Source organism: Rhododendron vialii, chromosome 7a (genome assembly GCF_030253575.1).
Source record: "Rhododendron vialii isolate Sample 1 chromosome 7a, ASM3025357v1".
NCBI lineage: Eukaryota > Viridiplantae > Streptophyta > Magnoliopsida > Ericales > Ericaceae > Rhododendron > Rhododendron vialii.
This window is the reverse complement of record NC_080563.1, coordinates 17,476,699-17,548,787: the sequence shown is the minus strand read 5'-3', so window position 1 is coordinate 17,548,787 and position 72,089 is coordinate 17,476,699. Positions and strand designations below refer to the sequence as shown.

Here is a 72,089-nt window from a genome sequence, read left to right as displayed (position 1 = left end):
GTACCTGGCTGAGCCCCCACTGTTGTCAACTCCACGGCCAGGTGAGTCTTTAATTCTGTACTTAGCTGTTTCCGAGCACGCAGTGAGTGCAGTCATGTTGAGGGATTTGGGGATCGAGCAAATCCCCATTTATTATGTTAGCAAGACATTGTTGGATGCAGAGACGAGATATCTGCCTTTAGAAAAGCTTGTCCTGGCACTTAGGACAGCAACCAGGAAATTGCCACACTACTTCCAAAGCCATAAGGTTGTGGTTTATACTGAGTATCCATTAAAATCACTGCTTCGAAAGGCAGATTTCTCGGGAAGGATCTCGACGTGGTCCGTAGAATTAAGTCAGTATGATCTCGAGTATCAGCCACGCACAGCAATTAAAGGCCAGGTGTTGGCTGATTTTGTGGCAGAGTTTTCCCCCACTGTTGCTCCCTTGCCTCCTACGAGAAAGGAACAGGCAGCTAAGACATCATCCTTGAAGGATCAATCCGTAGCCGAACAGGATCCCAAAGAATGGAAGTTATTCGTTGATGGATCAGCGTGTAATACTGGTTCTAGAATTGGAATTGTCCTCTTTCCTCCTCAAGGAGTTCTGATTAAACTCTCTGTTCGGCTTGGATTCAGTGCGTCGAATAATGTGGCTGAATAGGAAGCACTCTTGGCTGGATTAAGAAGTGCAAAGGCCCTTAAAGCTGAACGGGTCAGGGTGTATTGTGATTCCCAGCTTGTTGTGAATCAACTGTCCGGCGAGTACGAGACTCGGAATGAAAAGATGGTAGCCTACGTGCAAGCAGCAAAAGACTTGCTTGATACCTTCGAGAGGGTATATATTGAGCAAATAAGTTCCGGACAGAATGCTCATGCAGATTCTTTAGCATGGTTGGCTGCAGCAGTACCAACAGAGTTCAAAAGAAGGGTGGCAGTAGAATACCTAAATGAGCCGAGCATTGGGAGGAGTGTAGACCTGGTCTTGGACGTGAACCAAGGACCAAGTTGGATGGACCTAATTATGGAGTTCTTACGAGACGAGATACTCCCTTCTGATAAAAAGGAGGCCCACAAGATAAGGGTCAAATCTGCTAGGTTTTGGCTGTCCCCAGAGGGTAAGTTGTATAGGAAATCCTTTACGGGTCCCTATTTGCTATGCGTACATCCTGAGATGGTACAGAAGTTCCTTCATGAAATCCACGAGAGAACGTGTGGGAGCCATGCTGGAGGCAGATCTATTGCCCACCGAGCAATTACGCAAGGCTATTGGTGGCCACACATGCAAGAAGATGCAAAAGTGTATGTAAAGATTTGTGAGAAGTGTCAAAAATTCTCACCAATGATTCGAACACCCGCCGAAGATCTGGTGCCTTTGACAAGTCCCTGGCCTTTTGCTCAATGGGGGATGGATATCGTGGGTCCATTGCACAAAGCAACTGGGAATCGAAAATTCCTGCTTGTTGCAACTGACTATTTTACAAAGTGGATTGAGGCAGAACCACTGGCCAAAATCACTGAGCCTATGATAGAAAGGTTCGTGTGGAAAAACATCATCACTCGTTTTGGGGTCCCTTATTCATTGATCACAGACAATGGATCCCAATTCCAAAAGAAATTCAAGGCTTTTTGTGCCCAATATGGAATAAGAAATTTTTATTCCACCCCAGCCTACCCACAGAGTAATGGGCAAGCAGAGGCATCCAATAAAACTATCCTAGATGGGATAAAGAAGAGGTTGGACAAAGCAAAGGGAAAATGGCCTGATGAGTTACCGTTAGTTTTGTGGGCTCACCGAACAACGCCCAGGAGGTCTACGGGAGAGACCCCCTATTCGTTGGCATTTGGAACAGAGGCTGTCATACCTCTGGAAGTGGGTCTGCCGACCAACAGGACAGCTTTGGTTGAAAGTGGAGGCAATGATAGGGCCCTTGAAATCGAGCTTGATCTTGCCGAGGAGAAGAGAGAAAAGGCCTTGGTACATCTTGCTTCTTACCAAGAACAGCTGATGAAAAGCTACAACAAACATGTTCATCCTAGAGAATTTGGTGTTGGGGACCTTGTGCTACGAAAAGTGCTCGGCAACACCAAGGTGGCAAATGAAGGCAAGCTGGGGGCCAACTGGGAAGGCCCGTATAGAGTAACTGAGATTGTGGGCATTGGAGCCTATAGACTGGCAAATCTGGATGGTGATCCAATTCCGAGGCCTTGGAATGTTCATAATTTACGAAAGTTCTTTGTTTAGAAGTATTAAATTCTGTTTTGGATTTACACTACGTGATTGTGTGGGAATTACGAATATAATTCCTTTGTTCTAGTTTTGATTGTTTTTGCAAAGGGTACGAGTAACGCCCTCTTGCGTTTTACAGATTATGAATACAATCACTTCTTTCGAATAACTGTTGTGGTATTTAAATACGAACTACGAGTTTGGTTCTCCTTATTCGTATTGGGGAGCAGGGTATACCTTTTGAGTATGTGAAACTTAAAAGTTTTTATACATTTTTAAGTACGTGATACTTAACTAATACAAGTACGAAACACTTGTATAGAATTTCAAGTATGAGAAACTTGGGTATACATTTTGAGCACAAGTATGAAACACTTGTAAACTTGTAAAAGATTTTCAAAGCTTTAAGTACGTGAAACTTAAACACAAACACTTGTGTGATGTTCTAAGTACGTGATACTTAGGCGTTTTTATGTGAGTACGTGATACTTAACAAGTATGAAACACTTGTATGGATTTTTAAAGTACGAGAAAACTTAAACGTTATCCAACACACGAGTGGTTCTAAGTACGTGATACTTAAAGGTTTCTGTATGAGTACGTGAAACATAACGAATACAAGTATGAATACACTTGTATGTACTAAAAAGACAGTACGAGATACTGGGAAACAAATGTTTTTAAAGTACGTGAAACTTAAACTTCAGAACAGGAAATCATGTGTAAGTACGAAATACTTATGCAAAACGAATGATGGTTAACAGTACGAAATACTTAATTGCATCCGAACAGATGCAGAAAACAGGGAAGCCGAGCAAAACATTAAAGTTATGCCACGAAGGGCCGAATACCTGTGTTAACAAAGTATTTAACTGTACTGGTGCCTCACAGGGCCAAAATGTGCTTATGGTCACGCAGGACCAGCAATCAAAACAGTTCATGTACTTACCAAATCAATCCACATTCTGGACCTCTGAAGTATCAGTGTTGATCTCAGTGTCAGCACCACCCTCGACTACATTTTCTTCCAAGTTAATGGGCTCAATAGGTACATCCCGAGCAGGAGCTTCAGTGGGGTCCACATCCGTGGGGATATCTTCCTCAGCATTGGCAAATTCTTCAATTTGCCGTTCAAAGTCTTCCTCTGGATGTCCTTCTGGCTCTGGAATGTCTTCGATGTTCTGAATACGGGTGCTAGGCAGCTCGTTGTCAACCCAGAAGGGTGAATCCTCAGCAACTCCTAGTTTTGTCAGACAGGTTTCCCAGCAGGCAATCCAAACCTGGTCCTGTATAGCTGGCATCTGTTCCACATAACTAGCAGTTGTGGCCTCATAGCCCTTCTGGTAGCCGTCTTCATATGATGCTTTCTTGGCATTGTCGATCTCTGATAGAGCCTGGTTGAGACTCTCTTCGGCAACTTCAAGTTTTTCTTTGGTTTGGTTGAAATCCGCCTTGGATTTGTCTCTTTCTCTTTCAAGACGAGCAACTGTCCGAAGGAGTCGAGTGTTGTCATTCAGCAATCTGATTTGTTCGGCCTCAGCTTCTTGGTACTTTTGCCCTATGGTTACCATTTTTTGAATGAACTGGCAAAAACAGCGAGTGGTAAGTGACAAGTGTAGCAATATATGATATGTGGTATACGAAATATACATAAAGACTTATATGAAAAGGTTGAGTCACATTACCTTAATTCCATTAACGAGCCCAGTAGACACCAGCCGATCAGGTGACGACAGGGACTCCTTTTGCAAATCAACAGGGAGCATTAACCCTTGAGCCAAGGCTAGAGCAGTCTCAGATGAACTAGCACTATCCCCAACATGAACAAGACGGTCTCCTCTAGTAAAAAGAGGAGTCCATGTCTGGGGGAGTACTTGAGCAGTTGGTGACACGGGGAGATGGGTTTCTGTATCAGCCTGTGGAACAGAACCAGCTGGGTCATCAGACCTAGGCCGTTTGTCCCGATGTGCGTTAGCAGCATCAATGGAACCCTCCTCTCCCCGAGGAGAAGATGACGATCTTGCTGATCCCCCCCTGTTGCGACGTGATTGAGGGGGCGGGGCGCCAGTTGATGCTACCCTGTTGGTAGCACCACGTCCTCGTGCGGACACAGTAAGTAAAGAGCTCAGATTAAGAGGTTGACGGGTCATTGTACCTGGGTTACAAGGGGATCGAGAATAACCAGAAGAAGAAGACTGGCTGGTATCACGATTTGCAATTAACTGCTCGGGTTGTTGTTGATTAGAGACTGATCCACGAGTAGATCTTCTGAGTCTCAAACGAGGAAGTGGCACGCCTTCTGAAATGGGAACTTCACCAGGTTGGCCAGCAACAGTAACCCCAGTTTGAAGTCTTGAAATACGTTCTTGAGGAGCAGTTGAGGTGGATGCAGCACTGGTACTGGGATGGGCGAGTCTTCTATCAATGACCCCTCTATACGAAGGCTCGTATCCCAGCAGTATATCAGCGTCTCGACCCCGACCAGCTGTTCGGGTACCTGGTTCTCCTGTATATTTTAGTATCCTGTTAATGTCCCCTGCTCGGACGTAGCTCGGCTCACGTCTAGGACGTTTGTTAGCGTTTTCAGCTGCAAGTTTCAAATTGAAAAACCAAATTTAGTTCATAAGAAAGCTACGAGAAAGCAGTAAATGAAGAAATTGCAAAAGATAAAAAGCAAGAGCATACGTGGATAACCCCATATGTGGGGGCAATGGAGCCCTATCACTTGGCCATCTTCCCCTAAGGGCTCGAATGCTCCAGTCACATAGAGGAAGTCGATCTCGTGGTCACGAGCAGAATCTGGCAGATTGAGCACGAAGCGCTTTTCTGCCCTTCTAACTTTGAAATAGTAGGTATTATAGTCAGGGTTTAGTACAATACTGTACCACCACTGAATATCCCAAATTCCTAACTGGGTCCCTAGAATCCTATTCAAAGCTATTACACCCATTATCAGCCTAAAGACATTTGTTGATACTTGCATGGGGGTGAGTCGATACCAGTTTAGGATCTGACGGAGTAGTGGGTGAAGAGGAAATCGGACCCCACCTTCGACGATGGCCACGATAGGGATGCACATTCTATCCCAGGAGCCACCATCCCTATCTGCTCCTAAAGGGGCGAGTTCGAGCCCCACATTATCAGGGATATTATACTCAGACCTAAATGCCGCCATGGCAGTTGGGGTTTCACAGAGTTTCCTAAACTTACTGGGTCTAGGAGGGGTATCACGTTCATCCGCCATGGATATACTCGAAGAAAACGTAAATGAAAGAATGGGCGTGATTGAAACCCTAGAAGTGACCACAATTTGAGAATGAAATCTCAGATGAAAACCTAAGCAGAAGAAATGGAGTTGGAACGAGAGTCTTACAAACGATACCGTGATGAATTCTTGGAGTGCAATCGAATTTGCAGATGACGGCAATGGCAGATAGCGGGATGCTTTCGCCTGGTTTTTAGAGAGACTGAAAGTTCGAGTTCTGGGTAAAAGACCAGACGGAGCCCTTTCAGGGGTTTAAGGGTGAGAGACGGAGACGAAACGTCTCCTCTCACACCGTTACAGGAAAAAGTAACGGAAAGCCGAAACCGTCCTGACGCCGTTTCATAGAACGTCAGTTCGAAGTTAATGCTAGGCATACGAAAACGTGCCACGTGGAGTCGTTTACCCCGAAATGGTATAATGACATAGGCGCCAAAAGGCATCAATGAAGTATTGAAATTATGACTGCACGGGATCAAAAGAGTTTGGTCTAGATAGAATTCTGTTTCTAAGCGTCATATATTACCCCCGAACAGTGGTAAATACATGAAGCTGGGGAGCAATTGTAGGGAGGTATTCCCGAGCAGATACATTTAGTTACCAAACACGTGATGTTTGGGAACACGTGGTAAATACGACTGGACTTATCGCCGAGCAGTTCGGTGAACAGCGATATGGACCAGTGATATGAGAAGTCATGGCTATAAATAGACTGTTCGGTTATGATACAGCCGAACAGATGATGTAAAGAACCTAGCACGTGATACGAGTGATCACGGGTTGAAAGCAATGCAATCGATATCCGAATAAATGGTACGTGGGACCATAGTTTGAATATAGACAGGACAGTCATCATGCTAAACAAGTGTTCGGCAATATGGACCAGTGACATGAGAAGTCAATGGTCCAGGAAGGTTGTACGGGCTCAAGGACCAGTTACATGTGAGGTAACTGGTCCAAGCCGTCTGTTCGGCTATGAGACGGCCGAACAAAGATGGAACTCCAATCGAGAGTAAGAGCAGAGAGAATACTCTGGAAGATTCCAGAATAGTCATGTCTCATATAGGGATAAAGATCCCAAGAATATAGGATCTGAGAAAGATACCCAACGAGTATGGGATGTTCGGCTCTTAAAGGAAAAGAATCCTAAAAGGACTCTTTTCCATAAACTGATAAAGGAAACGAGACTCCTTGATATCCTGGGTTTCCTATACGAGTTAGGAATCCTATGGCAATAAGGATGCTTGGACAGCAAGCATCCATAAATCTATAAATATGAGGAAAACCTAGAGGTGAGAGGTACGCAATACGTTGCATTATTATTGCTTTCCTACTGATAATTAGGGCTGAGTTTTCTAGTACGTGATACTAACAAAGGCATCGGAGGGCCTTTGCCACGAGAGGCAAAGGTGCACTCACCCCCTGTCTATTTTGCAGATTAGGGTTCAGACGTCGAGCTAGGGTTCCGGTGAAGAGGCACGAATAAGCCGTTGCAATCCAGTTGATCCGAAGCGTCAATTGTTTTCATCCCCCTACAGGCATAGCCCCTCCAGTCTAGTAGTCTGTTGGTAGTTAGTAGTTGTTTTTGTGTATGCCTGTGTACCGAAGCCCTACTTCCAATCGACTTCATCGTTCTTCTTCTCCACCTAAAATCCGGAGTATTGCTCGGGCATATCCTGCCCATTCTCCGCCTCGCAAATTATATTGCAAACATCATTGCAAAGGCCCAATGGCCGAAGAACCTGCTGTCCGTACTTTGCGTGAATATCTTAATCCAGAACGAGGTCCTCAAGTATCACCTATAGTTAATCCGACTCCAGCTACTGAGAATGCCTTTGATTTCAAAGCTGAATATCTTCGAGTGGTTCCAGAATTTCGGGGGCGAGAATTGGAGGATTCGTATTCTCATATCCGTGAATTTGAGTCTGTTCTGCATTCCTTCGTCCCTGCTCAGAATCAACTTGATCGTGCTCGCCTCAAGCTGTTTCCGTTCACTTTGAAGGATATGGTGAAACAATGGCTTAATTCTCTAAAGCCTCGGTCACTGCGTAACTGGGGAGAGGTTCAGGATGCCTTCACAACAAAGTTCTTTCTGGCCAGCCGAACAAAGTTGCTTATGGATCTGATTCAGAATTTCAAGCAAAGGGATGAAGAGACTTTTCACAAGTATTGGGAACGGTATGAGGACTTACTTATGGCGGTTCCTCATCATAATTTTCCTTTGTATCTGCAAGTTAATTATTTCTACATGGGGTGTTCTCAAGAGAGTAAACAGCTTTTAGACACAATGGGTGGTGGTGACTTTATGGGGAAAACACCTGAGGATGCTTGGGATTATTATGAGAAGTTGGCCGAGAAAACTCAAATGTGGCAGTTTGTGGATCCTGGAGAGAGAGCAATGCACAATCAAGGTCCTACCGGTTCGGGGAAATTCTTTATTGCTAAGCAAAGTGCTTTTGATACTTGCTTGGAGGAAATTTCTCGGAAGCTCGATAAGTTGGAATTGTAGAGTGCTCAATCTCAGGAGGTGAAAGTAGTACGTCAAGTGGAGGAGGTGTGTGCCGTATGTGAAATGGTGGGCCATTCTATCGAGGCATGTCCCAATTTTCCTTCTCTCAAGAATGTGATTAATGGGATTGCTCCAAAGGAGGTACAATGCAATGCAACATTTTGATCCTTATTCTCAACCTTATAATTCGGGGACAAGATAACATCCAGCCTTCCTATGGAATCAATCAAATGATGCGAGTTTTTCTTAAGTTCCACCTCCCGTTCCACAGTTACCATGGAAGCAACCTCAAAATGCTTTTCGTTTCCCTCAAGCGCAAGGTCTGTCAGGTTTTGCTCCTTCGAGGCCCTTTCCAAACTCGGGCCAATTTCAGCAACAACCCCCGAAACGTTCATTGGAGGATCAACTGAATATGTTCTTACAAGGTCAAACAATCATCAATGAGCAACAAACTCAAATGATGGGTGATATCAGGAATCAGTTGGGCAAATTAATAACTACGGTGGGTTTGTTATAGCAAGAGAAAGGGAAGTTTCCTACTCAACCTCAACCTAATCCGCAGCCTACTTCCAATCCGCCTAATGCACTTTCACAAGGTCTTCACTTTGCTAGCTCTTCGGTGACTTTTCCCGAGCAAGCAAAGATTATTATTTCTCTTCAAAGTGGCAAGACGGTGGATAATCAAGTGGTGATGCCTTCGGAACCTACTTTGTTGCCCCCTCCTATCGAACGTTCAATTCCAACACCAACTCTTGGGGAATCTTCCAAGGAGGCAACCAAGGAGATTCTAGAAGAAGAAGGAAATGATAAAGGCAAGAAAAAGGAGAGTGTACCAGATCATCGAGTTGTTCCAACACCGGCACCATATCCTAATCGTTTGAAGGCCTTGGCGAAACCAAATTTCAATGCGGAGTTGCATGAATTATTCAATCAAGTGAAGATCAACATTCCTCTCATGGATGCGGTCAAGCAAATCCCTTCGTATGCAAAGTTTTTTAAAGATTTGTGTACTCGAAAGCGCAAGCTTAATGTTCAAAAGAAGATATTCCTTACTGAAGTGAGTTCTATCATTCAAACGAATATCGCTCCAAAGTACAAGGATTCGAGAAGCCCTACTATTGCAATAACTATTGGAGGGAAGCCTATTGAATAAACCTTGCTCGATCTTGGAGCTAGTGTTAATCTACTTCCGTATATCAAGAGCTTAAGTTGGGGGAGATGAAACCGACTTGTGTTACACTTCAATTAGCTGATAGAAGTGTTCGTGTGCTATGAGGGGTAGTGGAGGATGTTCTAGTGCAAGTCAATCAGTTTATCTATCTGGTGGATTTCGTGATTCTTGATATAAATCCGACCGACTCTTCTGCTACCTCTACTCCGGTGATTCTTGGGAGAGCTTTTCTAGCCACGGCAGATGCTGTTATCAACTGTCGAAATGAACTTCTCAATATGACCTTCGGTAACATGAAGATGGAGGTTAATGGTAATCAGATGGGCGATGACGAGAACGTGAATGAAGTGAACCTTATCGATACTCTTGTAGAATAACACGTGGACGAGTTGCTCTATAGTGATCTTTTGGAAGTTGCTCTTACAGCCAAAGAGGCCGAATTTCTCAAGTCTTTTGAAGTGAGTTATTTGTATTCGTTGCTCAATGAAGAGGGTGAAGCTTGTGCTATGAATTCTTGGACCCCAAAGTTTGAAGAGTTTGAAGAGCTACCCCCGATAGGGAAGAAAGTTCTTCCATCTAGCGTTGAACCACTGAAACTGGAGTTGAAACCCTTACTCGACACTTTGAAGTATGTTTTCCTGGGAGATAATGAAACCTATCTTGTGGTTATTTCCTCCTCTCTTGGGAATCTCCAAGAGACGGAGTTGATCAATTTATTGAGGAGGCACATGAAAGCTATAGGGTGGACCATCACCGACATCAAGGGGATCAACGCTATGCTTTGTTCTCATCATATTGCTTTGGAGGATAACGTCAAGCCGTCCTGCTGACCCCAACGCTGCTTGAACCCTATTATGAAGGATGTAGTACGTGCGAAAATCTTAAAGCTGCTAGATGTAGGAATCATTTACCCCATCGCTGATAGTAAATGGGTGAGCCGATTCAAGTTGTACCGAAGAAATCTAGGGTTACAGTTGTGCGCAATGAGGAGAATGAGCTTATACCGACACGTGTTTAGACAGGATGTAGGGTATGTATTGATTATCGAAAACTCAACGCAAACACCAGAAAGGATCATTTTCCCTTGCCATTTATTGATCAGATTTTGGAAAGGATAGCCGGGCACGCATTCTTCTGTTTCTTGGATGGATATTCTGGGGTATAATCATATCGAAGTTGCTCTAGAGGACCAAGAGAAGACGACATTCACTTGCCCCTTCAAAACTTTCGCTTATCGTCATATACCGTTCGATTTGTGCAACGCTCTGGGAACTTTTTCAAGATGTATGATGGGGGTCTTTAGTGATATGGCCAAGAAGATAGTAGAGGTTTTCATGGATGATTTCTTTGTATTTGGCGATTCATTCGAGTCATACTTGGCCAATCTAGAGAAAGTGTTAACACGGTGTGAGGAAAAGAGCCTTGTATTGAATTGGGAGAAATGTCACTTTATGGTAACCGAAGGCATTGTTCTTGGCCATATTGTGTCATCCAAAGGTATCGAGGTGGACAGGGCCAAGATTTACTTAATTGAGAACCTCCCTACTCCGAAGTGTGTGAAGGACATCCGTTCTTTCTTGGGGCATGCCGGTTTTTATCGGCGGTTCATAAAGAATTTCAGTGCCATTGCTCGACCATTATACCATTTGCTTTCAAAGGATGTATCTTTTGAGTGGATCCCAGCATGTGAGGCAGCTTTCGCCAAGCTAAAATCCAGTCTTACTTCACCACTTATCGTACGGTCTCCAGATTGGGAATTGCCTTTTGAACTTATGTGCAACACGAGTGACTACGCTGTCGGGGTTGTTTTGGGTCAGCAAAAAGAGAAGGAAACGTATGTGATCTACTATGGTAGTGAAATGTTGAATGAAGCCCAAATGAACTAGTCGACTACTGAGAAGGAGCTGCTTGCTATTGTCTTCGCTTTAGACAAGTTTTGGTCTTACTCAGTGGGAGCTCCGATCACAGTCTATACCGATCATTCCGCGCTCAAATACCCTTTTTCGAAACAAGATGCCAAGGCGCGGCTGATGGACGGATTCTCCTCTTGCAAAAGTTTGACCTTACAATCAAGGACAAGAAAAGCGTAAAGAATGTGGTGGCTGATCACTTGTCTCGATTGGAGTTCGAAGACCACACCTCTCACATCCCTATTGGTGACTCTTTTCCCGATGAACAATTGTTCGGCATCTCGCAGCCCCATGGTACGCGGACGTCGTAAACTATTTGGTGACGGGTTTAACCCCGGCTCATTGGAATGCTCAAGAAAGGCGCCATTTTCTAGCTGAGATGAATAGGTTCTCCTTTGATGATCCATACCTTTTTAAGTATTGCGCAAACCAACTTATTCGTCATTGTGTTCCCAATTTCGAGCAACAAAGCGTGATCAAGTTTTGCCACACGGAGGCTTGTGGTGGTCATTTTTCGTTCAAAAGACCGCCGCTAAGATCTTGCAATGCAGGTTTTATTGGCCAAACCTGTACAGGACACTTTTGCATTTTGCCAGGGTTGTGCTCAATGCTAACTTTTAGGGTGTGTTACTCAACGAAATGAGATGCCTCTTACCCCCATCATGATCATTGAAGTTTTTGATTGCTAGGGTATCGATTTCATGGACCCTTTTCCTTCGTCGGGTACCTCTACATTTTGTTGGCAGTCGACTACGTCTCCAAATGGGAAGAGGCAATTCTTACACGCACTAACGATCATTCAGTTGTGGTCGAATTTCTAAGGGACAACATTCTATCAAGATTTGGGATGCCGAGGGCTATAATCAATGATCAAGGGTCTCATTTTTGCAACCGGTCCATTGCCGCTTTGATGAGGAAGTACTCTATTATTCATAAGGTATCAACGGCCTACCATCCTCAAACAAATGGTCAAGTGGAGCTAGCGAATCAGGAAATTAAGAATATCTTGGAGAAAACGGTTAATCTTACCCGTAAGGATTGGTCAACTCGTTTGGTTGACGCCTCGTGGGTTTACTGTACTACGTACAAGACAATTTTGTAGGAGCCCATCGGAAGCTTCAATTTTGCCTTGTGAGCGATCAAGAAACTCAATTTCAATATGCCTCTTGCCGGAGCCCATAGGAAGCTTCAATTGACGGAACTCAAGAGATGAGGTATGATGCTTACGACCACTCTAGTGCTTATATGTCTAAAATCAAAGAAAGGCATGATAAGAAGATTGTGATTAAAAACTTTGAACCCGGTGAAAAAGTGTTATTGTATAACTCTCGTTTGCATCTTCACCTCGGTAAATTGCAGTCACGATGGGCCGGCCCTTATGTTATTAAAATTGTTTCCCTCACGGGGTGGTAGAAGTAGAGAGCATGAGTAACGGTTCATCTTTTAAGGTGAATGTCCTTGGAGGCTTCGAAATTGGAGAGCCCAATGAGTATTTGGTCAATCCTGTTTACACGGATGACCCTGTCGGATAGTTTGTGTTAACTAAATTTGCATGGGGAGCGAAAGCGTAACCGCTGAACTTAATTGTTTGTCAGACCCGGACCCCGGGTAGGGGGTACCCACCATTGACTTGGGTATATATAGTTTCGCACGCCGCTATTAAAAAACAGATCATGTGCCCAGCTCCGGTTTGAAGGGCAAATATTTAATATCAGTGACATAGGGCTTTAATTAGCTTTTTTGATAGGAGTAATTCACAGTGAAACACTCACGTCTTCCAGATTAGCCCCAACGGGGGAGATATAGATCCTTAGGTTAGGCCTTGATATTCCCGTGCTATTGCCATTGGCTCTATCTTGTTGCTTGTCTGGTTACGATCTTAAAGGACGTTGGACTTCATTGTTTAGCAGAGTCTAGCTGTGACTTGGACGCTCTGAGTTCTGATATTAAATTTGTATATATTGTGCATATTTGTTTTTCTTTCTTGTTTTACCATGTTTTGTTTTATTTTGTTTTGGTATGTTTTATTATGTTTTGTTGTGTTTTGCTTTGAATAAAATCTTGGAGATTATTCACATGAAAAGATTTCACCAATGTATTAGTGTAAAAAGGGCTTTCATTAGTTCTTCTTGGTAATAGTTTATTGTTAACGATCCATGCTCTCCGAATATGCCCCTATCGGTGGTAGTTTAGGTCTATGGGTGAGGTTTGATATTTCCTTGAGTGCAGACTATGTTGTATCTTTTCTTGCTTTGTTTTGATCGTAAGGGATGCTGGACTTAATTGTTTGGCGAGGTCGAGTGATAAATTTTATTACGGGCGTTAGCATAACAAATTTTTGACTGTCTAGTATAGCCACCCATTTCTTACACCATCGGTAGGAAATGGAAAGAAAAGTATGACTCGTTTGATCGCGTGATGATCGGGTGGTGTTTCTTTCCTTTGTTTTGCATGTCTTTGTGTTTTCTTTGTGTTTTTCTTTGTGTTTTCTTTATGTCATGTCTTTTATGTTTCGTTTGGTTTGAGCTGGATAACACGGGCCGGTGGTTCTAATGTCATTTGTCTTGTGGAAGGTCGTTCTCTTAAGTCTTCTGCAGGGTTAACATGCTACCAGACCAGCCTTGGTAGTTTGAGCTTAAAACCGGGGTGAGTGAGACGTTCGGAGCCCTAAACATGGCTGCGACTAAGAGCCGCAGTTGTTAGTCCAATAAAAGCCTTGGATATGACACTGTGTGACTAGCTATGGTTCCGAATTGGAAGAACCGAAGGAGTGAGCCCTGGAAGCATCAAATCTGACCGGAACAAGACATTGGCATCAAATCCTCCAACTTGGTCGAGGTATTTAGGGGTTGACATTCCCCTTGGAAAGTACATTCGCTCATTTTCCTCTTTTCGCTCTTGTTCTTCTTGCTATGAGGGCATAACATCACTTTAAGTTGGGGGGAGGGGTTAGCTATGTGCTATTTGTTTCTTTTTTGAAGAAAATTTGAAAAATTCAGAAACAATGGAAATTGAAAATCCAAAAAAATGAGAATTCAAAATTTCAAAAATAAATAAAAGTTTTTACTTGCAATCCTTCTTTTGTCATAGGTTTTTAGCTCTTTTCATAACTTGTTGCATGCTCAATAATTGTTAGTTGGCAAGAGTTCGTAGCAATTCTAAGAATTTTTTGCTTCTCAATTTGCATGCTTGGAAAGGATTGAACGGTCGAGGTGTTGAGTATAATTTTTGAGCAAGGTTTGTCCATATCCCCATCTTTCAATAAACAAGCTTGTAGTGTAGGTGATTAATCGCATGTCCATGTCTAATTGTGTGTAATGTCGACTTTGAATCATTTTGGAATCAATGGCGCACTTAGGAAAGGATACAAGGCATTCTTTGCATGATCATATCACATATGTGTCACCTAGTCCTACTTTGCATCTTGTTACTTCCCCGTTCTTTGCTTGAACTTAGACAACTGGTTGTTTAGAGGGTTGTTGGTATGTGTGTTCAATGCTTAAAGGTGATTTGGGGGGTGTTAAATGTATTGTTGGAAGTTCTGGGGTTCAAAATGAAGAAGTGCAAAATTTCTGAGCTAAGCACCTCGGTATCAGTAGGAAAGATTGCGCACTATCGGAACCGAGATAGTCAAAGGGAATCAGTCAAAGCAGGTTGGTACCGATGGAAATAATTGCTTCGATCGGTACCAAAGGGTTTCAGCGATATCTTAGTCCAGATCCAAGCATGATCAAAACTCCTCTTTCATCTTCCCAAATCCGAATCTCTCTCTCTAACCCTCCATTAAACCTCAAAACCCTAACCCTAAACCTTCAATCATTCACCAAATCCCCCATATTTTCCCAAAAAAAAAAAAAAACACCCAAATCCTCCATCTCCCTCAACAAACCTCAAGTTTTTTCCACAAATTTCAAGGTTTCAAGCCAAAAACAAGGTAAACCCACCACCCACTCTTTTAAATCCAAAAATCTTCACTTTTTCCACATAAATCCAAAATTTCTTACTGTTTTTCACATATATACACCCCATCCACCATATTTCACCCCTACATTCACCCATTCCACCCAAAAATCAAAAATCCCAATAAACCCTAGCCAAAAATTAGAAAATTCCAAAAACAAAAAAAAAAATCCCAACCCTTTTTCAACCACAATGCCAAGGATTAAATAGATCGCGCACCGTGCTCCCTTTTCTCAACCTGAAATTGAGGAGGAGGATGATTTAATGAAAGAGGAGGAGGAAAATCAGCCGGAGGAAACGTCGGGATCTCGGGGTCGGAAAAGGAGACGGATTCCGCAGGAAATTGCAGCGGATAAAAGGAGAGGTTGGGAGGCTAGCTTTGGCAGCCGAAAGTTCAAAAACGAGAGGCAAGTGGATGCCGATGCATTGCCCGATGGTCACGTGGGCCTCCGCTACATTAATCGAAAAAATTTGAATTTCTGGACTGAATGGTTAACTGGTTACAATAAGAATTCAGTTATTGAATTTTATAAGTTTATGCATATTCCTGAGGGTGATTAGGAAAATGATCCGGCTTTGAAAATTACTTCGAGGGTGGGGGGCATTGATATTGAGATTACCCCTGATGACATTGCCAAGTATTTGAAAATCTAGTGCCCCCCTCCCCATTCTGTGAATTATCCTAGGAAAGATGAGATGCTTGATGTGCAAGTGGTGAATGAGGCCCTTCATTGAGATCCCACGGAGGCTACAATGCCTCATGTGCCTGGAAATTTCAAAGCTAGTTACAGGTTTTTGAATAAAGTGATTTCAAAGCTAGTTACAGGTTTTTGAATAAAGTGATTCATTTTATTCTTTATCCTCGAGGCACGGAACACAAACCTACAAGGAAAAGTGAAATTTTTTTGTATGCTTTCATAGCGGGTGATCTTGTGGTAGATTGGGCCATGTTTATTTTTACTTAGCTGCGTGATTTCAGGGCTAACACTTTGATTACTGCAAATATGCCTTTTCCTTGTATGATTACGAGCTTGTGTAAGGAAAAAAGGAGTTAGGGGGGCAGCTTATGAAAAATTGGAGGAGGAACTTTCTCCGGGGCCTATAGATGAAACATTTGATGAGAAGAGTTTGTCTCAGACTCATGCTGCAAAGGACAAACAAGTGGAGACCGGAGATTATTTGACTACGATGCCATCAAAGAAGGAAAAGCAAGGGTCTTGGATCAAGAAACTTTTCTGTCAGGGGGTTGCAATCATAAAGTGCCAAAGGAAGGAAAAGAATGAGAGGAGGAAGATCATGAGGGAGCAGGAAAGGCAGAAGAGGGAATTGACTTGGCACACATCGGTTCTTGAATAGCAGTATGGGGTGAAGTATGTCCCCGAACTAGTTGATGAAGGAGAGGTGAGTGATGATTTTGCTGGATATGCTAGTGAGGAGTTGGCTGACTGATGTGGTTTGGTGGTGTGATAGCGAGTCGATGGTTTAGAAATTCCCCTTACTTGGTCGGGGTCTTGGTTGGTTGACTTGCCGACCATTCTATCCCTTATTTTGTTTTGTTGCATTTCGTTTCATAGTTAGTTTATGCACATTGTTAGTTAGTTGTTATTGGTTTGGCCGGTTTAGCCATTGACTTGGTTGATTATATGTGTTGGCAGCGGTCAATCGGGTAAATAATCGTCGCCCATTTTGCTAACCCTTTTATTGTAACCAAGGTCATTAGAAGTTGAAAAAGTTCTTAGTTGATCTTTTACGTGTCTGGAGTCCTTTATGATTAACTGTCTGATATTTGCATAGTTAGTATTATGGCATGTTTTCCCTTCGTTATCCAAATATCATCTGCTAGTTTTCAATTCTGTTAATAAAGTGCTCTCCTTATTTGGGGCATGGTAGTTATTGTTCGCTTTTGCCTTTTGTCGAGCACTTCTTTGTGGGATATGGTTTATAATCTGAATTCGTAGGTTTTGTGTCCCGTATCCTCCATTTTTCTAGGACACAAACCTTTTTAACTTGCCCTTAACTTGCTTGATACTTAGCTGTTTAGTTAAATTCTCAAGTTGTAAGTTGTAGAAATAAAATAAAAAGCCGGATTGTGGAACTCTTACTAGTTGGTAGTGTTGAGCATGTTTTGAGTTGTGATAGCGGAAGGATTGTATAGTTGCTATGTTTTCAAATTTTCTGCATTTCGTTTGCTAGGGACTGGCAAAGTTAAAGTTGGGGGGTGTGATAAGCACCCGACAATGCCATTAAGGGTGCGCTAGGTTCTTAGTTTAGTTTAGTTTCGTTGAAAATTTAGTTGTTTTTACTTACTTTTGCACGTAGGGTTTGCTAGTTTTGTTTTGTAGGAAAATCGCTCAATAAAGAAGTTTTAAGGCCTAAAGCGTATCAAAGACTTTGAAGGGCTCAAAGATGATCATGAACAAAGAGTTAAAGATCCGGAGGTAACCCGACGACATGAACGACCAAGGCAAAGACCAAAATTGAAGTGTTGGAGATAAATACCTCGGTATCAATACCTATTAATTTTTTCTACCGGTACCGAGTAATCAAGTACAGGGCAGCTAATTAAGCAGCTCGGTACCGATACCTGTTGATTTGTTCTATCGGTACCTAGGGCGTTAGCTGGGTTTCAGCGACAGCAGTTAACTAGCTCGGTATCGGTACTGAAGGCCTTCGGAGAGGATTTTTAAAGCATCTTTGGGAATATTTGTACGCGAATAAGGCTTGTATAACTGGTGTGATGTCACCCGAATCCAAACAGTAGATTGTATTGCATTTCTAGATCTAGAATAGGATTTGAATTACTTTTTGAATTGTTCTAGGTGTTCTTCATTTTTTCAGCACTTAATATTTAATTTTCTGCTTTAAGTAGTTTTGTTTTGCTATTTTCACCTTCATTAAAGTTGTAGCTACGCTTCCAATCTATCATAATTCTAGTTTATTTCAAGTCTTGTTATTTCAATATGTTAGCTAGATTTTTGCTTGCTTTTATCTCTCTAGATATGAGTGAGTAGTTTTCTAAGGTTAGGTCATGAAGTAATTAGCATCTCATGACTTGAGTTGATAATGTTTTTCTCATCATAAAGTTTGAATCTTTGGTTCGAAAATCGATGTGTAGTTCAGATTTGTTTGTCAAATTGCTAAGGTGTTAACCTCTTTGATCATGTGTAGGTAAAAGCGACCCTACTTACCACAAATGATACTTGGAGCTCTGTCGCTCGAGATGTTTGCCAAATGAATTCTAGAGCTAGCTTGGTAATCGAACCATGTATCTTCCAGGTTGAAAACCTTAGTTGAGTATCTCAAACCGAGTGATCGGATGAGAAGAGTGATTTGACTTGAGTCATGTGTGTTAGGATCTCCTAGACCTAGCATGCCTTTTTATTCTAGTTAATTCGCAATTTAATTTAGCCCTTTAATTTCCACCGCATAAAGTAAAACAAAGTTGGCTATCTAAAGGCCGAAAACCTTGCTTACATCTACAAATCCATCCAACCTGTAACAAATATTCCCTTAGGTACGATCCCGATCTTCCAGATTATTATGCTTCAAATGACGTATTTACCCTATGCTTGGGGTTATCATATTTCGATATATTGACGCAAATGAAGCAATCATCCAGGGAGATGATGAGGGCATATCGATTTTTTAATATTCTATCCGTTAATATGGATAGTAAACATGATGGTAGGGGATCTATCCACATATTTTCACAACTACATAGGGTTATGTGCACACTTTTAAACCACAGATGGTATATCTACACATAGCCAATATCACAGGGGGTCAAAGTGGATTACCCTTTTCTTAAATTTTTGTATATATAGTTCATAGGGGACTGATGCATTGGAGGCACCCATCGCCCTTTTAGAAATTGAATCTCCAAAATGGGATCTCTCTCTCAATAATACTCCTGTCATCCGGTCCCGGTCTTCTGAATCAGACAAAGTCGACCCATTTTCGGGTTTTCTACTCTCTCTCTCTCTCTCTCTCTCTCAAATGGCAACAAGCATGAACGACAATCTCAAGTTCACCTCTCCAAAACCCCAACCCACCTCCCACACTCGCAACAACTCCCCCTGGTACTCCCCAGAAACAGGCATATACCACAGCAAACACCCTCCCGTAAACCTCCCAACATACCCATTCCTCGACGTCGTTTCCCACATCTTCTCAAAGCCTCACAATGGCGTCTCAGCCCTCATCGACTCCGCATCCGGCCATGCAATCCCCTACTCGGACGTCTACCCATTGGTCAAATCCATGGCCTCTGGCCTCCACCAAATGGGCATTTCGCAAGGCGACGTGGTTTTGATCCTACTCCCAAATTCAATCTACTTCCCTGTTATAGTCTTTGGTGTTCTGTACTTGGGTGCTGTTGTGACCACCATGAATCCTCTGAGTACTCTCCCTGAGATAAAGAAACAAACACTTGACAGTAATGCAACTCTTGCCTTTACTTTGCCTGATTGCCTTGGCAAGTTTCATCAGTTGGGTATACGTGCAATTGGGGTGCCGGAAACTGGAGGTCTTGATTTGAAACAAATGGGTATGTCAGATTTTGACAAGTTAATTGGGGAGAGAAATCCCATTTCGGTTCCAAGGCCTGTGATTCGTCAAGAAGACACCGCGGCGATCCTTTATTCTTCGGGCACAACCGGGTTTGTAAAGGGGTTGTGTTAACACACAGGAATCTGATATCCATGATTGAGCTTTTTGTCAGGTTTGAAGCTTCACAGTATGAGTATTCGAGTGAGGAAAACGTGCATCTAGTTATTATGCCCATGTTCCATATTTACGGGCTTTCGCATTTCGTGCTGGGGTTTTTGTCATTGGGTTCTACCGCGGTTGTGATGAGGAAGTTTGACGCTGACGAAATGGTGAAGGCTATTGGGAGATACAGGGTCACCCACTTTATGGCTGTTCCGCCGTTGCTGGTGGCGCTGACGATGAAAGCTAAGAGTGTTGAGGGAAGTGTTTGGAAGAGTTTGAAGCAGGTTTGCTGTGGTGCAGCTCCGGTGACCAGGAAAAGCATCGAGGATTTCGTGCAGACTCTCCCTCATGTTGATTTCATTCAGGTATTGTTCACTGTTTTATTTGGTTCGAGTGTTAAGCAAATTTACATGGTAAAACTATATCCCACATGACTCCAGAGTCCAGACAAGAAATAGCAGTCGTAAAATGGTCTGATGGTCTAACATGCACGGAAAGTGCACCGTGATGAATGTTCTAAAAATCACTAAGCGCTAGCCAGGCGAAAAAGGGGCGTCCACTAGTGCCTAGGCGGGATTAGTCGGCTGCCTATTCTAGACTTTAGACCACCACCTAACGCCTAGATGGGGACTAGACGGTCGCTTTTTAGAACATACTAAAATTCTCACTCATTTTTGGAACCTGATGTCAGGACAACTTCACCTACTAATCTCAAGACAGATTGACCTACTAAAATTGTTTAATTAGCACACCCGTGCACAAGCGAGCGATTCACCATATAGATTATAATACAAAAACACAGAGGTCAAAAGAGCGAAGAGATCTCGAGGGGATTTCGAATCCCATATTAGTTTTCTGGTTTTTAATTCCTGAAATACGTAGTAATAGATTAGGTGAGTTGGGAGTGCTGTTTCACGTGTTGCTTGTGTTTCTTTTTCCCTTTTTTTTTTTGGTTTTATGCTTATTTTTTTCATTGAGTCTACACCCACTGTAGAGTCCATCGCAAGCCTACGTGGGATTCACTTCGGACTCCACAAAAATACAAAGGAATAAGTCTTAAAATATTTTTTTATAGAGTCCTGTAAAAATTAGCTCAATCACATATTGGTAGGTATATTTTGCCCTTACAAATTCGAACATGCCTATTGATATGCAATTGAACTAACTTTTTATAGGATTTAATAAAAAATATTTTAAATTTATAGGTACTTTTTTGTATTTTTTTTGGGCCCAAAGTGTAAACGTGTGGTGGACTCTTGTGGTAAACGTAGCATCTCTCGATTTCTTTTTTCTTTTGAGCAAATTTTGTGTGTTCACGTGCACTTGACAGGGTTATGGCATGACTGAGTCAACTGCTGTAGGAAGCCGTGGCTTCAATACAGAAAAGTGTCGTAAGCACACCTCGATGGGGCTTATGGCTCCAAATATGGAAGCTAAAGTGGTAGATTGGGTTACCGGCTCCTTCTTGCCTCCTGGGAAGAGCGGTGAACTTTGGTTAAGAGGACCTGCGGTTATGAAAGGTAATTCTATATTTCTATACAAAAATGTTACTTGCACAACTGTTGTGTTGGTTGTGTGCGTAATTCTGACCGTCCAGATGTATTTGGACGGTCTAGATTTTAAAAAAACACTTCCAAGAAAAAGTTGAACTTTTATGGGGAAGAGTTTGAACGAGTCCTGACCATTTATTACGGCAATGGACGGCTAGAGATTAGTTATGTGTTGTGTTTTACACAACCGTTGTGTGTAGCACTTTTGATTTCTATAGCTCTCGGAAAAGTTTACTCGAAATGTTTCCAAAAGTAATATTAATGATTTTTTTTTTGATGTGTATAACCCAACCATCCAAACGAATTTGAATCATACTTTTTCTTCGGGAATATTTTTGAAAAAACTTTTTGAGGACCAGCATTGCTGACGGTAATTTTAGCCTCGAGATGAATTTTTTTTTATTTTTTTCCCGTATAGTATGCCATATTGAGAACGACGAAAAGGTTGTCAAATTACTACTACTTTTCTGCAAGCATTCTTTTAATTCATTAAATTGACTCTCTCTCTCTCTCTCTCTCTCTCTATATATATATATATATATATATATATATATATATATATATATATATCGAGAACAGAACGACGGAAAGACTGTCACATGATTTACTGGAGTATTTTGTGCAAGCATTCTTCAATTGTTCTTGTAAAATTTAGTTTTTTTTAAATTTTTGTTAGATTCATATTATATTTTTTACATTAATAATCCGTGTCAACGAGTAAATGTTAAAACAAAATTATGATGAAAATCTAAATAAAAAAGTTACAGAAATTAAAAAATTATAAAAATAAATTTCTGATTTACAAGTTTAACAAGAATGCATAGTGAATCATTAAATTGACTCTCTCTCTGTCTCCCTCTCTCGGTCAGAAATGAAGACTCTCCAGGAGCAGGGGGAATTTGGATGTTTCCTATTAAGGTTACATGACCACTTATCCCTGCATGTTTCAAATATAGTACTCCATTTTTTGAGGATTTTGCCTGAGCTAAAACTTTTTTTTTTTCCTTTTTTTTTTTTTTTAATGTTATTGCCTATTGGAGATAAGGGTAACATGTTAAGGAAATAGAATCCCACATTGCTTAAGAGTGGAATGGGTGATCACTTAATAACATCTGGGACCTCTTCACTCATTGCCAATTGGTTTTGAGATGGATATAAAGTTTCTATATGGTATCAGAGCGGGGCCCGTTCCACCCCACATTTTAAAAATTAACAATCCACACCCCACGATGACAGACCAGCAAAAAGGTTGCACGATGATAGGACCCAAAAGTGGCCACACGTGACAGACCTCAAATGGGGATGTTAAGGAAATAGAATCCCACATTGCTTAGGAGTGGAATGGGTGATCACTTAATAACATGACAGACCTCAAATGGGGATGTTAAGGAAATAGAATCCCACATTGCTTAGGAGTGGAATGGGTGATCACTTAATAACATCTGGGACCTCTTTACTTATTGCCAATTGGTTTTGAGATGGATATAAAGTTTCTATATAACAATTGGTTTTGAGATGGATATAAAGTTTCTATATAACAAATGGAGAGAGAAATAAAAGAATTATTCTAAAATCCAAAACCTTTAACCGAACAAGATCTATGTGTTCATAGCTGTTGGTTTTCACCGAGAGAGAGAGAGATATTTTCTACTTGGTTGAACTTTTTTTATTTGTGAATTTTTTAATTCACTTTTAGATAAAATAGTTAAGTGTAAAAATAAGATTCTAACATATTATGAATTGACTATGCTCTATGTTTCCATTCATGTCTAACTTGCGAGACAGATGTCCCCGTTGTTTCCCGTGATTTTAGAATTATAAAAATTCATTGAACAAACCACATGACTTGTCCCATACGTATTTCCTTTGACCCCCGGTTTGATACCTATATGGGGATCATTTGGAGATGGGTGCTTCTGCGATCGTGGGTTCATCACTTATATGCCTCTGTTTTGTCGTAATATTCGGGGTGTCAATTGGTGATTGGTGTTGAGCACTGCTTCGAGAGCACTGTTTTTATTTTGGGGGTAAATCTGCTTATCGTCACCTGTGCTTGCGTGTTTCAAGACTGAACTTAACCGATTTTAAGCACTGTTCAATCCATGAAACTTGGCCTTAGATGAAAGAATTCATGATACAAGATTACATACGGCAGTGTAAACATTTCTTCCAATTCACTGCTCTCTCCCAATTACGCAAGAACGAGAACAAGGACCTTCGAAGAGATTTTCTCCATTCACCTTTGAAATGATCTGTATTGTCTATTTACCAGTTCGGAGCTGATTGTTTGCTCTAACTTGGTAGGTTACTTGAATAATCCAGAGGCCACTGCGATAACAATTGACGAACATGGTTGGTTGCGTACGGGAGACATTGTTTGTTTCGACGAGGAAGGGTACTTGCATATATTAGATCGCTTGAAAGAGATCATCAAATACAAGGGCTTTCAGGTATATGATTACCTGCCTTTTTTCAATTTTAGGTATATGTAATTTGTTTGACAAAATATTATCGCAGACATAAACCTCTTTCGATTGTTATAATTAAACTTTTGCAGATTGCTCCTGCCGAGTTAGAAGCTGTATTGGTTACCCATCCCGATATACTTGATGCTGCAGTAACATCGTAAGTGTGACCATTTTATGCACCTATATAGTAGCCGGTTGGCATTTTCGTCCAGGAGAGTACTAATTACCTCTAATTTTGGCAAAAATACATAGGTTGTTAGAATTAGGTGCTCTTAATTTTCTTTGGTTAAAGCCTCCTCCCCCAACCTTCCTCTTTGTCATCCTCGGCGAATCCCTCTCAAGGTTGTAGCCCATAGCTTGTTGTCATGTTTATTTTCTTCATATAATCCGGGAGGTTTGCATTTCTTGCTTCTCGTATTTGTCTGTTCTTTCAATGATCTGTTGGATTACCTGGAGAAAAAAAACATGTGTCTACAGGCTCTTGTTGAAATTTTATTTATGTTGAGTTTCTTTTATGTTTTTGCAGAGCCAAGGACGAGGAAGCGGGGGAGGTGCCGATGGCTTTTGTCCTGAAGAGGCAGGGTAGTCTGCTTTCTGAGGCTGCTGTAAGAGACTATGTTGCTATGCAGGTACCTTCTCTTTCATTGAGCTCAATGCCTTCTATTTCTCTCTCCTTGTATGTTCGGCCTATCATGCACGACGAAGCCCCCAATCACATGGTTTACTTTCTTCGCGGCAGGTTGCACCATACAAGAAAGTGAGGAAGGTGGTGTTCACACATTCAATACCTAGGTCGGCGGCGGGAAAGATTCTCCGACGGGAACTGAGGGGCTTAATTTCCAAAATTTAGGAATTATTCAAGCATGCCTAGTTTCTCTTGGAATCAATTTCGAATTGGTAATTATGTTGGATGCATTGTTAACGGAAATTCATGTGTGGTACATGAAGAGTCTATGTGCGTTCGACATATGTTCATGATACATATCTTTTGTGTCTTTTTGAGTGTATGGAGTCTAAGGGTCGAGAGCCATTTCTTAGTTTAAGAGCCATTAGTTTTCATGTATGAAGTATATGACTCATACGTGAACTTATTTATTGTCTAGTTTCGCGTACTTGACTAGATGCATGATAGGAGAGTCCTAATAAATTCTAAAAGTGTGTGAATCAGTTTGTACTATCTCAGAAAAACATATAAAGAGTGCATGATTGAGTGTTTATAGTTCTGTAAAATCATATAGTTAACATAACCTTGTAGAAGAACACCATCCATACCTGCTTCAAACTTTCTTACTACACTGTATACAAAAAATGAAGGGAAAAAAGCTCAAGAAAATTGAAATTCTGTCACTGTGCAGAAAGTGTTCAACCATATGAGAGACATGCCCAAATCCCATAGTTCTAATTGCAAACAGAATTCAGAGAACCTGTAATTGCTATATAAATGAACACAACAGAGCAAATCCACTATTTGCTAATAAGGATTTCAAATTTACAATTCTCATGTCTAATGATTGCTCAATGAATGAATACCCTTTCCTTTTGAAGGGTTTGAAGGGGAACGAAAAATCATAATTAATTGAAAATCTCAATAGCAATGTTGGAGCTTGGTATTACCGGAATGGGCTTTATACCTCGGTACCTCTCTGTTTACACCTATTTTTGGCATCCAATCTTAGGCTAACACTGGAAGGCCATTTAATTATTCTTTAATTAAATTTGGCCAAAAAATAGAAATGTATTGGGTTAAAATTAATGGGCCAAGACAAAATTGAGTGGGCCCAATTAATTTCAACTTAATCCGATCACGGGCTAAGAATGTTTTGGACTTAATTGTCTAAGAAAAATATAAAGGCCCATGGTTGGAATTATTTATTTAAGATGTCGTGAGGAAAACCCATGCAAAAGGAAGGTGGGCCCATGAAGTTAATATGTTGTCTTGCCATTTGGTAACTACCCATGATCCCATGAAGTTGAGGTTATATGGACACATGGCGTCACGAGAAAAGGACAACAAATCCGTGTGCATGCAAAGCTATGAAGACCCTTGCCTATAAATACTAGAAGTCATGAAGGAAAACGGGTTCACACACCAATCAAGCTCAATGCTTAAAACTAAAACCTTCCCAGCGAAGCAACTATCTCATTTCTCCCTCATTTCTATCTCTCTTGTACCCCCAATTTTGTTATTACGACATAATAAAGTTATTCTTATCTCTCTTGTATCCCAACTTTATTATTACGATATAATAAAGTTATTCTACGTTGTTACTTCTTTTCCTACATGGTTAGGAAATTATTAAGTCCTTGCTCGTAGAGGCAAAACCACGAACCACCACTGCAATCTAGCCCTTTGGTTTGCAGTACTTTCGCCCTCACAAATTCGAAGTCAGAAAAAAGGGCACTCAGTCCTTTATGTTGGACGCGACAAGTCCTGGCACGCCTACTCAGTCCTTGAGCCATTTTGGAGCCGAACATCTTTTTGGCACGCCCAGTGGGACCCTAATCGTCTAAGGGTTTTATTATGGCAAAGAAGCAACAGCAGTAGCAACAATCGGATCCATCACAAAGTCCTGAGGGAGTGGTAGTCGACGTGCTATTACTCAAGAAAGCTGGTCCTCGATCAGCGCTCAAGATCTTAGCGACGCTACCGATAGCGTCAAAAATTATATGTTTTTGGCAGGACGTGAGATCTCCCGCGACGTGACACATTCAATTTCACAATCGTTCTCTCAGTCCTTGGAACCTTTGACCATAGCAGTCAATAAAATGGTTGCTATGCTTACAGAGAGGCTACCGCTCGCTCCTCAGCAGTAGGGCTTTCCACAGTTTGGTGTTTATGACAACGGTCAAGACCAAGCTGGCTTATTGGAGGTGCCTCCCCCTCCTCAAACATTCTATCACGCTACATCATCCAGCAACCCTGCACTCAGGGGGCAAAAGGAGAAGGGAGTCGTAATTGGAGGAGCCCAGCCGCCTCCAGTAAATGACGATCAAAGGTTTGTTTTGGTTGAAGATCTGAACAAACCTGATAGTCGGACAAAAGGCCTTTGTAAGGAGGCCAGGGCTCTAGAAAGGACAAGGGAGTTGCCCATACTCCTTAAAGCTCTGATACTCGGGGGCCAAGTCCAGCCCAGAACCAACAGGCACAAGAGGCACACCCGCAACCGCCTCCTATGCCAGATCTTACTATGGGAAGAGACCAAGTCCTGAACTTGCTCCAAGAGCAGTTAGGGCCTGGTTTCAGACCTTTGGGAAGGCCAATGTATAGGAAGCCTCATACCGAGGAGGTGGACAATACACCTTTCCAAAAGGGCTATAGAGTTTCAGAATTTCAGACCTTCAATGGCAAAAGTGTGCAATCAACAGTGGAGCATATTGCTAGGTTCCAAGTTCAATGTGGAGAGGCTGGAACCATTGATGCTCTAAAGTTGAGGCTCTTTCCCAATTCTCTTTTAAGGGGACAACCTTTACTTGGTACATCAACTTGCCGCCTAACTCCGTGCAGACCTGGGCACAGTTAGAGGAGATGTTCCACCAGCAGTTCTACAGGGTAGAACCAGAAGTGACGCTGGAAGACCCATCTATAATCCGTGGAGTCCTACCTCTTACGTTTCAAGACTGCTCGATTCAAGTGCAAGATAGTCCTCCCAGAGGTCGAATACGTGTGTATAGCATTGAACGGCTTGAGCTTTGAAATAAAGAAGAAGTTCTATGGGACAGAATTCAGAGACTTGTTTGAACTATCCTCCAAGGCCTCTCATTATGAAAAGTTCTTGGAAGAGGAGCAAGATAGGAAGACAGCGTCCAAGGGATCGTATTATCGTGATCCTAATTACAAGGTTTCTGCAATGGAAGCAGAGGCATACCCAGAGGTGGCAGTGGCTGAAATCATCAACAAAAAGCCATACGTTTGCAAGGCCTTTGTCAAGATGGAGCCCACAAAGCAGCCAATCCAAAACACCTTTAATAGGCCAACCAGGGCATATACTTTTGACGTTGGTAGGGCTGAAGCTATCTTTGATCAACTCTTGGCCGATAAGCTGCTCAAACTACCTTTTGGTCACAAGATTCCAACTCCGAAAGAACTGAAGGGTAAAGAGTATTGTAAGTACCAGAATTCTTGGAGTCATACAACTAATAACTACATAGTATTTAGAAATGATATCCAAGACAAAATTGACCGGGGGGAGTTCAAGTTTCCTGAAAAGGACAAGCAGCTCATGGGGGTCGACGGCAATCCTTTTCCCTCAGGGTTGAGTACAAATATGGTCTCTGTAGACATGAGAGGAGTGTCTAGGACTGTTCTTAGACAGAAGATAAGTTTGGGAGCACCTTCTAGAGCAGCTTACAAGTCCAACCTGAGCAGGTACTGGGATATCCTTATTATGACGAGACGGATGTCAGGACTGAACGGGTCAGGAGGTTTCAAAAGCAGAATTCATGGTGGTACAAACCTACAGGGGTGAAGAAACCAGAAAGGTCAACCTGTTCCTTGATATGCACGAAGTGCGGTCATCATGCCAGCCCTAGCAGGCCTAGCAAACCAGCCCTGAAGAGCATTATCGTGGGGAGGACTGAACCAAAGTCTGAGGAGTCGCACAGATCTAAGGGAAGGAGGGTTGTACGTGAATCTGTGTTCAACCGAATTCAGCCAGGATTAGTTAAAATTGAAGATGATCTAGAGAACTTAAGGATATCTGCTCCTTCCAAGGACAAGCCGAGGGCTGTGAGACCTCCCGTTTCTCCTTTAGATGAGTGGTACAGGGTTGAACATCCCAAGTTTCCTTCTGAACCTCCACCTTTGTCCAGATCTCAGAAGAGGCACCGCCAACGGTTCAGGCAGGCAGCAAGAAGGGCTGAGGAAAAGGCAAATCTATTGGACGACGCAATGATTGAGGATGATCCCAAGGGGAAGATGAAGATGGAGGTCCTAGTGGAAGAGCTTATGGTCGAAAAACCTAAGGCTAAAAGAATATACAAGCCTTTGGAAAGGACTGTGGAAGAGGCTATCGTTGAGCCTCTTCTAAGGACTTTACCTCAGAAGCAAATCCCGTTCCAGAAGACGTATAAGGAGGCTGTTACCAAACCACCTCCAAAGTAAACAACTGTATCTAAGAAACAACCTCTCTTGGAAAGAACTTTGAAGGAGGTTAGGATTCAGTCTCTACTAAGACAAGTCACTTTGCTCCAGAAGACAGCCCTTGAACCTAGAAAGCCAGACTCGGGGGGGCAAGTCACATCTGAATCCACAGGCCAAGGAGTTCAGACCTGGACAGGGCCCTAATATGCAATGCAACATGGTTGTGATCTTACAAGCAGATTTAGATGCCAAAAACAACACTCCAACGGCCATGGAGGGAGATGTTGTAGAGATGGGGCAGACAACTAAAATTTTGAATGAGTCCTTCTCTGTAGAATTGAACGGGCCTTCAGTGATTGTGTTGAAGGACGAGACCGAAGGAAAGACTGAAGATCGAGCAGCTAGCGTGATCTTTGAAAAGCCAAATCTCAAGATGAACAAACACATTAAGCCCTTGTACATCACGGGTTGTCTTGACAGAATGCCGGTCAATCATCTCTTGGTGGATAATGGGTCAACAGCCAATCTCATTCCTAGATTTATGATGCAGAAGCTTGGAAAGACTGATTAAGACCTAGTCTCTTGCACTTCAACCTTGGCTGATTTCACTGGGAAGGGGACAGCTTGTCAAGGTATTCTGATTATGAACCTAACAGTAGGTCCAAGACATTAACAACACCTTTCTTTGTTCTTAATTCACACTCTTCTTTCAACGTTCTATTGGGGAGAGATTGGATTCACTCTTCCCTGGCAGTTCCCTCAACCCTTCACCAATGCCTTATTTTCTGGAATCAAGACGATGTGGAGGTGATATGGGCTGACCGCAGACCTTTCCAGGCCTCTACGAATCACGCTGGGGCACATTTATACGATGAATGGGTGGGCCCAATGAAAATGGCAGGCCTTGACAAGTATGGCCGCCACAAGATAGCTCCTATACACGGCGACAAGTCAGTGAAGGAAGTAAAGGCACTTTTTCAAGAGTTAATCGGTCCAATGATCACGGAGTCAAGTAGGCCGATTACAACTTCATTCAAACGCCCTTCTCAATGTTAGTAAACCCTTCAGAAGAAGAAAAGAGTGTGGCCCTTCACGCCACACTGTCAAAGTTTGAAGCCTACTTGCTTGAAAGAAGGCTGATGGGTGTTCAAGAATCAGAGGACGATCATACGGCCTGTGAGGCCGAAGTAATCATTGAGGATGAAAACCTAATTGAAGATCTGGACGAAATCCAGTTAGAGGACCTTGAAGCAGCACCGGCCAAGTTGGATGATCTGAAGGCCGATGTACAAGATCCCTTGGAAGAAGTTAATCTGGGAGACTCAGAGAATCCCAAACCTGTATATATTAGCCAACTTCTCCGAGAGGACGTCAAGAAAAGGTTTATCCAACACTTAAGGGAGTTCAAATCCTGTTTTGCTTGGACTTACGAGGAGCTTTCAGGTCTGTCCAGAGACTTAGTGGAGCACAAGCTGCCTATTCAACTAGAGTTCAGACCTTTCAAGCAACCACCAAGGAGAATGTCTAATGAGGTCTATTTGCAAGTCAAAGATGAGATCGAATGACTCTTCAACGCTGGGTTCATACGCACAGCCAGGTACGTTATTGTGGGCAGCGTGCCCTTGGAATTTCCGCATTCCAAAATGCAAGGGCCCGGATCGAGGGAGCGCGAGCGGGAAAGCAAGCGCTCGCAAAATACAGAGTCGCCACTCAGGTTTTGAAGGTCCGACACCCAAGGAACCGTATTTCGAAGCACTTGTCGCGCTGTTTGATTTGAAAAAGTTAAGGAACCAGTCCGTCATAATCATATCTGGGTTCGGGAGCCAGGTTACAAGAGGGGAAGGGTTTTATGGTACCCCTCTCGCCCAATCCGGAGATCGGTCTCTACTTAGGCATTTGTAAAAATATTTGTTTGCGATTCTGTTTGATTAATCAATTCTTTAGCCATTTAGGGTGGGGGAACAGTTAATCAGGGATTTAAAACTGTAACATGTTTGCAAGATGTGAATGACAGCATGGATGAGCAATTAGTATAGGATGAGAACAGAATGCTGTGGGAGTTTAAACAAACTGGGAGGCCCCTGTTTTGGAGTGACGTGCATAGGAAGAAACCAGTATGCACTGAACAAGTCACTGCATGCTGTTTATTCCTGCGCGCACAACTCCAAAACACGCGCGCGCCGGTGAGCTCAAACCCACAGCTCTTATTCTCAAACCATCTGGGCTCTGGAAGGACCAGCGCACACCCAGGACAAACCACGCAGTTTATAGGCAACATAATATACACTTTAAAGGTTGTAAAACCCTACAAATTAATAAAACACCCCATAAACAGTGTGGGGACAAAATAATGGCCTAAAACTAAGCTACCCGTGCAAGGCCACTCACTAGTCAGAGACATACTAACGCGTGACGGAGCCAGTTTGGCGCGCGAGGATGCGCCTTGGCGCTTTGTCGCGCGATGGTGCGCCCTGGCGCGGACCAGTGTTTGGTTTACACATTTCTGGGTTCTGGGACAGGTCCAGAATGATCCCAGGGGTACTCCAAAACCGCAGACATGCAAATTGAACTACATACTAGCAATTTCTTACAAAGGAAAGCAGTAAACTGATTTTTAACATGCTTAACAGTGATCTATAACATAATAAAGCATAAAACAGTAGGAAACCAATCCCCACGCGGTCCATCGCTTGCAACAACGGAGTGTCGCGCGTGAGAGTGGGACCATCGCGCGTTGGTTCCTACCATGACGGTTTTTGAAACATTGTCAGCTTTACGACCAAAACTGGTATTGATTACCAGCCTTGGCCCTGCCAGCCCCCCTCAGAGATCAGAACAGAAAATAGAACAAAGGTAAGCTATACCTTTGGTTTTTGAGTTTGAAAGGTGTTGAGCTTTGATGTGTTTGAGGCTTGATTGAGGTGTTTAAGTGTTTTGAGGAATGTGAATTTGGAAGAAAAGCACTAGAGCTTGTGCTTAGCCTTTCAATTTTTTGGAACCCCTTGAATGAAAGACCCATGGGGGTATATATAGGGAGAGGGGGTGAATCTGGTTGGAAACAGAGGAGTTCAGCCAGTCCACGAGGCCTGGCTGAGGTTGCATTGGTGGCCAACTGTCCTCCTTCAGAAAGGTTGGTGGTAGGTTGGACCGTCGCGTGACAGAGTGAGTCTGTCGTGCGATGGTGCGCCCTGGCGCACAATCGCGCGATGGAGTGAGTCGGGCGCGCGATGGTGCCCCCTGGCGCGGGATGGTTACGCCCTAGCGCGCATCAGTAGAGTTTTTGGTTTTTTGAAGTGGCTTAGGCTAGGTTAGGTTCAAGGGTTTTGTAAACACTTAAAGCTCAAAACACTCGACATTCCCGGGGTGTTCTTGATCCGTTTCATCATCGGGGAATCAAATACCGTAAGTAAACTAATCTGGAAGCCCAGATTGGGGTGTCTACAGTTACTTGGCTCTCTAATATTGTGCCAGTCCTCAAGAAGAATGGTGTTTAAGTGTTTTGAGGAATTTGAATTTGGAAGAAAAGCACTAGAGCTTGGGCTTAGCCTTTCAATTTTTTGGAACCCCTTGAATGAAAGACCCATCGGGGTATATATAGGGAGAGGGGGTGAATCTGGTTGGAAACAGAGGAGTTCAGCCAGTCCACGAGGCTTGGCTGAGGTTGCATTGGTGGCCAACTGTCCTCCTTCAGAAAGGTTGGTGGTAGGTTGGACCGTCGCGCGACAGAGTGAGTCTGTCGCGTGATGGTGCGCCCCGGGGCACAATCGCGCGATGGAGTGAGTCGGGCGCGCTATGGTGCGCCCTGGCGAGGGATGGTTGCCCCCTGGCGTGCATCAGTAGAGTTTTTGGTTTTTTGAAGCGGCTTAGGCTAGGTTAGGTTCAAGGGTTTTGCAAACACTTAAAGCTCAAACACTCGACATTCCCGGGGTGTTCTTGATCCGTTTCATCATCGGGGAATCAAATACCGTAAGTAAACTAATCTAGAAGCCCAGATTGGGGTGTCTACAGTAGCCCCCTTTGACGGCACTTGAAGCACCATTGACTTGGTACAAGTAACGTCAAAGGTTTCTAGACACCCCTCAAGGCAATCCAGAGCAGAACATACTAGCAAAGTAGACAAGCATACTTATAGAACCTAATTGGTTGAATGGACGGACAGACCGTCGCTGGGGATGGAAGTAGAAGTGGACGAATGCATCGCCGCTTGTTGATCGAATTTGGACAGGACAGGCTGTCGTTGCTGGGGATCAAGCTATCCTTGGCACAAAGTATTCCAACAAACACGGGTAGGTCGTGTCAAGCGGGTTGAATTCCATCTGTAGGGAATCAGAGCCAATCTCCTTATCAAAGACCATCCGAGACAGAGTAATAAGCCTGCTGGAAGATGCATTTGCAGCTAGACTGAGGGTGATTGTCGTTCGGGACAGGCCAAGACGGACTCTCCTGGGGAACAATCAGTTGCGGATGAACGGACCATCGAATGATGTTCTGGTCGTTGTTTGTGGATTTGACAGGACGGGCTGTCGTGAAGGCGGACGGAGAGATCAATGTGCCGAATGATCAAACCGTTGGGGAACGTTGAAGTTTGGATGGGAGGATCATCAGTATAAATGATCGAACCGTTGAAGTCTGAATGGGAGGATCATCAGTATAAATGATCGAACCGTTGCAGACAGGATGGAAGGATCATCAGTATAAATGATCAAACCGTTGAAGTCTGGATGGGAGGATCATCAGTATAAATGATCAAACCGTTGCAGACATGACAGGAGACGGGCTGATCAGTGTGCAGAATGATCAAGCCGTTGATTTGGTGGAGATGGCTGACCGTCATGGATGATATGGCTGACCATCGTTGAATGGCTGATATGGCTGACCGTCATAGATGATATGGCTGACCATCGTTGAATGACTGATATGGCTGACCGTCATGGATGATATGGCTGACCATCGTTGAATGACTGATATGGCTGACCGTCATGGATGATATCGCTGACCATCGTTGAATGACTGATATGGCTGACCGTCATGGATGATATGGCTGACCATCGTTGAATGACTGATATGGCTGACCGTCATTGATGATATGGCTGACCATCGTTGAATGACTTATATGGCTGACCGTCATTGATGATATGGCTGACCATCGTGGAATTGGAAGGGCGGATCACTATACAAATTGATCGTCATCGGGGTTGGACAGGACCGGCTGTCGTTGATTTGAACTGGCGGATCACTATACAAATTGATCGAGCCATTGGGGTTGGACAGGACCGGCTGTCGTTGATTTGAACTGGGCAGATCAGTGTGCTGAAAGATCAAGCCGTTGAGAAATTTGACAGAACGGGCTGTCATTGGATTGTTCTGCAGAAGATCGCATCGCAACCCTTGGCAAACAAATGATATGACGGCAACCATGCTTGCCATCTTCCTGCTTTCAACATTTAATACACACAATATGCAAGGGTATGTATAATATACTGAAAATGTAGATGCAAGCTAAGGGCGGCTCCTAGGAGGACAACGACACCTAAGGACTACCACTGAGCCCCATTACTGTACTGTCTGTTACTTCTGAGACGCGCACCCAGATTAATAGACGCTGAACGAGCTGGCGTGCCCTAGTTGACGGAATTGGGCTTGCGTGCCCTTTCTTCGATGCTTGGGCAGATGTGCCCCAGAGATGCTTTGCTTGGCATTGGGCTGACGCGCTCTTGCTGCTTCAAGAGATTCCGCTGCTTGCGGATTACTGATACTAGGGTAGCAATGTAACAATTGCGTTTTCCAATTTATTGACACTCTTTTACAAGTGTTGAAGAGAATGCAAAAACTAACCACTAATATCTAATTTGCATTGACAAGTGATTTGAATCGACACACAGACGTGCGCACATAAACAGACTCGCCTAGCTTGAATGAAAAGGGAAAAAGAGCCCCAGGGAATAATGCAAATCCTTAGACACACGGAACATAATGAAATTTTTGGGTATTAATGAGCCAAAAACTCACAACATTTCTTAGACAGGTGAAACTGACACTTGCGAAAGACGCAAAAAGGCACAAAGACCTGTACAAACAAAACTGAGAAAAGCATCTCGATACGACAGTTGATTGAAAAGCTGGAAAAATGTCGCAAAGACGGACATAAGACGCAGATAATGACTCGTATAGACCCGGACTGAAACCGACACCCCCGTGCAGTCACATTAAGTCCATATGACTTGCATGGTATGACAAGACTTTGCAAAAGCCCCTGGAATGACATTCGAGGGTAGTAGCTAACTGCTACTGTCTGTTGCAAGAAGCGTGCGCAGGTTTGAGACCAACGCGCATCACTTTGAACAAACGCGCTGCGGTTGCTTATACCAGACTTCGCTGAACTTAGAATAAATTGTGAGCCGGTTAAGGCCACTAGCATTTCGTTCTGTTTTTGATGGTTCAAATATTTTAAGACTTATGCTCAGCCTGTAAATTGAAGAAGCAATTTGTAATAAAATTGAAAGACAAAGGTTTTCCCCCTTCTGATTCCTCCAATGCAGCTTGATCTGATCTTCGATCCTCTTCGACCTTTGATATGTACCAAAATGTCAACCATGTATCCAATTGATAGAATGTGACCGAGTCTCAAAGAGAGACTGCCTACGTATCCCAAGCTAGGGAATCAGGTCAGAACGTAGTTCAGGCCAAGGTTCACTCGAGTATTTTGCCGTACCTTTTACGCTCTAACTTTTGCCTAGAACCGCCTATTCGGGTTTTCGGTCTAGCGAGCTTTCAAATGTTGCCTTTACTTTTGCCTAGACCTCCTTCATAGGTTCTTGGTCTAGCAGGCTGCTCTAACTTTTGCTTGGAACTGCCCACCCTTGGGGTTTTCAGCCCAACGAGCTTCTCTCATGGAAAAGACTTTTGAATTGATCCAGGTTGACCAAGGTATTTGAAATTGATTGCCATCGAGGTCGTCAAGATCGATGATCTCTGGCCACAACCTCTGATAAAACGGCTTTGATAGCGCAGAGTCCAGTGTGCTTCGGTTGACATGTCTCGTTCCAGGCCAATTTTGAACTTGCTAACTTGTACTTGGTGGAACGTTATTCCTACAAACTTGAACATGTATGAGGCGCTGGACCTTTTGAGCTTCTACTTTTTGGCTTGGCATCCGGTAGCAAAGGGATTCGATGTTTCTTTATCTCAAGATCAATACCAGGCGTGTCTTTGTGAGACCATGCCAAGTCGTTGCTGAATTCTTCGAGCCTGTCTGACCGGGCGCAATGCTCCTTTGAGGCAGTGCTTGGACCAACCTTGAACCTTTCGGGAGGTTATACTTGTCTTTCAAGTTTATTTGAAACTACTTCTCCTTTTAATAGGCTGAGCACGCCTTTTGTCTTCCCTTTCGGCGAGGGAACACATTTCCTTGGGGATGATCCCATCGAAATCTATCCCTTCGTCGTCAGAGTCGACACAGTTTATATAAAAGCCAGCGAAGTACTTAGAAGCAAGATAAAGCATATCATAAAAACCCCCGGGGTTTGCCAAGTACAGCAGACTCGAAACCTGAAATAAAAGCTACAACGTGGAGGGCCAAGAGGCACAACCTCCGACTCAGAGCTAGACTAGACAAATGCAAAAGACTCCGTGTCAGACTCAGACAAAACACCAATGCAAACTAGATGTGGTTTTGAAAACGCAATATTTAAAAAGCTACCCATAGCTTCCACAAAAAGAGGTAGGATCCAGCGGGTGTCAGGCCCAAGCAACAGCACTTCGGCTTCCTCAGCTTCTTTGACCAAACCTACTCGGTGTTCCCATGAACAATGGACCTCAGCCGGTTAGTCTACTCCTTTGTAAGCTCCTCATTATTGTCAATCCAGGTGTCGACAGTGAAGACCTCAATTGTCCAACCTACAGCCATCATGTTAATCTCCGGTTCGAACAGGATGGATATGATTGGTTTGGGTTGGCTCTCTGGGACGATTTAGTGGCTAGGGTTGAATATGGTGGAGCTCGGGTTGATTTGAGTCGAGGTGATAGATATCTGACCAACCAGAGGGTCAAAGTTGTGTTGAGGCAAGGAGTTGGAAATGATGTTGGGCTTTGGTGGAACTTGAACCATGCCATTGTCAATGAGATCTTGAATCTCATGTTGAAGACGATAGCATGCGTCAGTGGGATGGCCAGGCATTTGGTGGAAGGCACAGAAGAGGTGAGGTTTGTAACCAAAAGGTAGAACTTTTGGCGGGGAAGTTGGAGTCAAGGGTTTGAGATGCCCAGACTTGACGAGTTTTTCCATCACTGCGGATAGAGATGCCTTGAAGACAGAGAAATTCTGAGGCTGGGTTCGAGCCCGGTAGCTTTGGGCATTTTGAACCTGGTTGACATCGGCAGCGAGATTGGAGTCGAAAGCCGGAGCATCGCTCCCACTTGTAGCTGTATTAGAGTAGTTGCTGTTACCAAACAACGTGCTACTATTTCCAGAATGGGGCCGCGGCTTCGCTTTCTGTAAGGAGGACTCTCCCCTAGGCAGAATTCCACTCTGCAGTGCATCCTTAATGGCTAGGCCTGACTCGAAGAAAGTGTCAAAGTTTGCAGATGCTTGAACCAACACGAGGTGCTTGGCGAAGTCAGGCTGAAGATTGCGGGAGATGATACGAAGTTGATCCCTCTCGCTCGGGCGATCACTCATTAGCGCAACCTTGGCTCTCCACCTCTTAACAAAATCCACAAAGGACTCATTTGCTTCCATTTTGGTGGACTCCAACTCACGAGTAGTCATCTTGAGCTGAGAGTTATAATTGTACTGCGAGACAAAGGCAGCCGCTATGTCTTCCCAAGTTCTTCTTTTGGAGATGTCAAGCAACAGAAACCAATGGAAGGCAGGCCCAGAGAGAGTCGGTGGGAAAAGCTGAGACATGGCCTCACTTTCCACACCCAGCAGCTTCATGGCAGCATGGTAGCCAAAGAGATGAGTCTTGGGATCGCCGCTCCCGTCAAATTTAACCAAGTCAGGCATCTTGAATCTGTTAGGAAGCCTAGCATTAGGGTACAAGCAGAGACGATCCAAGTCAATTCCTCATGCACTGATCTTCTCGGATTTTGTGATGGCCTCTTCCAGCTTAGCCATCTTGGCCATAAGAGCAGCTATGTCAGGGTCTTGAACAGGCCTAACAACAGCGGGATTTGGAGCAAGCACACGAGCCTCTCTAGAAGTGGGCTGAACGATAAGCCGGCCTTCACGGTTTGGATCCTCAACAAAGACGGGTTCTGCATGAACATCCTCATCGTCCTCGCCTTCCTCTTCGGCCACTGGTGGAAGACGAGTGTTGATAAGGTCATTTAGGCGAGTGATGTTAGCATCTGTCTGAGTAGCCCTCTGTTGCATAGCAGTGATACTGTTCTGGAGGTTCATGAGCATGGTTTCCAGAGTGAGCGGTTGATCTGTCATCGCAGGTTTTTCAATGGAGCTTGATGAAGAAGCCGAAGATGGGGAAGCCGGTAGCATGGCTTTTTGCAAAATCGATGGCGAACCCGACTGTAGGGCGGCCAACAGTGATCCTGGAGAAGCCTCCGTTGTGACTGACTGGGAATCTAGCCTAACAAGTCTTTGAACTGGATTCTGAAGACGTTCCCAAGTAGGTTTGGCTCTTCCTTTCGATACTCTCTTGTTTGGTGCAATGGCCTTAAGCTTCGGACAGCAAAGTAAGACAAAAGCTCAGTGGTGTTCTTACAGCAAAATGCAATGTACACGTCATTGTCGGTGTCAACCCTAGACTCTAGAACTAGAGACAAGTCTGTCTCATGATGTTCGGAGGCTGCCAGAATCCTCGAAATTCTTTTTGAGGGTGTATCCTTTGAATAGATCAAACTGATCCTAAGAGATGTCAAAACAGACTAAGTCTTCGACTAGTCCCATTTGAAGATTCGACTTTGAATTAGAAACAACTCGATATTGACGGCTTGACACCTTAACCGGGGTGACGTGAGCAACGCTGTGCTTTAGCAGGGGTGGTTGTAAGTGACAAGGCACTTGTAACCTGAATGATATCAATGTCACGACATCAATACTTTGTGGTTCCTTATTGTCGGTCGAATCCTTAATCGGGCATGAGCCAAGGACTTAATAATGTTTGATTTCTCAAAGTCTCACTGATCTAAGGACTTTGAAAAAAAATTAACAATGTGCACCATCGAGATGCACGATTCTTCATCGGGTCTAGCAGCGTCCTAATAAGCATAAGACGGACTCGAAAGAGAGAGACAACCTAGAAGTCGCCCTAAACATGCTCCTACGCAAAACAGAATGTATGTATGTACAGTTCCAGAGACGAGTTTGCCTCACGAGTTTCAGACGTTGCCGGAATCCTCAGAATTCTTTTCGGCGATGTGTCCTTAAGTAGATCGACAGATCCTAAAAGAAGTCAAAATAGACTAAATCTTTGGCTAGTCCCTTTTGAAGATTCAACTTCGAACTTGGAACAACTCGGCGTTGAAGGCGTGACACCTTAACCTTGAACACCGCAGTGTATAGTGACAACGCACTTCAACTTGGGTGGCGTCAGTGACACGGCATCACTACTTCGTTGTTCCTTATTGTGGGTTGAATCCTTAATCGGGCATGAGCCAAGGATGTAGTAAATTTTGATTTCCCAAAGTCTCATTGATCTAAGGACTTTGCGATTGATAACGAACATTCGACAGAATGAACGACTCCTCATCGGGTCCTGCAACGTCTTAGACAGCGCATGACAAACTTGAAAGACAAGACAACCTTAAGCATGCTCCTATGCAAAATAGCGTATGTACAGTACATGCGATAGGGAAAGCAGTAACACGTAGACAGTATATGGGGGTTAGATGCAAGTAATCTTACCCTGTAGGTACCTGTCCTAGTTTGGAGAGTTCTAGTGCTTTGTATATGCAAAGGCTGGTTTTGGTTTGTAACGAGTTCCTCGGACTAGAGCCAAGATATACCTCCCGCTGCCCGCGTAATCGCAGAGCAACAGTCAAACGGTAGAATGACTCATCATCGTCGAAGGTTGTTGGTCATTCGGGGTCCCCGAGCTCCGGTAAACCGTGCCGGATTGCCAAAACGATCTAACGAGGCTTATCCTACATCGATGCAAATGAGAATGCTAAAAATTGATTAATGGAACAGAATCGCAAATTTGCAAATGCCTTTTCAAATTTGGCTCTCTTTATTGATCAATACTTAGAAGAAACTACACGAGAGAACAATCGGAAAAGCCCCAGTCAGGATGGCCGGACACGAGGTCCTGTTAAATCACCAATCCTTTCTTTAGCAGCGCGAAGCTCACTATTTTGACAGACTTTTGTGGGATTGTTCTCAAGCGTATTAAAATCTGAGTATAGACCAATATTGATTCGATCCCCAGCAGAGTCGCCACTGTGGGCAGCGTGCCCTTGGAATTTTCGGATTCCAAAATGCAAGGGCCCGGATCGAGGGAGCTCGAGCGGGGAAGCAAGCGCTCGCAAAATACAGAGTCGCCACTCGGGTTTTGAAGGTCCGACACCCAAGGAACCGTATTTCGAAGCACTTGTCGCGCTGTTTGATTTGAAAAAGTTAAGAAACCAGTCCGTCATAATCATATCTGGGTTCGAAAGCCAGGTTACAAGAGGGGAAGAGTTTTATGGCACCCCTCTCGCCCAATCCGAAGATCGGACTCTACTTAGGCATTTGCAAAAATATTTGTTTGCGATTCTGTTTGATTAATCAATTCTTTAGCCATTTAGGGTGGGGGAACAATTAATCAGGGATTTAAAACTATAACATGTTTGCAAGATGTGAATGATAGCATGGATGAGCAGTTAGTATAGGATGAGAACAGAATGCTGTGGGAGTTTAAACAAACTGGGAGGCCCCTGTTTTTGAGTGACGTGCGTAGGAAGAAACCAGTATGCACTGAACAAGTCACTGCATGCTGTTTATTCCTGCGCGCACAACTCCAAGACACGCGCGCGCCGGTGAGCTTAACCCCACAGCTCTTATTCTCAAACCATCTGGGCTCTGGAAGGACCAGTGCACACCCAGGACAAACCACGCAGTTTATAAGCAACATAATATACAGTTTAAAGGTTGTAAAACCCTACAAATTAATAAAACACCCCATAAGCAGCGTGGGGACAAAATAATGGCCTAAAACTAAGTTACCCGTGCAAGGCCACTCACTGGTCAGAGACATACTATCGCGCGACGGAGCCAGTATGGCGCGCGAGGATGCGCCTTGGCGCTTTGTCACGCGATGGAGCCAGTCTAGCGTGCGATGGTGCGCCCTGGCGCACTGTCGCGCGATGGAACTAGTCTGGCGCACGATGGTGCGCCCTGGCGCGGACCAGTGTTTGGTTTACACATTTCTGGGTTCTGGGACAGGTCCAGAATGATCCCAGGGGTACTCCAAAACCGCAGACATGCAAATTGAACTACATACTAGCAATTTCTAACAAAGGAAAGCAGTAAACTAATTTTTAACATGCTTAACAGTGATCTATAACATAATAAAGCATAAAACAGTAGGAAACCAATCCTCACGCAGTCCATCGCGTGCAACAACGGAGTGTTGCGCGTGAGAGTGGGACCATCGCGCGTTGGTTCCTACCATGACGGGTTTTGAAACCTTGTCAGCTTTAGGACCAAAACTGGTATTGGTTACCAGCCTTGGCCCTGCCAGCCCCCCTCAGAGATCAGAACAGAAAATAGAACAAAGGTAAGCTATACCTTTGGTTTTTGAGTTTGAAAGGTGTTGAGCTTTGATGTGTTTGAGGCTTGATTGAGGTGTTTAAGTGTTTTGAGGAATGTGAATTTGGAAGAAAAGCACTAGAGCTTGTGCTTAGCCTTTCAATTTTTTGGAACCCCTTGAATGAAAGACCCATGGGGGTATATATAGGGAGAGGGGGTGAATCTGGTTGGAAACAGAGTTCAGCCAGTCCACGAGGCTTGGCTGAGGTTGTATTGGTAGCCAATTGTCCTCCTTCAGAAAGGTTGGTGGTAGGTTGGACCGTCGCGCGACAGAGTGAGTCTGTCGCGTGATGGTGCGCCCTGGCGCACAATCGCGCGATGGAGTGAGTCGGGCGCGCGATGGTGCGCCCTGGCGCGGGATGGTTACGCCCTGGCGCGCATCAGTAGAGTTTTTGGTTTTTTGAAGTGGCTTAGGCTAGGTTAGGTTCAAGGGTTTTGCAAACACTTAAAGCTCAAACACTCGACATTCCCGGGGTGTTCTTGATCTGTTTCATCATCGGGGAATCAAATACCGTAAGTAAACTAATCTGGAAGCCCAGATTGGGGTGTCTACAGTTACTAGGCTTTCTAATATTGTGCCAGTCCTTAAGAAGAATGGCAAGGTCAGAGTATGTGTGGACTTTAGAAATTTGAATTTGGCATCTCCAAAGGACGAGTACCCAATGCCAGTTGTAGATCAATTAGTGGATGGAGCTTCTGGTCACAAGGTCTTGTCCTTCATGGATGGACATTCTGGTTATAATCAAATCTTCATCGACAGGCCGATACCGCTAAGATTGCTTTTAGGTGTCCCGGAGCCTTAGGAACCTTTGAGTGGGTCGTAATGCCCTTTGGCCTGAAAAATACAGGTGCTTCATTTCAACGAGCAATGAACGCCATATTTCATGATTTCGTTTGTCGTTTTATGGAGATCTACATCGATGATATCGTGGTCAAGTCTCAGTCCTATGATGAATATTTAGAGTACTTAAAGAAGTCATTTTTGAGGATGCAACAGTTTGATTTGAAAGTAAACCCCTTAAAGTGTGCCTTCGAAGTGTCTGTAGGCAAATTCCTTGGATTTCTGGTCCACAACAGAGGAATTGAGGTCAACAAGAACAAGGCCAAAGCAATTATGGAAACAAAGCCTCCTTACAGAAACTCTCAGGTTCATTCAACTTCTTGAAAAGGTTCATCTCAAACCTAGCTGGAAAGGTCCAGGTCTTTTCTCAACTATTGAAGCTGAAGGACCATGACACTTTTGTTTGGGAGGCAAGCCATCAGAAGGCCTTTGATGAGATCAAAAGCTACTTAGCAACGGCTCTAGTCCTTATGCCTCCCATAAAAAATAAGCCGTTAAAACTCTACATCTCAGCAGCTGAAGGCTCAATTGGAGGCCTTTTAGCTTAAGACAATGCTCAAGGAAAGGAACAGGCGATTTATTATTTAAGTAGGTTGTTGACTTCTTGTGAAAGAAGATACACTTTGTCTTGCCTTGTATTTTTCAGCAATAAAGTTGAGGCACTATATGCTTTCTGTTTTGGTTTACATTATGAGTAAAACAGACTTAGTTAAGTACTTGCTTTCTCGGCCAATCATGAGAGGCCAAATTGGAAAATGGTCTCTAGCTCTAATGGAATTCAGTTTTCAATATATCCCTCAAAAAGCTGTGAAGGGCCAAGCCTTAGCAGATTTTCTTGCTGATCCTCCATGCGTGGATATCGACAATGAATCCGAACAAGGACTGAACGATCTTGAAATATCACTGACTCCTTGGACGCTGCTTTTTGATGGATCAAGGACTCAAGAGGTCTCAGGCTGTGGAGTAATTATCATCGCTCCCCAAGGCCTGAGGACTGAATTGTCCTTTCAATTTGATTTCTCATGTACAAACAATCAAGCCGAATATGAAGCGGTTGTTATAGGCCTTGAAATTCTTAGGGATCTAGAGGCCAGAGAAGTGCAAGTTATTGGGGATTCAAACCTTGTTATCAATCACTTGGTGGGGACATTCAAATGCTACAGTGAGGACTTAGCCCCTTATTATATGGCAGCCATGCAATTAATTCAAGATTTTGATAATGTCACAGTCAAACACCTCTCGAGGAATATGAACACTGAAGCCAACAGCTTGGCTCAGGCCTCTACAGGCCTGAGGCTAGCTCCAGAAACTATTCACAAGATTATTACAGTCCAAAATAGATTGTTACTTTCTTTAAGGAGAAGAGGTCTAGGACTAGAGGTATTTAAGGTAAGGAGAAGGGCTATGGGCTATGTTCTCGTGGGTGATGAATTATACAAGAAAAGCTTTGAGAACGACTTACTTCTAAGGTGTTTCGGGCACCCTGAGGCCATGAGGGTCATGAGCGAGGTCCATGAAGGAATCTGTGGAGCCCATCAATCTGGGATAAAGATGAGATGGTTGATCAGAAGGTATGGATACTATTGGCCAACCATTTTAGAAGATTGTATTCGTTTTTCCAAAGGATGTCAGCCCCGTCTAGCCCATGGCCCAATTCAACGTGTCCTTATAGCTGATTATCATGCTGTGGTCAAACCTTGGCCATTTAGGGGCTGGGCTCTTGATGTGATTGGAAAAATTTATCCGCCCTCTTCTGAAAATCATACTTACATCTTGGTAGCCACGGGCTATTTTACTAAATGGGCAGAAACGGTGCCATTAAAGTCTGTGGATCAACAAGAAGTAATCAAGGTGATCAAGGAGAGAATCATCCATAGATTTGGGTTGCCTGAACACTTGGTTGCAGATAGGGGTACAATATTCATGGGGGAGCAAGTAGTCAATTTTACTGCCCAGCAAAACATCATCATGTCCAACTTTACTCCTTACTATGCACAAGGGAATGGCTAGACCGAGTCCACCAATAGGACTTTGGTTAATATTATAGAGAAAATGATGGAAAACAATCCAAGGGCTTGGCACGAGTTACTTTCTGAGGCTTTATGGGCCTACAGAACTTCAAAGAAGGAAGCTACCAATATAACCCCTTATATGTTGGTGTATGGACATGATCTAGTCCTACCAATGGAGGTGGCGGTGAAATCAGCAAGGATAACATATCAACATGGCCTCACTCCTGCAGATTATACTCAGGCTATGTTGGTAGAACTTGAAACTTAGATGAAATTAGGCTCGCAGCCCTTGACCACATGTTGGTTTAGAAAAGAAGAGTTGCTAGATCTTATGACAAACGTGTGAGAAAGAAGAGCTTTTCTGAAGGTGACTTGGTTTGGAAGGCTGTATTTCCTTTAGGGGAAAAGAATTCAAGATATGTCAAGTGGTCCCCGACCTGGGAAGGACCTTATCAGATCGCTCAAGTCCTTAGAGGTAACGTGTATCTTCTTATGGACTTAAAGGGTGGTTTGTTTAAGCATTTAACAAATGGAAAGTACCTAAAGCATCATTATCCTACTATGTGGGAGATGAGAGATTTTGGGGAAAATCAATCCAGGTAAACCATAAAAATCTGCCAGCAACGCCTGAAAAGAGGCCATGATACTTGTTATGCATAATTCATAAAGGCCTCAAGTTCAGGCCACCTGTCATCAAACCAATCCAGTGCCCTTGGCCATTGAAAGGAAAGTTCCAAGCTAGGCACAAAGGGAACAAACTTAAAATTATTACAGGCCCAAATCAAAAGGAGGAGTAAGTTTTGGAGGACAAGACCTACAGAAGGCCTTCAAGGCTGTTCTTGAGCTTCTCCCAGGAGGTGTCGAAGCTAGCAAGCTGAACTTCATGTGTCTCCCGCGGCCCACGGAGACTTAGAACTTCTTCGACCAGGAGATTCAATTTCATCTTCTAACTTTTTGATTCAACCTTTAGCTCATCATGATACTTGGCCAGCTTCTTGGATTCAATCTAAAGTCTGTCCAGTCGACCTTTAGCTTCTGCCTATTTAGTCTTGAGATCCTGGATCTCATTGGAAGTTGTAGTGGTGTTAGCCTCATTGGTCTTGACGTCTTCTTTCAGCTGGTTCCATTCAGTGCTGAACCTGGCCAGTTCCATGTCAACTTCATCTAATTCGGCCAGCTTACCATTTATCTTGTTGAGCTCATGGGTAAAAAAGTCATGAGACTTAATCATGTTGGGGAATTCCTTTTGAAAATATTGGAGGGAGGTCTCCTCTGTTTTCAAGGCCTTTGCCTTCACTAGCATGTCCATGGCTTTCTTGATGTTTGAGGCTCTGGCGGGATGCACAGCTGCCTTAAAGCTTTGAATGAGGGCCATCCTAAGGGCTGTTTTGGCCTCGTTAACTACTTTTGGAGTAAACTCAGACTGAGAAGTTGAGCCAAGACCACTACCTGAAGTACCGGATGTGGCTGCCTTTAACAAGTCCTGGGCAGATTTGAACAAAGAATCCAGGTCCTCGTCTTCCTCGTCTTCCTGCACATTGACAGACTCAAGCTCGACGATAGGATCAGCTGGTGGTGTGGACTGTATGATTGGAGACCTAGGTTTCTCTGGAGTCCTCGAGGAAGCTTCATGTTCAGGTTCCTGTTCAGGCATGTTTAGTTCTTCATCTGCTTCTTCTGCCTCCTCTTCAAAATAGTCATCGAGCTCTTGAGGATTGAAAACAAGGGGAAGTTGATGATAATAGGGAGCCACAAATGCTTGGAAATTCCTGTCACAATACATCCTTATGATAGGATTATGTTCTGTAGCAGACACGGTGTTTTCAGAGTCGACTGGGGCAGAAGTTTTCTTTCTCAGTCTTTTCTTTTTGGTGGGAGCAGATTCAGCTCGTCCTTCTTTGATCTTGGAAGTGGCCTAGAAGAAATGGAGTTAATGGAGCATTCAAATAAAGCACGAGGAATAGAGATGAGAAAAGTGTAAACCTTCTCCGAGGGATCAGCTTCAGGAGAACTGGTCTTGGCACTGCTCCTAGTTCTTCCAGCAACTACTGTCTCTGACGCCTGAAAGAGGAATGAAAGCTTTATGGCCCAGTTTTGAAGGATTAGGCGAATGACTGAAGAGTTTATACCTTGGGCCATTGCCTTTTGACAGTTGACTCCAACCTCTTCGATCTTTGAGGAGCCGAGGGGACTGCAGGATCGTCTTTGGACACGTCTTCCAAACCTGTCATTGCAGAGAAGATTTTAGTCCAAGCTTCAGAATTTCAAAAGGATGATAAAGTAATAAAAAGCCTTCGAGGTCACCTTTTCTTTTTGTACTCAAGGTTGGTGAGGGACTGATCTGTTGTAAAGGCACGTGAATGCCAGGTTCAGGCGCTCCAGCAGGACCAGGCAGAAGCGTGGTCAGGACCTCCAGGTATGGATTGAAGAAATGCATTCTTGTATAGCCACCCCACCAGCTGTCAAAGTTGGCGCCCTTATCGGTGCGCTCAACGTAGGGGTGAAAGTTGAAGTTCTTTCTGAGCTCTAGTAGGGCATTCCTCACTTTTTCCAGTTCCCTTGGTTGAATCACTGGTCGATCAACGAAGTCCTCGTTTAGGGACTGGTATGGGAGCCGAGGTGTAAGCTGGCTCAAGCCAAACTGCTTGGCAAATTGGGCCACGTTGTAATATTTAACTCCACACTTGTAGTTTATGGGACAAAAAACCATGCCATACATGAGGTCACGAGAAATCAAGAAACTTGTCCATATCGCAAAGTGGTCATCGAAGTCATCATCCGGATCTGATACTCCACGCTTCAACCACCAAGGTACGGTATCTCTAGCAAAGGGCATCCAATTCTTGCCCATACTTACAAGTTCATAATAGAAAACTTAAAGTAAGTCCCGAATGCATATCTTGGACCACGAGCATCAACATAATGAAGACCATAACTGGTGTGTTCTAAATTTTTATTCATGGGTGGGGCAAATTTGGGGAAATAGGACCATAGCCATAGAGTAATGATCCACAGAGGACCAGAGGCGAATATAAACTTGTGGTTTACCAACTCTTTCATACCTCGGTAAAGATGTGCCAATACCAGGGGGCCTAGTGCCAGCTTTTGCCCAGAAGCTAGGGCACAGGCCAAGTCAATAAAATCCTTGGTAACCTTATTCGCAGAGATGTAGAAAATGAATTTGTTCAACCAATATAGGAGGAAGGCCACGTGTTCATCCTCCTCGACAGGACCTTTTTTAGCATAATGGTTTATGAACGGGCTGAAGGACAGGGGCTCTTTGTATTCAAAGTAGGGAGTTTTTTATGACAAAAAATAGTTGGCCTCTATCCCATGGGGACGGAGGCCCGTTAGAAAGGGAAGATCTTGGAGAGTGGGACTCATGGGGCCTACCTTGAAATGGAATGAATTCGCGGTGACAGACCAGAATTGAGAAGCAGCAAGGAAATATGCTTATCCATATCGATCAGGGATCTGCTGAGTAGGATAGCATCCCGGATGCCAATCTGCTTCCATAAATCTCCTTTGGCTTCCATTACTCGATCGAGCCAATCAACGTATCTGGCGTCAGGTCTATGCCAAAGTCTGTTTGGTATGTGTGTAGTGAAGCGACTCCAGTTGAGGCATGGAGATTCAAAGGGAAGGACTTCTTCTGTCAATGGATACATGGGGGCGAGTTGAGGTGGAAACCCCATTTGGAAGGCAGGCCAAGCCCGACCCGGTCAGCGTTGGCCACCACCAAGATGTCGTTGGTAATCGCTATTTTCTCCTCAACCAGAATCTTTCGAATCTGTACTGCACAGCAGAAACAGAGAGGTGGTAGAGAGAGAGTGGAAGTTCAAGAATTGGGTTTTTATGAGGGACGGTACAAGATTCAAGAGGCGCCGTTGTTTCTCTCCTTCCCTCCTTGATCGAAACCGAAGAATTAGAATAAGAGTTGGACTCTTTATTGACACAAAGAAGTCCTGACGGCTGAAAAGATTGCATGCAAGCCAATGCAAGGCCTGGGGTGTTGACACGTGTCCCTTAAGCCTAGGGAGGTGATAATTATTGCTGTTGATAGGACTCTTCAGTGAGGGTTTTTTATCTTGGAAACTATTGAATTTTGTTTCAATTCAAAACGGGGGGGAGTCCCAACCCAATTAGAAGACATATTCGGAGATTTAAAAAGTTGTTAGGCTCAATTAAAGCCTGATCATCTTTTTAAAATTCAAGTATTTGAGAATTTGAAAGGGGTTTTAGGTTAATCTACGCTTGATTATCTTTTTATTTTTTCAAGTCCATTGATAAGGACTCTTTGATTTTGCCAAAAACTGTACTCTGTCCTAATTTATAAGCCTAGATCTTGAACAAGATCAAGGCCTAGGGGGGCATTGTTTACATCCGTTTTTGGCACCCAATCCTAGGCTAGCACTGGAAGGCCATTTAATTATCTTTTAATTAAATTGGGCCAAAAAATAGAGATGTATTGGGTTAAAATTAATGGGCCAAGACAAAATTGAGTGGGCCCAATTAATTTCAACTTAATCCGATCACAGGCTAAGAATGTTTTGGGCTTAATTGTCTTAGCAAAATATAAAGGCCCATGGTTGGAATTATTTAATTGAGATGTCGTGAGGAAAACCCATGCAAATGGAAGGTGGGCCCATGAAGTTAATATGTTGTCTAGCCATTTTGACATCAAATGGCCCTTAATTCCCTCATGCCCATGGAAAAAGGAGGACAACGTGGCCCATTATTCTCGTTAACTGCCCACGATCGAAAAATGTTGAAGAATCATTTGACCTCATGGGATTTTTTGGACAGATGGCAAGCTGTGGACACTTGAGAAATTGGAGAATAGGCCCATGATCTCCATTTTCGTATGTTCGGGAGGTGGGCAAGTAGTTATTTATTTTTTAAAGGCTACTTGACTTGTCAAAATGGACCACTACCTTTGGTAACTACCCATGATCCCATGAAATTGAGGTTATATGGATACATGGCGTCACGAGAAGAGGACAACAAATCCGTGTGCATGCAAAGCTATGAAGACCATTGCCTATAAATACTAGAAGTCAAGAAGGAAAACGGGTTCACACACCAATCAAGCTCAACGCTTAAAATCAAGGCCTTCCCAGTGAAGCAACTATCTCATTTCTCCCTCATTTCTATCTCTCTTGTACCCCCAATTTTGTTATTACAACATAACAAAGTTATTCCTATCTCTCTTGTATCCCCAACTTTATTATTACGAAATAATAAAGTTATTCTACGTTGTTATTTTTTTTCCTACACGATTAGAAAATTATTAAGTCCTCGCTCGTAGAGGCAAAACCATGAACCACAATTGGAATCTAGCCCTTAGGTTTGCAGCACTTTCGCCCTCACAGATTCGAAGTCAGAAAAAAAGGGCACTCAATCCTTTACGTTGGACGCGACAAGTCCTGGCACGCCCGCTCAGTCCTTGAGCCATTTCGGAGCCGAACACTCTCCCAGGCATCCGGTTGAAAACTCGATTCAAACTTCTTCTCTTTTTCTTCTCCCTCCTCCTCCGTTCTTTTCACCTTTTTAATGGTACGAATCTTGCTGAAATCAGGCAAGATTCCATTTAATGCTAAACGCGACATGAGCAAGTACGGTTTGGTAAGATCGAACGAACTCTGGCTTGACGACAAATCATATACTTCTTTTGCTGCCTTCTGTGGCTGAACAACTCTGCTCCTTTCGCCTTTTACACTTTCAACCGTCATGCAGTCAAGGCCCGAGACAAAAGGATGGGCTAAGAGCGTGTCACCCGTCCACCGTGACTTAGGATCCCTAACGAAGCACTTGTTGAGGAAATCTCGCGCCTCTTTCGATAACCCATGACTTGGAATTTCCGGCACTTCTTCTCTGAATCCAATCTTGAACAAAAGAGCCACCTTTTCGGTATTTTTGTCACACTTCCAAGGCAGTTCGCCCGTTAGCATGTGTAAAACAGTACACCCAAGAGCCCATATATCAGAGTGAGCCTCATATTCTCCACACCGAATCGACTCGGGGGCGATATACATAGGCGTACCCCTTAATTTCCCCTTGCTTTCTTCATCCTCCTTTCTCTTTCCAGCCTTCCTTGCAGCCCCAAAATCAGCAATCTTTGCTGTGTGTTCTTTCTCAACCCTTTTCCTCTTTCCATTCAGATTCATGGAGTTTTTATTACTTCACTCTCACTCTCCACAAGCACTATATTATGAGGCTTTATGTCACAGTGGACGTATCCTTGTTTGTGAACGTGATTCAAAGCCAGGAGTATCGATTTCGTATATTGCCTCGCTTCAGATTCCGGTAATCCTCCTCTGCCTGACCTACGAATGCGATCAAATAGACTGCCACCGGAGGCGTACTCCAAGAATAGGTTGTACCAGTTCTCTCCTTCTTCAGTCGTGGTATCGGAACCGAAACAGCGTACAACATGCGGACAGCCTTCGAACCGATCAAGGTATCTTCTCTCTCTGCAAATCGAGCGCGATTCGTGTAATGGGGCAGATTTCACGGCCATAACACAAGGTAAATCGTGATCGAAGGCGGCCTGATCATCAACCAGTGCTAGAGATACCATTCCAGAAGCCCCCACTCCCAACGTTTCGCCTCTCCTCCACTTCATTAAACTCAATCAATCAGTCAAAATCTCTCTATCTGTTTTTATTTTTTTTCTCTCTCTCTCTCTGGAATTACTGTTTAATCTTCTTCAAGTGCGTAGTTTGAAACCTCTTCATGGGTTTTCTAGGTTATATAGATACGTGTCTGCTGTTGCTTGCTTTCAAAGCAATACACACAGATTGATGACGGTGAAGATCAATGCAGGAGATTTCCAGATTGGATAGGAAGTCTGGTTTATCTCTGATTCATTAATTACTTAAGGAGCTGTTTGATAAAATTGAAAACTGAAAGCTGAAAGCTGAAAATTTAAGTACTAAAAGCTGAATGTTAAATTTTTTAAGCTAAAAAGCTGTTTGATAAACATATTAAGTACTGAATTAAAAAAATGATGAATTAATTCTGTTCCAATTCTTTCTTAATTTACTAACAATCACAATATACTTGTGGTAATGGTGCAGGAGTAGTGGTTGTGGTGGTGGTGGTGGAGTGGTGGAGGTGGTGGTGGTGATGGTGGTGGAGTGGTTGAGGTGGTAGAGTGGTGGTGGTGTAGTGCTGGTAGTGGTGGTGGTGGAGTGGTGTAGGTGGTGGAGTGGTGGTGGTGGTATAGTGATGGTAGTGTTGGTGGTGGTGGTGAGTAATGGTGATGGAGTGGCGGCGGTGGTGATGATGGTGGTGAAGTGGTGGTAGGAGAGGTGGTGGTGGAGGTGATGGAGTGGTGTTGGTGTAGTACTGGTGGTGGTGGAGTGGTGCTGGTGTAGGTGCTAGAGTGGTGGTGGTGTAGGTGCTGGAGTGGTGGTGGTGGTGGTAGTGGTGGAGTGGTGGAGGTGTTGGTGGGAGTGGTTGTGGTGGTGTTATGATGATTGAATGTAAGTACACAAAAATTCAGCCAGAATTAAGTAGCTCAAAGCTACTTAATTTTTTTTAACTTTTTAGCCTACATTTTAAGTGATACTTAATTTGTTAAGCAATGTAAAATATAGTTATCAAACCTACTGAATCACTTATTACTTAGTTGATTCAGTTTTAAGTGCTGAATTTAGGTTATCAAACAAGCCCTAAAGTTTCCTATTTTGATGAGGAGCCTTGGAGGAGAATCTAGTGCCTTTGGAGGAAAAGATCTATTATCCGTTATTTGAGTTGTACAAAGCCCCTGATATGTAGTTAAATTACTCTTCTGTCACATAGATGACCATCTTCTTAACACAACTTTCTAAAGTAGTGCTCCTATTTGCAATAAAAAAGTAGTTAAATTACTGCTCCAGCCATCCCCACCCTTCGCTTATAGTGGTGGCTCTACACAAAAGGATCTAGGTTTATAGTTCGTACAAGATAAGGGTGTTGTGGACAAGATCAATTTCATTAAATGGATGTGAAAAGAAAATGAATGGACACTACAACAAAATACATAATTCCCGACTAAACTTTCCCGACTAAAAAATGTTTAGTCGGAAAATATAAGCCAATCACCGACTAAAGAATTTTTAGTCGGTAAAATATAAAACAATTGCCGACTAAATTATTTTAGTCGGCCAAAACATATATTTGCCGACTAAATATAAATTTAGTCGTGAAATATCATTTTTTGAATTTAATAAAATAGAAAATTAATTCCGACTAAACTAAATTTAGTCGGTAATTTATATTTTTGCCGACTAAATTGAAATTTAGTCGTGAAATTTCACTTTTTCGAATTTAATAAAATAGAAAATTAATTCCGACTAAACTAAATTTAGTCGGTAATTTATATTTTTGCCGACTAAATTGAAATTTAGTCGTGAAATTTCATTTTTTCGAGTTTAATAAAATAGAAAATTAATTCCGACTAAACTAAATTTAGTCGGTAATTTATATTTTTGCCGACTAAATTGAAATTTAGTCTTGAAATTTCATTTTTTCGAATTTAATAAAATAGAAAATTAATATCGACTAAACTAAATTTAGTCGGTAATTTCTTTTTGTGCCGACTAAATTTAATTTAGTCGGCAAAAATCATTTTTTTCGAATTTAATAAAATAGAAAACGAAATTATATTTTCCGACCAAATATATTTTAGTCTGGTAATATCATTTAATCCGAATTAAAAAAAATGAAATTCATTTCCCGACTAATAAGTTTAGTCATGGAATATCAACTTTTCTCTCTTTTTAAAAATTTGAAAGAAAGGAAATATATTTGTTCCAACGATATTGATCACGATACAACCTTTCCGATCACTACCGCTCATTTTTATTTTCCTTCTTAATCATAAGATTCTCCTAGAATTTTGGCTCGATCGGGCCAAGGAAGCCCCTTTATCGGCACAGATTTCTTAAATGTAAAGAATTTTGTTGTCCGATTAAGTGCATATCCATATACGGCTAACTTCACTCTTGGTACGAAATGTTTAAATTCGTATTACGTCAAAGATAGATGATTTCGATCGTGAAAAAATACCTCAGGCAGGGCTCGGTTAGTTCACTTTAACACTTAAACATCTTCGAACGTATTAAATGCCTTTCGATAATGTGGTCGCCAATACCAAATGATCTCCGATTTTAGTGACAATGCTATATTAAGTAAGACGTGAAATCCTAACGATTCAGATCAATCATTATAAAAAATGATTTGGCAATTACCTTAACTTTATATATGTTTGATGTATTTGATAGTTAACTAATTATTATGTTGTACTTGTTATTACAGTAGCCACAAGATCCCGAGACAATCTTGACGACTAAATTGATTACAATGCAACTTGTCTTATCGAAATTGTTCATTTTTTTTAATTACTATAAGATTCTCATAAAATTTTGGCTCAATTGGATTAAGGAAATCCTTTTATCAACACGTAAATGCTTAAATTAAAAAAAAATTGTTGTCCGATCAAGTGTTTATCCATATGCGGTTAACTTCATTTTTAGGATGAATAATTTAATTCGTATTATGCCAAAGATAGATGGTTTTGATTGCCAAAAAAAATCTCATGCAGGCTCAGTTAGTGCAGTATAACACTTAAACGTCTCTGAAGGCATAAAATGTCTTTTGATCACGAGGTCGTCGATATCAAATGATCTCCGATTTTGGTGATAGTGCTATAATCGGTAAGACGCGAAAACCTAACGATTTAGATCGAGTATTATAAATAATGGCTCGGTAGTTACCTTTATAATTTATACTTCTAATCTAATTGATGGTCAACTAAGTCTTATGTTACACTTATTGTTGCAGTAGTTACACAATCGCGAAACAAATCATGACGATCAAGACCGTTGATTTCGTTGCACTTGTCAAATTATTCATTATCATAAATTTGCAGCTCGACCAAGTTTAGGAAATTCCTTCATGGAGACATGGACTTATTAGAAAAATAGTATTTTCCATTCGATGAGTTGTCTAATTAAAAGCGATCTCAACTATAACTCGGTAAGAATGATCTAATCCATATTAAATTCAAGATGGATGGTTTTGATCTTGCAAAAAGACCTCAAGTGTGACTCAGGTGGTGTGCTATTAGACTTTAATGCTTCTGGAAGTAGTAAAACTATTCCGATCATGTGGTCATTGATACTAAATGATTTCCGATTTTGGTGACAATTCTATAATTAATAAGACATGAAATCCTAACGATTCAGATCGAGCATTATAAAAAACATCTATGGTGATAAAGTTTAGAGTTTATATGGTGTAATTAAAGCTCACTATATTTTTTCCCAAATTCTCAAAGTAGATAATTGCCGACTAAATTAGGTTCATTAGTCGGGAAAATCGTAATTTTTTTTGCGGGACAATTGAAATTTTCGCGAAAATTGTTGGCGGCAGTCTCTTACCAAAAAATCCCTCGATCATTCTCAGTAATATAAGGTTCCAAAACGCGGAATCACTGCCCCTTCACTCTCCCACCGTCCCACGATTGAAACCCTCCCCACCTCTCTCTCTCTCTCTCTCTCTCTCAAATTCTCGATCGATGAAGAAGTTCTTCTCCCCCTTGCCCCCTTCTACTCTCCTCCTCCTCTGTTTTTGTGTGTGTGTTGTGACACATGAAAACGAGTATGTCAGCACCACTGGTCTCCGCCATTGGCAAGAGAGAGATCCCACGAGGAGCAACAACACGTGACAGATACAACAACCAGGTTGATTCTCTCTTTACTTATCTCGCTTTGTCTATCTCTCCCTCGTTTCCTTCCTCCCTCGCTATACATTTATGCATACAACCCCCAATTTCAGAAACCCTAGTTTTTTTGTTGAAAAGAAACCAAATTCAAAAAACCCTTAATTTTTTGCAGAAATTAAACCCAATTTTGAAATTCATTGGAGCTTTTGTTTATTCTGATTGTTGTTTTGTACAATTTCTTGGAGTTTCATTTGATTGAAGATCTTCTCACTGGATTCCGTGGAAGTCCGGTGTCGCTGACGTAACATTCGTGCTCTGAGATCTACAAAGGTGTGGCCTTAAAGTGTAAAATTCTTCATGAAAGGTATGCAATTGTCCCAAATTCAGAAACCCTAGATTTTTGTTGAAAAGAAACCAAATTCGAAAACCCTCGATTTTTTCCAGAAATTAAATCCAATTTTTAAACACTAGTTCTCTTTATCCTGCCCTAAACAAACTCCTGGTTTGTATAAATCTGTATATGTGGCTTGGATTTCATTATGTGCTTATGAGTAATTAACTATCAAGTCAAGGAAATCAAGCAACACGTTGAACTCACCAAGTATTGTGTGGTTCATCGTCACTTGAAAATTATCAAGCTTAAAGTGAAAATTGAGCTTAACACCTTTAGTTGAGCCTATTTAGAGTAGCGTGCTTACTGCCCAAAAGTAGGGCTGGAAGTAAAAGCAACATGATTCAATTTTGGGGATCCTCTAAGAACCCCAGGTTAGGTAAAAGATTAGCCTATTTAAAGTGAAAATTGAGCTTAACACCTTTAGTTAAGCCTGTTAGTACAAATAGGTTGTTTGTGCCTTTTTCCTGTGAGGGAGATTGATTTTAACAGGTTTCATTTCGGGATGGGAATCATAGTAAGGCAAGCTGGATTGCCCATACGTTGTTCTTTTTCCACACTATGTGACTAACCGACGATGGTGGGACTAGTAGACGCAGCAGACTGGGATTGACCTGAAACTGTCTTCTTTGATTGAGTTGTTGTGTAATCGAAATCTTACAGTATAATACATATTGTTAGGCATTTGGGGGATTGGCAATCACGTGGTAGCAATGCTTCATTTGGATCTCCTTTGTTAACTTGCCTTTTCGTGTATATATGTATACAACAGATTTTGGGACTGGTTATACGAGCCTCCGTTTTTGGGCAATTTCTAATTCGTAAACTTGAAATTAGGTTTTGGTTTCTTCCTGAGATCAGAGGCACATTGAAAGACTGTTCTTTTGGTGTTGGAATCGTCCGAAACCATTGAGAATTCGATTTACTATGAATTTTCGAAAACTAGTCTGTTTCCTGGAAATCTGCTCCCAGACAGATCTGTAAATCCACTGTATTTGTTCATCGCCTCATCCTTAAAGTTCGAATTTGATTTCAGTTCCTTCATGGCATTCGAACTTCATTCTCTTGCGCAACTTTTGACACCAAAATCACTCAAAAATATTAAGAGCTTGACTAATTCGAAGTTGGGCTATTCTGTGTTGTTCGTGGCTGGACATCAGTTACTTTTTGGACATTGCGTGATCTCGGTATTTAACCTAATCGTGTTCAACTATTTTCACCTCCAATTGAACCACTCAGTCATTTTATGGCTTGTTCAATACTCATTTTTGGCATACTTAAAAGAGCCAAATGTTCCATGATCGAAAAGCCTTCATTGGAAACCTTACTTTCAATTATCTTGACATATAGGCAGGCGATTGAGTTCAATTGCTATAGTTAAGTTTACACTTAGAGCACATTGATGGTAGATATAGCTTGTTGACGGTTGTTTGTACTTTCCATTCACATTAGGTTGGTGCCTACTTGGCGTTGATTAGGAGATGGAAATTCTCACGAATACACAATGTAATGTGTTGATGCCATGCACTGTTAAAAGACTTTCCTACTTGCTTGTCAAGATTGCTTAGTCCGGTCTGTTCAACTACACACAAATAGCATAAAGTTTATTAACAGATAGAGGAAACACAAGTGAAATTCATTTATTTGTGCTACTGTTCTAACCTTCCTTCTATTTTTCCATTCATCTTTTAACTTCTGAGTGTCATTTGAGTACTTACTTTAAACTAAATCTTTCATTTTTGGCAGTTGGAATGTGTTGGGTAGGAGAGAGGAAAAGGTGATGACATGATACGGAATTGAAGTGGAGAACTCAATATTTTCTTCCAACATGGACAGGTATGGCAAGAAAAGTTTAAGGTTGGCCAACGAAAGTTGCACATTTTTTTTCTTTTTTTGGGTTAAAACTTAAAGATCAGGCATTACATTACATGTTTCTTGTGGGTTTTACACATTTTGTTTGATATGTTGATCTGTTTTCCCTTTTTAGATTTTAGATTATTGAGAATACATGATTGCCATCAAGTTTTAAAACGAGAATTAGCTTTGGGATTGACTGGTCTGTCTTCAAACGAGTAATGTCTTTAGCTTTGTAGTGTCTATCCTATTCTAGAAATTGAAACACGTCTTCTTTTTTGACAATGTAAAAAGAAAGACTTTTTAACAAATTTCGTGTTTTAAGAAATAGTTCAGCCTCATTTTTTACAGCAGAGCATGATTACCAAAAAGATGAAATGATAGATGAGTGTTGCAAGGCTATCAAAATATGAGTGTTTAATTACGTCAATTTCAAGCCCATTAGTGGAGAAATGGAAAGTGGGCAAGGCCATGAAAGATTCAAACAATGCCTGTTTTGCAAAATAGAAAGAAGACCCCCAAACAAGGTAATATGCAGTGTTCCCCTTCTTAGTTGGTTTTCTTTTCTACTAGCTGTTCTTAGCTGAGGCTCAGTTGTTTTTATTTTTCCTCGTTCTAGAGGTTGCATAGCCTGTTTGAGGTGTTTTGTTTGCTGTTTGTTTTGGATTGTACCCATGAGGACTTGTTGTAAGGGTTGTTTGGTTTGGTGAAATAAATGAAAGGTTGCACTGGAATCATTCTTCCGATAAGACCATTCTTTTTTTTTCTTCTCCCCACATTTTATGAAAGGTAGCATGGCTAGATTTCATAAAGCATTTCATGCATTTCATTTGCTTTTGGGCATGAGCTTTGCTTGTAAACCTTATGGCTGGAACGTTATTCATATTTCTAGGTGGGGATATCATAAGGACTGTCATTGTGACGTCCCCTGCTCGTAGGGAATAGATTCGGTATGGAGTCGGTGTTTTTGTAAGGTGAGAATGTACAGCTTCAATACAAATTCACCAAATTCTCACTTCTCTTGATTGCTTGTTCGTTTTGAGTGGACAATTGATGCACCTCTCCACTTAGCTTTTGTACAAGGTTCATCAATGATTCAATTTCCTCTTCATTTTCTACAACAAAGGTCTTCAGTAACTAAAATTGGAATAGGTGAAGGGAGAAGTAGATATTTAACCCTTCTTTTTTGCTGTTGCACTATCCATGTTGTAGGTTATGTGGCTAGCTCTAATCTTATAGTTATTTCTGTATGCATAATTATGTCAAGATAATTTTTCATTCTAGCTTCTAATTAGTAAATATTTACTATGTTCATGCTTTGTGCAATGGGATACACTAATTCATAAATACTAATAATAGATTGTTCTTTTTTTTTTTTGGTTTTTTACAGGGACGACATTTTAATAGAGTATCGTGCAGGATGTTGGTTATTGACTACGAAGATCGAAGTTGGATTTTGGCTGTGGATGTACTTGGATTTTTTTTGGTTATCCGTTTGTTGAAGTTGAGTATCCACGGGGTTTGGATACATTTTGTTACAGAGCTTGGATTGGATTTTTTTTTTAATTTTCCCCTCGTGGTTGACGTGTTGTTATTTTGCACTCTAGAAATTTGAATACAAGTTTTTTAACTATTTGGTGGACACTCTATTTATGAAAGTTTGTATTTATTTCTTGAAAATTTTATTTTGTATTAATTGCATTAGGTTGGCAATTTTGTGGATTTAATGGTTGTTGGCTGAACTGTGGAAAAAATTTGAAAAAAATTTTGGCATGAGAAATTGGTATGGAACATTTCCCGACTAAAGTTTAGTCGCCAATAGGTTACAAATTAGTTGATTCGAAATGACATTTGCCGACTAAACTATTAGCCGGTGATAATTAAAACACATTCCCCGACTAAACAATTAGTCGGCTAATAGGTAACACATTCCCCGACTAAATAATTAGTCGGCCAATAGGTTAAACATTTCCCGACTAAACCATTAGTCGGCAAATAGGTTAAACATTCCCGACTAAACAATTAGTCGGCCAATAGTAACATATTCGCCGACTAAAAAGTTAGTCGGCAAAGGTGTATACTTTAGCCGACTAAACTTTTTTTAGTCGGCAACAACCTTTGCCGACCCTCTTCCACCGACTAACTTGCCGACCAAAATTTTTAGTCGGGGAAGGCTTTTGCCAACTAAAATGCCTACATTTGCCGACTAAACCGTTAGTCGGGAATGGTGTTTTTTCTTGTAGTGGGAGTAACGTACAAAATTTACATGGTCAAATCTTATTCCCCTAAAAAAATAAAAAAATAACACCATAACTATTTTAAATGTTTTATTTTTCTCTAAATTTATCATGATGTGGAAATGAATTCCAACTTCTTTTGATTTTTTTGGTTCAATTCTAGTGTTTAAAATACACATAGCACAATGTTTCAAACACAATCAAAAATAAATTTCTAGGGTTGCTAAGATGATCAGAAAGATGATTTCGTGGGTTCACACATATTGATTCTCAGTTAGCAACTAATTAACTAATAAATATTGGTGAATTTGGGTTTTTAATCCTATGGTAAACTTTCCTTGGTCAAATGATAAGAAACTAAATTGGCTTCTAAATAGTTATAAATGAGTATATAAGGAAAGTAATAATACACGGATTGTGATTTTGGCACTCCAAAAATTGATGGAAGAGCTCCAGAACTGAACTGTGTTGATACACAAAACGACGTCGTTTTGGAGCCCCTCCATCAATTTTTGAAGTGCTAAAATCAATTTCATAATACACTGATCATAAATTTCAAAAGCGGGAGGACAACAAGATCAGTCAGAATTGTGAAAATTTTAAATTACGTGGGAGGGCAAATTTTTATGAATATCAAAAGCCTCCATACTACCAATCAAATGTTGAAAATGAGTTGTAAATCAGTTCTATTCTTTGTATTTGATGTACTAGGTGCATGGCAGTGGCAACGTGCAAGGCACGTCTGTCATGCCCCGTTGTGGAGATCGATTTTGGTTGCTCTTGATATTATAGATCGATGTAGGTTTTGACCAACAAGAAACCACACATATATATATCAGCAGAATATTACAACTACCGTTTGGTTGAAGAGGCTGCCCGAGCTTTGTCATGAGCAACCTTAACCACCAATCTTGGTACTTTAATAACTTATATACTACATTAAGATAATAACACAAATAACAAAAATCTGAAAGAGCAGATTGGACACAAAAGGAATCCAGGATCATTCAGGCGCTGAACAAATATTGAGCAATCCGTCTTGATGCAGACACCACATCCAAACCTGCTCTATTAAACACAAAACACATAGGCTGAGCTTTTCGAATATCCTCCGCAACTCTATGATTAGAGCCCCCACTGAGACTCCGATCAGACCTACACAAGTTAACTAAATCTGAAAAACAGTGCAATGCATTAGCCACATCAGCCTTGATAGATTTGAACAAAACATATCATTCCGAGCACGCCATATAGACCACATAATAAAAATCGAATCCTAGGTCAATTCCTTATTAGGAGCATGTTATAGCCATTTTTCAGTCCACAAATCCCAATGGAGTCCCCACAGTAAAGTCAAAACCCAAGTGAGAAGCTCTCCACACTCTTTTTGCAAAGTCACAATTAAAAACAAATGCTCAATAGTTTCCAAATCCTGACCACATAGGGGACATAACGGGTCGACGGCAATGTTCCGCCTAAGCAAAGCATCCTTAACCGCAATGATAAGATGAATCACCTTCCAAATGAACAATTGAAATTTAGGCGGAACACCCACCCTCCACACCCTATTCCAACAGTGAAATCTACCAATCCAGCAAAAGTTATATGCTTAAGTTTGATCTTAAGTAGCTGTCTGCAGAAGTCATGGTTTGGACTTTGGATAAGTTCCTACGTTTTGTGGCTAATTGCACGACTTTCGCTACAAGTTTTTTTATTAATAAAAAATTTACACATTTCATCAAATACCATCAAACTCTAATTAAGTTCCATAATGTTTTACTTCTCATGTTTAATGCTAAAACAAAGTATACTGGTTTTAATATCATCGAATATGGAAACTGCAACCACCATCTCAACACCACCAAACTCCCAAGACGGGTAGTTAGCATCTATGAAGCACGGATACAGATACGGGATACGGATACGACAAGATACAGATACGGTGATACAGCAAAACTTACAAAACTAGGATACAGATACGTCGGGGATATGGCTGCGAAAATTATATATTTTTATAATTATTTGTCTCCTACTAGGCATAAGAAGTCAAAATGATATAATGTTTATATTTGTTAGGGGTAAAACTGAGAGATATATATAAAATTGGGAGCCTGGGAGATATAAAACTATAATTTTTAGAAATTAAGGGACTTTAGTGTCGTGGTAAAGAACTTAAGGGGTACGATCAAAACAAAAAGAATTTAAGGGGCTATGGTGTAATTTTTGTAATATATATACAAGTATATAACGATCGAGAAAAGGGGCAGAAGCCCGTGATCAGTCGATCGAAATTGAGGAGCCCTAAAGCCAGAGTTCAAGCTGCCGTTGTCATCTCGCTGAGACGGGTCTCTCTCTCTCTCTGTGACTACTGACTGGGATCACTGGGTAACTCTCTTTGTGTTTTGTTTTGTTTTGACCTCGCCGTATCCCAAAAGTATCCGGCCGTATCTCACGTGTATCACCCGCGTATCCGAAATGTATCCGAAAATTAAAACATTTAATTTAATTACAAGATACTTATTTGCCATATCCGATACGTATCGGGGCGTATCAGTATCCAAAAAGTATCCGATACATGTACGTGACTGGTTTTGGCGAATCTGTGCTTCATAGGTTAGCATGAATAGAATACTTGTAATAGAGGAGTCAATCTTGGAATCAATAATATACGTACCCTATTGCTAATGATCTCACAAGCCATAACTGCTTCTCTACTTGTAGCCCAATTAAATCAATGGTCAAAAGGAAAATCTTCCTAACCAAAAATCTATCACGAGAACCATTAAACATAAACAAAGGCACATAAACTGCCATCTCCACTTCTAATCTTGTGGGACAGAGTAAGAGTAATAACATACCATCTCATCAGCTTCTCTAAGTAATGTGATTTTCCGTCCATTCTGCATGCCCTTCACCACAATAACTTCCAAAAGCCTGGAAAAAGAATTCAAAGAAGTTACAAATTGGTTATAAGCACCACCCCAGATGGACAATGGATCCATATTCAATTAGTAATGATCATGATTTAGTACCCATAAATAGTTGTTTATGGTTAAGTACCATGCGAAAAACCAAATCAGAACAAGATATATATCTTATACGAGATATCAAATGCTAGATGCTTGAGGAGAGCAAGACAATATGAAGAGATAAATGACCGCTGAAGATTTATGGCAATGTCATGTGGTTTCTAGATGGCTACAACATAACTTGAATTTGACAATTCGTGTTTACCAAGTGTCCCAAAATGATTTTATTTTCAATGGAAAAAAATTAGCCAGCAGAGATGGTTGGTGGGAAGGTCACAAGCGGTTTTCTTCGAGTTTCTAGAGGCTAATAAAACTCCCTTTCCAGCTTAGATGCATATTTTGAACCATGTCATTTTGGTTTGGAGGCGACGTGTGGTAAAAATTAATGTTGACGCAGCGGTATCAAAGGCAAAGAACATTGTCGGAACTGGAGTAATTGTACGACACTCTGTTGGTTTAATTGTTGGTATCTTTGTTAAGTCATACTATACAAGGGCCTTAATTCTCCTCGGCTTGCAGAAGCTTTCGCACTTCGAGATGGTATGCATTTGGGTATTGCTTTGAATCTTGCGGATGTGATCATTGAGTCGGATGCGGAGTCGATCGTCAAGAGCTGCCCCACGCTTCGTGATCCACCCTCTGATATTGCAGTTTTAGTTCGGGATTGCTTAACTCTTAAGGATTCGTTTCAGTCATGTGATTTTGTTTTCATCAAACGTAATTGTAATAAGGCTGCACATGTATGTGCAAAGAAAGCCCTTTCTTGTGGTTTTTCGGACTAGTGGACAACTACCTTGCCCCCATAGGATTCCTCTCTCTCTCTCTCTATCTCTCTCTCTCTCTCTCTGATGTTTAGGCGTTTTCCCATCTTTCAGAGTAATAAAAACTTCTCCCTTTTGTCAAAAAAAAAAAAACTAATTAGACCACCATTAATAGAAAATATTTCACATTTGATCCACTCCTCAAACTATGGCGTTGTGTTTGGTCTAGTGTATGCCCCTAGACTTTGTTTATTCTTTCCATTTTTTATTCTTCTCGTTTGGTCTTTTAAAAGTATATATATTTTTCAAAATGGTAGGAGTTGTATTATATCATAATTAAACCAATTGAATACATCGAAGTTGGATATCGTTCCAAGAGGAGTAAATAACCAAACAAGAGGCCTAGCTACCCAAGATCATCCATTAGAGCCTCGCAACCGGGCTTTACCAGCTAATTAGCCATGACTGACTTCCAAACAGAGAGCAACATAAATCTTCAATAGTGACAAAGACAACCAAAACAACACCAGAAACCCCGCATCTGGGAGGGAAAACTCCCACATGTATATGTTTTGGGGAACGTGATTTTGTGGCTGACTCACGTTTTTACTTTCCTAAACTACTTCTACCTCTTTTTAAGTATTTAAGTCTTACAAAATTGCCATCTACCACCTCTTCAGTCTTTTTCAACTTTCACAAATCAGATTCCATTAAATCAATCTCCATCGAAGGTTTTCCTCATTTTCTTTTTCAATCACTCTGCAATCACAAAACACTTATTACAAATTTTGACACAAATTCACTTACATTTATATTAGAGCCCACACACAATACACTTTTAGTATGTGCGGGACCATTCAAAAGATGTGAGAGTTTGTATGTCAATTTACAGATCTATAATACAAATCGCAACGGTGTGGTGACCCACACATTTTTTCTACATAAATCTTGGCCATTGGCTTAACACACATTTTCCTGCACAAATTTCCACCCTTCATTCAACCCTTGTCATTTTGATAAATACTTTGCATTTTCTAAAATAAAACAGAGCATTAAATGAAAAATTTATATGAAATCTAATCAATGAAAAAAGATTGAAGCAATTCCCTAAACAATGGTACATGCGTTTCCAAAATTAATCCACTCACGTCTCTCTCTCTCTCTCTCTCTCTCTCTCTCTCTCTCTCTCTCTCTCTCTCTCTCTCTCTCTCTCTCTCTCTCTCTCTCTCTCTCTCTCTCTCTCTCTCTCTCTCTCTCTCTCTCTCTCTCTCTCTCTCCAGGTAGAGCCCCTCTAGCAACTCTAGCCCTCTTCACAATGACCCTTCGGCTCCGGCAGCTCTCGCTCCCCTCCAATATGCTATTGGCGAAGTAAGTTTTTTTGTGATCCCTAATTTTCTAAACCCCCAATCTTTACTGTCATGTTTTGCTAGATCTTTGAAAGAGTTTAAGCACAAAACGAGAAGGAAAAAAATCAGGGGTTTGCATACAGTGAGTAAACTGTTTTTTTATTTTTTTATTTTATATAGGAGGAAATTGAGATTATCAAAGGAAAATAGGGAACAAAATCATATGTGGTGAGTGTCTGAAATATTTGCTCCATTTACATTATTATTTGAGTTTTTATTTTTGGGTCGTGAGTTCCATGGTGGAATTGGTAATTGATGAGGCAAGTCATGAACCCATGGACCCAATCATTAGTCCATACAATTCTTTAAAAGCATGAATTTTTTTTTTTAGAAATTCCATGTTGGAAATTGTTGTTTTTTTTTTACTTTAAAGAAAATGACTTTTGGCGACAAAATCTAATTTTAGCTTGCTTCTTTGTGATCTTTGTTTTTTTTTTTTTGGGGTGAGAGAGTGGGGGTACCCGGGCTCGAACCTAGACATAACAAATGACACCACAAGAGTGTCAGAATTTTCATCGACATGTTTCTTTACTTCTTTGTTTGTGGGTCTTTTTACTCATAACAAACACATCAGTCTAAAGTTTGAGGACTTCAAGGGGTGAATGTAAAAGATACCTAATTTTTGATTAAATGATTCAGGGAACTATGACTCCATTTTTTGGGGTGAGAAGATATCAATTAATTGAGAGGGTATGAATTTTTTTCCTCACAATTCTTTGATTCAACTTCCGCCTCAAAAACCAATACGTAACGGCCCCAAAAAGAAAATGCATAAGGTATAGTTGTCATTCATATTTCGGTCTATGAACATGGCTTATTTGCAAACGTTTTCTTACAGACCTCGAATGAGATTTTAGCCTTTCAGCGAGAAATCTATTTCCAATGGGTCTGGGTCCGTACTTTGTCTCAGAACACACGGAAATTCTCTTTCAAGTGTTTCTAATGAGTTTAAGCTCCTCTATTTTTGTGATACAAATTTTAATGAAACCAAAAACAAATCGAGCTTATATGAAAAACTATAGGGCTAGTTGAATATGCTATGGACTTCAAGTGGATTAATGCGACTGGTTGAATATGCTATGGACTTCAAGTGGATTAATAAGACTGGAAACCACATCGACTCGTGAACTTGGTAAATTCCAAACCCCCACCATCCTCGCCCCCTCACTGTCACGCCCCAAATCTGGGAGCATGACCGCCGTGTACCATGAAGCATTCATGGGACACGAAGCCTAATTAAAAATATTTTTGGCAACTTTAAACAAGTAATGAAAAACTGGATATTTTATTACAATAAAATGCGCGACTCCAAACCAATATTTTTCTTAAGCAAATGACACAATGAACTGCCAATTAATAAAAGTGCAGAAGCTAATAAATAAAAGTGCGGAAGCTGTTTGACAATAGAAAATAAAAAAAAATGCAGACGCCCTAGAGGTTCAACAGAAGGTCCCAACAATGCCACAGAGTCCACTACAATGCTCCATGAACTAACCTGAAAAAAAATATGTGGAATAAATCCGTCAGCTCACGAGCTCAGTGAGTAGTTAAGCATGCTCGGGTAAAGAATTCAATGCGGCATACTTTTAAACAAAAGATACTGTGGGTTCCGAGAAATGGTTTCAAATAATGAGGGTCGATGGTTCAACAATTAATACCAACAAACTAACGAAGTCAATGGCTCAACAAATAGTATCGAAAGATGGATGACTGAATCACGAATTATTACAACAACAATCGAACAATGATAACAACCATTTTATACCAACAGCCTGCTCAACTATATCAGAACAAGGAACAATAATAATGAGGTAGTCCAAACCAAAGTGGGAACCATATCTTCCAACTACCAAGTACCAAATGCCAAATATTTTCTCAGGACTTAACCCGTTGGATCCAACACCGTACTTAGAGTCACCACAGGATGGCGCCTGGGACCTTTTCCCTAAGCCGATCTGGAATAGGGTCACAGGGTATTTCACAAGTCTTTTCCCTATCCGTTGAGCACTAGAGTCACAGGGTATTTCATAAGTCTTTTTCCTAGCGGCCAAAGTCACCACGATATTTCATGGGTCTTTTCTTTGGACTTTCACAAATATAAACATAATCCATGGTCCCAAACACACAGAACAACAGCAAACCGGAGTCACCTGCATCAGGATTATTCCCCGTGTTGTTGCATAGTCACAATAATATGATGGAGTCAACGAATCGACGACAATAAAAATGAGGGTAATCAATCAATCACAAATATTATCAAATAACCTTGTATGCCAAAGGGTACGTCAATTGTCAATAATTATGAGAGCAACGAATAAGAATAATCATCATCGGATCACAACGAATAACGAATTGTCAAGATTAGATTGGCTCAAGAGGACTTCAAAAGAAGGGATCACATATTTAACCACTCACCTTGATTTCCGAACGAATGCAACCAAATACGAAGCGTGATACTAATCGGCTATTCTGAATCACAAATAAAAGAAACATATAAAACTATAAGTATCCATAACTATTAGTTTAACACTACTATTATGGTTACTATACAATTAAATCAACACTTAATTACACCACCATTTCCCGAATACATGCACACCTACGGCACCCAACAAAATCCACTGTCCATGCCATTATCCAACAGCCCACTCACAAACCACTTTTCTCTCATCTCGACACATGAACACACCAATCTCACCATTGCAGCCCCTCAATTCTCTCTCCTGCGCCTACTCGCTACACCAAACAAAATCCCACTGTTTCCAAATCAGAGCCCCTAATTCTATGTGCTTATATAACCATAAACTCTATACCCAACGATTCACTGATTCGAAAACTACCGATGAACTCTCAACTGCGGCTGCTCTTTCACGCTCTCCTCCCCAACGTATGGAATAAAATAACCCTACTTCTCAAACGTTTTCTCACCCTAATAAACTGCCCACGTTCAAACTTAAAACTTATCTAGTCTAATTACACAATCGACCCAATATTCTTCTTCTTCTTCTTTTTATTAGCCAGAAGTTTGAAAAAGAAAAATAAAATATCTAATAATTTGGGTCAAAAATATATATATTTTTTACTGAAAAAGTGGGATGTCACACTCACTCTCGAGTTTCTTTTTTGCATGACAATAAACTTTTTGTAGTAGACTATAATTAAAATGTTTCATTATAAGCTGACTGATAAGCACCCGACAATGTCATTAAGGGTGCGCTAGGTACTTAGTTTAGTTTAATTTCGTCGTTAAATTAGTCATTTTTATTTGATATTGCACGTAAGGTATGTTTTTAGTGTTTTCAGGTAAATTGTGTGAATAAGGCATGTTTTGATGTCATGGATGGTCCGAGTGCATCCAAGTACCCGAGGAACAAATAAAGACCCTGTCAGCCCCTAAAAATCTGTCTAAGTATGGAAAAATAACTTTTCGAAAAAGTATCGATTTTCGAGATAAAAAATGGCGGTAATTGATCCTTAGATTTTTCTAAGAGCAACTTCAAATTTGCAAGGTTTTATTTGAGAGCAAGGTCATGTTTTGAGTCATTTCTTCTATAGAAAAGTGTGTTGTTTTCTGTTTTACACTAAAAGCTGGGGGTCAACATTTTGATTGGATTGAAATCTCGAAATTCTGGTAATGCCATTGTTTCCAAATGCGGGGTACTTCCTTATTTTCATTAAATAAATTAAAGTAATGAAAAGGTAAAAGAAAGGTTTAAAATATAGTCTTTATTTAAGTTTAGGGAATGAAAATAAGATGCTTTGAAGGCTGTTGGGTGCTGTGGAAGCTGCTGGGAGCTGTGAAGTTGATGATAAAGGCTTCAGTACCGATACCATGGAAGATAGGGTATCGGTACCGAGAGGGTTAGATGAGCCAGCTTATTGAGCTCGGTATCGGTATCAACTCAGATGTGGTATCGGTACCGAGGGCCTTTGGAGCAAAATCTTTGGAGCATCTTTGGGATATTCTGTGCGCAAACCAGGGGCAGTATAAATACCCAATTATGTCACCATTGCACGATTTGGACAGAAATGTTCCCATTTTTAGATCTAGAATTAGATTTGCTTATTTTTTGAAATGTTCTTCATTGTTCTTCATTTTCCAGCCTTTAAACTTTAATTTTTTGCCTTAAGTAATTTAGTTTTGTTATTATCGCCTTCATTAAATTTGTAGCTACTTTTCCGATCTATCATAATCTCTAGTTTATTTTATATTTTGCTATTTCAATATTTTAGCTAGATTTTTGCTTGCTTTTATCGCTCTAGATATGAGTGAGTAATTTTTCAAGGCTAGGTCATGGGGTGAATAGCACCTCATGGCTTGAGTTAAATTTGCTTTTCTCATCATCAAGTTTGAATCTTTGGTTTGAAAATTGATGTGTAGTTCGGATTTGTTTGTCAAATTGCTATGATGTTAACCTCTTTGATGATATGTAGGTAAGAGCGAGCCTATTTACCACACATGATGCTTGGAGCTCTTTCGCTCGAGGTGTTTGCTAAATGAATTCTAGAGCTAGCTTGGTAATCAAACCATGTATCTTCCGGGTTGAGAATCTTAGTTGAGTATCTCAAACCGAGTAGTAGGATGAGAAGAGTGATTTGACTTGAGTTGTGGGTATTAGGATCTCCTAGACCTAGCTTGCCTTTTATTCTAGTTAATTCGCTGTTTAATTTAGCCTTTTAATTTCCACAGCTTAAAGTAAAACAAAGTTGGCTACCTAAAGGCCGAAAACCTTACTTACATCTACAAATCCATCCAAGCCGTATTAACTATTCCCTTAGGTACAATCCTGGTTTTCCGAATTATTATGCTTCAATGACGTATTAAGCGCTACGCTTGGGGCGTTATTCCTCATATCGGAGCGAACGAAGCATCTTTGGCGCCGTTGCCGAGGATTTCTTTTTATGGCTTTCTTGGAGGTTCAATAAACCACTGTAAGTATCCCGCTTTCATCTAGTAGTAGTAGTTTAGTAGTTTATATGTTAGTAACTCATATTTAGTTTGGTGGATACCTCTAACCTTGTTTCATACCAAACCTGAGGTGTAACGAAGCCAAGTTAAATATCGGGAATGTTCTTAGTTAGTGTAGTTAATTTAGTTAATTGCTTTAATTGATTGCATTGCTTAGCCGATGTGGTGGCATAACCCTTCGCTTATTCTGTTGATGAGATGAGGTGGCGGCTTAGCCCCTCCAGTCTGGTAGTTTGTTGGTAGTTACTTAGTAGTTGTTTTAAGTATGCGTGTGTACCGAAGCCCTACTTCGAATCGGCTTCATCGGTCTTCTTATCCGCCTAAAATCCAGAGTATTGCTCGGGCATATCCTGTCCATTCTCTGCCTCGCAAATTATATCGCAAACATCATTGCAAAGGCCCAATGGCCGAAGAAGCTGCAATTCGTACTTTGCGTGAATATCTCAATCCAAAACGGGGCCCTCAAGTATCACCTATAGTTATTCTGACTCCAGCTGCTGGGAATGTTTTTGATTTTAAGGCTGAGTTTCTTCGGGTGATTACAGAATTTCGGGGCCAAGAGTTGGAGGATCCATATTCTCATATCCATGAATTCGAATTTGTTTTGCATTCCTTGGTATTAGCTCAGAATCAACTCGATTAGGCTCGTCTCAAGCTTTTTCCATTTACTTTGAAGGATAAGGCGAAACAATGGCTCAATTTGTTGGAACCTCGGTCACTATGTACCTAAGGAGAAGTTCAAGATGCCTTTACAACAAAGTTCTTTCCAGCCAGCCGAACGAAGTTGCATATGGATCAAATTCAGAATTTTAAACAAAGGGATGAAGAGACTTTCCACAAGTATTGGGAACGGTATAAGGATTTACTCATGGTGGTTCCTCATCACAACTTTCCTTTGTATCTTCAAGTCAACTATTTCTACATGGGGTGTTCCCAAGAGAGTAAAAAGCTTCTCGACACTTTAGGTGGAGGTGACTTTATGGGGAAAACACCTGAGGATGCATGGGATTATTACGAGTCTTTAGCAGAGAAAACTCAAGCATGGCAATTCGCAGATCCTGGAGAGAGGGCAATGCACAATCAAGGTCCTACCGGTTTAGGGATGTTTTCTATTGCTGAGCAAAGTGCTTTTGAGACTCGCTTGGAGGAAATTTCTCGGAAGCTCAATAAGTTGGAATTGAAAAGTGCTCAATCTCAAGAGGTCAAAGTAATACGTCAAGTGGAGGAAGTATGTGTGATATGCGAAATGGTGGGCCATTCTACCAAGGCATGCCCAAATATCCTGCCCTCAAGAATGTGATCAATGGAATTGCTCCGGAGGAGGTACATGCAATCCAACATTTTGATCCCTTTTCTCAATCATACAATCCGGGGACATGACAACATCTGGCCTTCCAATGGAATCGATTGAATGATGCGGGCTCTTCTCAAGTTCCACCTCCCGTTCCACAATTACTATGGAAGCAACCTCAAAATGCTTTCTGTTTCCCTCAAGTACAAGGTCCACCAGGTTTCGTTCCATCCGATCCATTCCCAAATTCGACCCAATTTCAACAACAACCCCTGAGACGTTCTTTGGAGGATCAGTTGAATGCTATCATGCAAGGGCAAATGACCATTAACGACCAACAATCCCAAATGATGGGAGAGATAAAGAACAAAATGGGAAAGTTGACCACGTCGGTAGGGATCCTACAACAAGAAAAGGGAAAGTTTCCTACCCAATGTCAAGCGAACCCCCAAGGCCAACATTTTGTTAGCTCTTCGGTGATTTTCCTCGAGCAAGCAAAGTCTATCATCACGTTGAGAAGTGGGAAGGCCGTGGATAATGCTATCGTAGTTCTGCCGGTTACACCTATCTTGTTGCCCTTCCCAGTACCATCAAAGCCATCATCAACACTTAGGGAATCTCCCAAGCAAGCGTCGGCGGAAAAGGAAAAGGAAAGTGACCCTATCCCACAAGTCTCTCCTATACTAGCGCCATACCCTCAACGGTTAAGGGCATCACCTAAACCAAGCTCCAATGCTGAAGTGTATGGGTTGTTTCAACAAGTCAAGGTTAACATTCCTGTAGTAAATGCCATTAAGCAAAAACCCTCTTACCCAAAGTTCTTGAAAGATTTGTGCACCGTGAAACGCAAATTGAATGTACAAAAGAAGGTGTTCTTGACGGAGCAGGTTAGCTCCATCATTCAAACCGACATCGCTCTCAAGTACAAAGATCTAGGGTGTCCAACTATATCCATCGTGATTGGGGGGAAAAGGATTAAAGCACTTCTTGACTTGGGTGCTAGTGTGAACTTG

General features: G+C 41.7%; 4 protein-coding genes and 1 pseudogene across 4 annotated transcripts in view; 3 read left to right on the top strand and 2 right to left on the bottom strand.

Moving 5' to 3' along the window:
• Nucleotides 1–18,886: 18,886 nt before the first annotated feature.
• LOC131333822 (4-coumarate--CoA ligase-like 6) lies at nucleotides 18,887–24,965 on the top strand (annotated as a pseudogene).
• An 18,185-nt stretch (nucleotides 24,966–43,150) lies between these two features.
• Nucleotides 43,151–44,425, top strand: LOC131332735 (uncharacterized). The gene is made up of 2 exons (XM_058367032.1): nucleotides 43,151–43,373; nucleotides 43,455–44,425. Exons 1-2 carry the CDS (start codon nucleotides 43,151–43,153, stop codon nucleotides 44,423–44,425), a joined length of 1,194 nt encoding a protein of 397 aa, XP_058223015.1.
• A 3,657-nt stretch (nucleotides 44,426–48,082) lies between these two features.
• On the bottom strand, nucleotides 48,083–50,594 carry LOC131332734 (mitogen-activated protein kinase kinase kinase 20-like). Its single transcript, XM_058367031.1, has 2 exons — nucleotides 49,898–50,594; nucleotides 48,083–48,222 (listed from the first exon to the last, which is right to left on the bottom strand). The coding sequence occupies exons 1-2, from the start codon at nucleotides 50,592–50,594 to the stop codon at nucleotides 48,083–48,085; spliced, it is 837 nt and encodes a 278-aa protein (XP_058223014.1).
• Nucleotides 50,591–51,052, bottom strand: LOC131332733 (mitogen-activated protein kinase kinase kinase 20-like). The gene has a single exon (XM_058367029.1). The coding sequence runs from the start codon at nucleotides 51,050–51,052 to the stop codon at nucleotides 50,591–50,593; it is 462 nt and encodes a 153-aa protein (XP_058223012.1).
• A 20,344-nt stretch (nucleotides 51,053–71,396) lies between these two features.
• Nucleotides 71,397–72,089, top strand: part of LOC131332732 (uncharacterized) — a 13,806-nt gene continuing 13,113 nt past the window's right edge. Inside the window, exon 1 of the mRNA XM_058367028.1 lies at nucleotides 71,397–72,089. This exon is cut by the window's right edge and continues 403 nt beyond it. Within this exon, the coding sequence (XP_058223011.1) occupies nucleotides 71,397–72,089 (693 nt within the window).

Excerpts from the sequence above, each read along its gene's own strand:
- LOC131332733 (XM_058367029.1), bottom strand. The coding sequence starts at position 51,052 with ATGAAGTGGAGGAGAGGCGAAACGTTGGGAGTGGGGGCTTCTGGAATG.
- LOC131332735 (XM_058367032.1), top strand. The coding sequence starts at position 43,151 with ATGAGAGGCCAAATTGGAAAATGGTCTCTAGCTCTAATGGAATTCAGT. Across the intron at positions 43,374-43,454 it reads GACTCAAGAGGTCTCAGGCT|CCGAATATGAAGCGGTTGTT; the intron begins GTGGAGTAATTA and ends CAAACAATCAAG.
- LOC131332734 (XM_058367031.1), bottom strand. The coding sequence starts at position 50,594 with ATGAATCTGAATGGAAAGAGGAAAAGGGTTGAGAAAGAACACACAGCA. Across the intron at positions 48,223-49,897 it reads TCAACCGGATGCCTGGGAGA|TACAGATTCGAAAGATTCTG; the intron begins GTGTTCGGCTCC and ends TCTGCTGTGCAG.